Here is a 72,089-nt window from a genome sequence, read left to right as displayed (position 1 = left end):
GCTTGCACAGTTTGGAGACATTATTTGGAAGGTACTTCTTTCATCATCAAAACTGATCATGAAAGTATCAAGCATCTGTTGGAGCAAAAGCTTCATACATACTTGCAACATAATGATATTTCTAAGCTTCTTGGGTTGGAATATACTATTCAATATAAAGAAGGGGTGGAAAATAAAGTTGATGATGCCTTATCAAGACAGATGGAGGATTCTATAGCGCTTCGGGCTATGTCAGTAGTTATTCCAACTTGGTTGGAAGAGGTGATTCATTCTTATGCAGGAGATTCAGTTGCATCTGCTCTAATCCAACAGTTGTCCATTCAACCTACTAGTGACCCAAGATATACTTTGCAACAAGGCATTTTACTTTCCAAACAAAGAATTTACATTGGTTCTAGTACAGATTTGCGCAATAGACTTGTGGCTATGTGTCACAGTTCTTCAATTGCTGGGCATTCTGGAGTTAAGGGGTCTTTCACTCGATTGCAGCAACATTTTTATTGGCCAAAAATGAAGGTGGATGTCACTGTTTTTGTAGCTTCTTATGACACATGCCTAAGGTGTAAACCAGACCATTCCGCATATCCAGGTGTTAGACGAGGTGCCGCGGCCTAATCTTCCGGACGGACCGAGGGGTGGACAACCTCATGGCGACGTAAGCGGTGATTGGCGCCGAAAGCAACCAATCGTGGAATCAAGCTGCTCGGCAGGACCGGAGCTCGGAGATATGGAAGAGTCGCCACCCACGAATGGGAAAATGAACACCGATCCCTTGCGGGAGACCGGTGTGGGTTCGGGAAACTTAGGTACGAGCCGAGAAGGCTAGCTCCTTTCCGGAGAAAGGCTACTAGGCACCCCGACATCGCCCGGTTATGAACCACCGGCCTCCTACTCAGCATGTTAGGCGATAACAGACTAATCGTACACTTCTTTAAGTTTAAAATTCATTTGAAACATTTTCTTTCTTATTTTGGAAAACGTTTTGAGCATATATTATTGAAAAGCCATTTTAGTAAAGAATCACCCATTTACATCAGTTCAATATAAAAGAGAGGGGAGGAAGGAAGAAGTGATTTATTTACAACATGATTTACATGTCGTGTTGCGAGTTAATTCTACACTAATTTATTTCCCCCAAAAACGAGTTTATTTACATGGTTCGCACCTTAATCGCCGTTGGAACGATTTAGGTGCGCTTTTAAAACCATGTGTGATGAAGTTCACTCGAATCGCCGTTGGAACGACTCGAGTGTTTGAAAACGTTGAGATAAAAACCTTTAATAAGAAAACGTGGTTAAACATACAAGTCAATTTTATTTTGTACAAATCCTTTAAGAAAACGATTCAAAACTCTATTATGCACAAAGAAAACGATTTTAATTACACTGTTCGCTTAATCCATCGTTGGAACGGACTAAAGTTTTAAAACATGGTGTTTTGAGAAACGATTTGAAATGTCAAGAAAACTCCATTTATTTATATTAGAAACTTCTAGAAATTCATTAGTTTAAATAATTAAATTGAAAACTTTTTTGTGATTTATTTTCACCTTTTTTCTTTAATGGATCCACTACTTGTCATAATTACAATAATAAACATATTTAAACCAAAAATTCACTCCCAAATGAAGCCCATTTGAAACATGGACCCCTAAATGGTCCAAAAGAATAAAGGAAATAATATAAGTATATATATATATATATACATTTTAATCCAAAGAGGAAACATGAAATAAAAGTTAATGAAAAGATACTATATAATACCTATATGAAAATACTAAATATAATACATTTATACTTTAAACATGTGAAGGTAGTAAATAAAACTCATAAATAAGAAAATAACATTTATCACCAAAATAGTTTTATTTAATAATAACTAATATAGCCCAAATATCCCCAAAACTACATGTATACATAACTAATATAATTTTAAATGTTAAAAATAATATATATTTATCTACTAATATCTACTAATTATCTCCAAAATGCTCAAATAAATAACACTTAAAATAAAATCCAATATAACTCAAATGAAAGAAAAAGAGAATATATATATACATATACTTATGTTTAAAAATAAAATAAAAAGTGATACACAAACATCTTAAATAATTATATATACCAAATGGCTAAAAAATAATTTGAAAATTTATATTACATAACTATACATATATATATATAAAGGATTAAAAGCTTAAAAGTTAAGAAAGATGGACTAAAAAAGCATTTTTTACATTCTGACAGATTTACCGACGGAAAATCCGTCGGTAAACGCCAATTAATGACAGAAATGGTAAATTACAGCAGTACTCCAATTATTTCCAGATTTATTCAAAAGCTTTAAATTAAGTCTAATTCAATCGATTTGGATTCCCGAACTACCAAAAATGGATCATAGTCAATAACGGAACTTCCTAAAACGACGTTTTTATTTTTAAACATTATTTGGAAATTTCTTTTAAATTAAAAAATTTATAATTACAACGTTTTCAATACCCGAACTACCTTTTTTATCGGATCACGGTTCGTATTGGGATATCAAAACGAGATTTTTATTTTAAAACAAAACCAAATTTTATTCAACACGAGACAAAAATTAAATAAATACGCTAAATTAAAGAAAAACGCGATAAAATAAATGAATAACTAAATAAATAAAATCTATAACACGAAAATAAATAGAAGAAGGAAATAAATAAACTAAAAGAGTCTAGTCCTCGGATAATACCTTAAGTTCGGTACGAACGGTTGACGTCGATTGATTCCACGAATCGCGCTTCCCGATGTTTTTTTTTATAAAATTTTAACTTTTAGGAGATTCGGAATTTTTAGGAAAAAAATGTTTTTTCCCAAAAAATAAATTCTCTCTCTAAAAATGTCTAGAGTGAGAAAATCCCTCCAAAAATCCTCCCTAAATGCATGGGGATCCGTGCCCTTTTATAGGGAAACAGATTCCCGGAAGTTTTGGCGACGCCCGAGCAAAATCGGGCGTCGCCCAAGGTGGTTGGGCGGCCGCCCAAGGCCTGTTGGGCGGTCGCCCAATAATTGTTGGGCGTTCGCCCAACGACCGCTGGGCGTTCGCCCGACATGGTTGGGCGCTCGTCCAACGGCCTCCGAGGCGTGCCTCGCGTCGTCGGGCGTGCACGCCCCGTGGCCGCCGAGCGCGCGTTCCGCGCCGTCGGGCGCCCACACGTCGCGGCCGCCGAACGCGCGCTCCGCGCTGCCGGGCGCGCACGCCCAGCGGCCGACGAGAGCGCGCACCGTGCCACCGGGTCCATGCATTGCTCGAACGTCGAGCGCGTGCCACTCGTGGTTGGACGCGTGCGTCCGACGGACGCCGAGCGCATGCCCCGTGCCGTCGAGCGGGCGTCCGACCATCGTCGACCGCGCGCCGGATGCCGCTAAGCACTCGCGCCATGCCGCTAAGCATACGCGAGCCACCTTACCGGCAACAGCGACCCGTCGTAACTTTTTCTTCCTTATTATGTACTTATTATTCTTTATATTTTTTGTTTTTCAAAACTTTCGAAATCAATCGCTTCAACCGTCTTGTTTTCAGGTTTTCTTCACAGGTCCTCCGACTCGGTGTCTACAGTTGCCCCTACTTTTCTATTTTGACAGTGATGTGTGTGTTTTGAAAACGTTTTTTGCTAACGTAACACATGCAATGTAAAACATATAAAAGTAAAAGACACGTAAAGAGTATGAGGGAGCATACCTGACCTTCGCGCTGCGCGTTCCGGTGTCGTTCTCCGATTCTTTCCATCCTCGCCTCTGAAGCGGTCGTCGGTGGGTGTTCTTTTCTCGGAATCTAGTGTACGTTGACTATGGGTAAGAATGGCTCAAAAGCAATTTCGGTGCACGACCGTGAGTAAAAGGGCTCGAAAGCGTTTTCGGCCTATGAACGGGGAAAATGGCTCAAAAGCAACTCTGGTCTACGACTGCGGGTAAAGTGGCTCAAAAGCAACTCTGGTCTACGACCGTGAGTAAGATGGCTCAAAAGCGACCCTGGTCCACGACCGCGGGTAAAGTGGCTCAAAAGCAACTCGGGTCTACGACCGTGAGTAAGATGGCTCAAAAGCGACCCTGGTCCACGACAGCGGATAAAATGGCTCAAAAGCAACTTCGGTCTGCGACCGTGAGTCAGATGGCTAAAAAGCGACCCTGGTCCACGACCGCGGGTAAAGTGGCTCAAAAGCAACTCTGGTCTACGACCGTGAGTAAGATGGCTCAAAAGCGACCCTGGTCCACGACCGTGGGTAACGTGGCTCAAAAGCAACTCTGGTCTACGACCGTGAGTAAGATGGCTCAAAAGCGACCCTGGTCCACGACCGCGGGTAAAATGGCTCAAAAGCAACTCCGGTCTGCGACCATGAGTCAGATGGCTCAAAAGCGACCCTGGTCCACGACCGCGGGTAAAAATGGCTCAAAAGCAACTCCGGTCTGCGACCGTGAGTAAGATGGCTCAAAAGCGGGGATTGTCTCTGGATTCTTCTACAACACTGTTGTCTGTATTTTCTCACTGGAGCTAGCGTCTCGGAGGTTTAATGGGAAAGCGTTTTAGTCTGGAATGATATAGGCTAAAGATTATTTTTCTGTTGACTGTCGTCTGTATTTTGACTTGGTGCCACTGTTCTGTAAAATTTGGCTGTTGTCTGGAGTTCATATCTTGACAATATTAGTTGTTGTCTGGGAGAAATGCAGGCTGAAACGGACTGCAAATCGGAGGTCTGTGCACCTGGTAATTAATTATTTACTTTTTACCTTTATGTCAAATCGTACTTTTTCAGTATTTACGGGAATGTCATTCCCTCCTCCTATATAAGGTGGTGGGGTTTCATTTCAACCCCACACCTTCTCTCTCTTCTTTCTCTCTCTAGACTTTGATTTGGATTATTCTCGGGGTGGATTTAGATGAATGGGATGGCACGAGAGGCATGGATGAGGTTTACGTGAACCTAGATAGAGTGGACCCTTTCCACGACCCTACGACGCATCTGAGCCGGACACGCTGCAACGAGGTAAGTAATTTCCCACTTTTGTTTGATTCCAATTCTAGGCTTTAGCATTCCTATCCGGACATGATTTGCATGCTAACCTTTAGATTGCCTTAGAGGATTTAGCTAGAAAACATGAATTTCTTCACTTACAAGTAACACTTGTTTATTTCTGTGTACGAACGCGCGCTATATGCATGTGAGTAGTAACCCTACGAATTTATGCATGCTAACAGTAAAAATAACATGAATAGTAAAAACGTGAATAGTGAACGTGAATAGTGCCCGTGAATAGTGCAAACTTAGCTAATGCACGTGAATAGTAAAAATGTGAATAGTGAAAACTGCACGTGAACAGTAAAAACGTTAATAGTGCACGTGAATAGTAAAAACGGGAATAATGTAAACTTGACTAATGCACGTGAATAGTAAAAACGTGAATAGTGAAAACTTAACTAATGCACGTGAGTAGTAAAACTTAACCTATGCTCCTTGTCAATGCGGACGAGAGTGGATTAAAGAATTAACTAAACCTTACATGAACGACCCTAAAGGAGAGACTTTTTATAGAAAGTTGGCCCTAATTGACCAGATGTCTCTAGGTTAGATAATGAAAGAATACATACTCTTAACGTGTTTTCATCAATCGTACGCTTTAGGAATCGTATTTAAATTTTCCTGTCTTGTTCTTTCTAGTTCATCGAGATTTCAGGGACTACGGCCGAGATCCATTCGTGGTATGCTAGGCTAGGCGCCGCGGCGAGGGCCCGCGTGCGCGAGTTGGGCTTCGAGCCCTTTATTTCAGCGTTGCCCCGCACCAACGGGGTGTGTGATCGTTTTGGCCTACGTGCCTTATACGAGCGGTGGGTTGACTCGACCCATACCTTCCATCTTTCTTTTGGGGAGATGACCATCTCGCCTAGAGATTTCTCTTTGTTGACAGGGCTACGGGGGAGCAGCACTCCAGTTCCCTTTCATTTTGACATGATGCGACCGCGGGTTGACCTTGCTAGGCTCGCTGCTTTGATTGGGCCGGGAGTTTGCCCAAGCGCCAGATCTACTCCGGCGAAGTTTGTTTCTACTGCGAGCCTTTTGAGTCGCCGGGATTTTTGCGAGATGGATGATACTGACTTGGCAGTTCGTAGTTTCTTAGTGTATATCTGAGTGAGACGATTTTCCTAACCAAAGGCGGAAAGGTACACGCTGGTCTTATTCAGGCACTCAGTGATTTTGGATCTGACTTGCCAGAAGCGCAAGGACTTCGGTGGTTACACATTTGCCCTGCTGGTACGTGACGCCTCCTTGACTTGTCCATCTTATCTTCTTCGCGCTTTTCACACTCATAATCCTTGTTTTTACCGTAGGTTTGGGCGTATGAGAGGCGGATTCTTCCCAGCCGGTCTCGGCCTCGGCCACGAGTACCGAGGCCACCTCTTATGACCCGGTGGAGAGATTTTGACCTAGGCACGGAGAGGAGACGGATGGTGGTGTGGCTCCTAGACTGGATTGACTCGAGGACCCTGGGGCAGGTAGATATTTTCTAGTCGTACTAGATTCTTGTTTGAACTGATCTGACTTTCTCTTTGTTTTTTTTTTTAGATTAAGTTTAGGTGGTACGACCTTGACTTCGATCCCGACTACATGTATGTATCTGTGATTCAGGAGCAGCAGTGTGTGCTCACCGGCCCCTGTGTGCGGGCTTGGTATTTGGGAGATCGGGGCATTACCGGTGTTAGTGACGCGCACTGGTCATCGGGCGAAATTCCCATTTCCATGTTCGCGGTGCGGACTATGCCCCTGTCGATCATCCGTCAGGACTTGACCCATCGGTTCATCGGTAAAGAGGTGTGGGTTCATGCCGGGGGTCGAGATATCTACCTATCGACTCTGTTGAGCGCGAGGGATGCCCCAGTGGCGGTGATGGAGGTGGATCCTGTGGCCGACGTATTCTCGCGGGAGGCTGTCGCGGCAGACTTTGGTCAGGAGGAGGTTCCGGTGAGTGGTTCAGCCTATTTACCTTTATTCCTGAGGTGGTTAGCGGTATTTATTGTGTTTTTATTTGCAGGAGGGGTCCTGAAGGAGTGCCCATCTATCCGATTTCTTTGACGGCTCACGAGCTCAGACACCCGTGTGCGAGCCATCCTACTACGTCGGCGAGTCCTCTAACGCTGCCCGACCGGAGAGGTCCTCTTTTGGTGTGCCTGTTCCGGACTACAGGAGAGATTTTACCACCGTTTGCTATGATGAGTCCGGGACAGCCTATGCGGGCGTCGAGGTGGCTCCTTCCGTCTTCACCTCGAGGGTGCCGTTTGACCCTTCCGACGCTTCGCAGACTACGAGGGAGACCTGTACGGATTATGTGGGGCTGTCTGGTTATCTCCGAGACCGCCTCAGCTTGCGCTGCGCCGATCACTTGGTATGTATCATTACTTTATTTTAGTGTAGTGGAATGTATGCATGTATGTATAATTTATGTTCTTGCCTATGCTGCTTCTTATTTTTAATCTGTTTTTCCCTTCTTTTTCTTTAGAGCGATCTGCATGCCCATGAGCGGAGACAGAGCGAGTTGGTGCGGGAGGCCGACGCCCGTGTTGGTCAGGTGTACCAAGAGCGGAACGACCACTGGTCGGGGGTGATGCGGTGGGAGACTGAGGGTCGCCTTGCCGTCGAGGAGAGGGCACGTGATGAGTCGATTGGACGCCTCGCTGCCGAGGAGAGAGCACGAGTTGCCGATGAGAGAGCACGAGTTGCCGATGAGAGACTCCGAGCTACCGAGGAGACACTATCTGCGGAGCGGGCATCGCGTTTGAGGGAGTTTGAGGCCTATTGGGACTTTCCTCTGTATTAGGCTCATTATGTATTGCTTTGTAGTTTTCATTAGAGTTACCCCGATGTATAGCTGATGTATAGGGAGTGGGGTGGATATCAGGTAGGCTTTTTTTTTTTTTTGTGAAAAGTAAGATAAGAAATGTATAACTCATGATTCATATTACCCTGCATTCAGTAGATTATGATGATTCTAATCATTCTCGTCAATATATTCATGCCTTTATTTATTTACAAACAACAGAAATACTTGGCCTCTTATACATTGTTTTTGTGACTGCTCAAGTTACAACTATTGTTACCAGGACCCGCCTTTCGGTTTTCGGATCCCGGCGATTTTTTCCTCTCCTTTTACTATCCCGGAATTTTTAAATGAGTGCCCTTTCGGGTTTTCACCCATTGGGATTTCCCTTATTGTTGCATAGGTCGCCCTTTGCGGGTTTTCAACCTATCGGGAAGTTTTCTTTCTTTTTCTTTTTCTTTTTTTTACGAAAAGTATTTCTTAAGCCTATCCAGGTTGGTAGGTTCGGAGAATTCCATGCCATCCATTGTGGTTAACTTCACCGCTCCTTTGCTTAGTATCTTCTTCACGACGAATGGCCCTTCCCAGTTAACTTCACCGCTCCTCATATGCTTTGGAGGTACTGGGTTCATTCGCCGCTTCTGCAGTTGCTTCAATGGTGATGACTTGCTCCTCGGCATTCAAATCTAGCATCATAATCTCCTCGACAAAGCAGCTCGCCTTTCCTTTGCCCCAGTCGGCAACATCATTGAAGATTTCGAACCCCGGCATAATCTTCCCTTCTGTGCTAGTCCATGACTCGGGGGTTCCTGAATACACCTTTCCATGCCCCTCATTCACGAAGTACTTCCTCAGGCCCACCTTTCCTTCACTACTTGCATTGGACGGTCCTCCTTGCTCATATCCCAAACCCCTCCGGGTTTTCTGACTCTTAAAGTCCGAAAATTCTGGCAACCCCTGATGGTGTGCTCCTAAGCCCATTCCTGGGATGAAACCTCCCTTCATCATCTTCACCACATCGGTGGTCATGCTTGACTCGTAAATCCCGGAGACTTGGAATCCGGAGAAAAGCTGAGGCTCAATTCCCAATGCTGCCACCGAGCTCAATTTCTCAGCTCTGATTGTCACTATCTCCTCCCCGAAGGGGAATTTAATCATTTGATGGAGCGTGGAGGGCACACCTCCTAACTTATGGAACCATGGGCGTCCCAATAATACGGCAAAGGTTACCGGGATATCCAGCACTGTGAACTCAGTTTCTTCCTCATGCGGCCCCACTTTCAACTTGGCCTTGAAGACTCCTCCATTGTGCCTACGGCTGTCATCATATGCTCTAATCACAGTTTCAGAGGCTGTCAAGTCTCCTCTCTCAACTCCCAACTTCGATAAGAGTTTCAATGGACAAACATTAATGGCCGATCCATCGTCGACCATCACACAGCTAGTCTTCTTCCCGTTGATTTCTGCTCGGATGTACAAAGGCTTATTGTGAGCCTTCCCCTCTTCTGGGAGATCCTCATCGGTAAATGTGATTTCAGTTTTCTTTCTAGCCATAATCACCCCTACTAGCGCTGCCGGCTCAGTATCGGTAGAAATAACCAAATTCTGCAGCTCTTTCATCAAATTTTCACGGTGGTATTTGGAATGGCATAGAACTTCCCAGACTGTGGACTTAGCTTGTGTCTTCTTCAACTGCTCAAGAACTTGGTCATCGGGCTTAAGAGCCGACCCTTCCCCTATCTCAGTCTCTACCATAGGTGCCTTTCCCTCGGCCACTCGACCTGATCTTGTCATTACGGCAATTTCCGACTCATCATCCGATTCGTCCCAAATGTTAATAGGAATCCCCTGATTGGCATCTTCCTCATCCGAAGAACTCTCCCAAATGTCCACAACCATTAAATCCATGACGTGAGGAACGTTCGGATTCAAATAAAAGGGACCCACCGATCCATACAAAGCCCAACCTATCAACTCATCATAATCACGGAGGGACACTCTGCTCATCCTTCTTGCGGCCAACGGAATAGCACCTCGTTGTATGCATATAAGCTGCACCTTATCGCTCATTGTTTCATGACACTACTCATAACGGTGCCTCCACCTCCTAGCATAGTCCACAAACGGTTCCTCGGGGAATTGCCTAATCCTATCCAGATCTTCTAGGGATCCCGTCCATGGAATATACATCTCATACCTTGCCACAAAGGCACTCCTAAGTGGTACCCAATGACCCATTTCTTCCTCTGATAGGCCTTGATGCCACAACAAGGCTTCTCCCATTAAGGTTTCCGGAAAGTGTTCATGTAATTCACACTGCGGAAATCCGGCGTCATACATATGATTGCGGAATAACCTCGCATGCTCAACAGGATCCTGGTATCCACCATACCTAGGCATTGCTAACACCGCATTAGGTGTTTGGTAAGACGGGGAATCCGGGATTTGCTCTGTCAACATCCATACTGTATACTCCTTGATAAATCTTTTCGTCATTGCCGCCCAATCGGTCTTAATATACATGTTGAGCGATTTCCACAAGTGCACGGTTTCGCTTGTAGTAATAAAAATATCGATCCCACAGGGATACGTTTTTTTAACGAAAAAACTTATTTTTGAGTCTGTTAATTTCGAACTTGTTAGATTTACTATTAATTGTAAATGAAAAGTGAATTTTGTCTAATTGAATTTAGGAAATTTGTTTAATTGAATTTATGAACTTTGAATACTTGAAATTGCTGGAATAAGATTTTATATTTAGAATAAATCGATTGTTAGAAAGATCTTCTGATTTAAGGATGAATTTTACAAAACAGGAACATTTAGAACTTTTTAGAAAAACAATGAATGTATTCATTTGCATTAAGCAAAGAAAACAACTTAAACTTTGTATCAATTATGATGATGAAATAAATGACGGAACCTCTAATTAATTGGCTTTGAACGCGACAAAACCCTTTCGGGATAGTTGCCCTTACTCAAATTAAAACTCTTTCGAGATGATAATTTGCCTAAGTGTTCAACAAAGTTTCCTTGTAATGATTTTGAATTCAACAGCGTATTAATGAAAACACCAACCTCACTTATATTGGATTGGTTACCATAAGTGCTGCATAACGATTTGTCGAATAGAACGGACTTTATTAGATGAAATATAAATTGATACAAGTTTACAGAGAACAAGGAGCATCGAGTTCTTCGAGGGCGTGCAAGTGAACGGCTTGATCGGTTCCTTTCCTTGGGTTTCCTAAGAGGTTGTCAGGCTCAGGGGCGAACACTCTACTCAATCTTCTTGCTGTAACTTCGTAATAGGGATTCGGTCGGCCACTACCATGATGCAAACTAAAACTGAAACAATGTCTAAACGCTACTGAGTTGTAATTAAACTATAAACAATATGTGTACCTCATCTTGTTTTGTACAGAATCTAATTTCTAACTCTCGAAATGTTTTTACTTAGAACTTAGACATAAGTTCTACGCTCTGATTCTATATCTATATTATAACATTTCATATATCTCTCCTCAACATCAACTCTTTATTTATAGATGTTGAAGGGTTGTGTTTGAAGTGATGTATCCGTTGGTTAAGAGTCGTGTCCGTTGTGAAATGAGTCTTTATCCACTTGAACGAACGCGTTTCTTGGATTTCAACATGTGTAAAATGCTTTTGGCAGAATTTTTGTACTTACCGAGGATAGGAATCCTCAGCCGCGAATGACGTAGCATTAAGTTGAACGACGGACGAAGGGGAGAAATGGCTAAACCACGCGTGTCGCGGCCGCGGGTTGGATATTCACTGTCGCGGCACGGTGAGTTTTCTCACTTCTTTGCTTTCGTTCGTGTCCTCGACTTGGTGCTTTCGATTTACGTCGTCTTTGACTCCTTTTGTAGGGTTTTTCTTCTGTTTTTTATCCTTTTTCGTTCCTATTTGGATTTTACCAAATATTTAGGTACCTTGCAAGAAAGAAAGATATTTGAGAGTAAAAGTAATCTAAACAGATATAAACAACACAGATTTGTAATAAAAATGATGTAAATGTTAATGATATTTTAGGTATATTTTGGGCTTAACAAATCTCCACACTTAATCTTTTGCTAGTCCCGAGCAAAATTTCACTGAATTTATTCCTTAGCTAATCTCTTTATGAAAATAAAACATATATCTTTGTGTTTACCTTTTAAATTAGTTAAGCCGAAAAGACTAACTTCGCATGGCAAATTTATACGTAAAATATCAAACTAACTTAGTATAAATACGATATATCATCCGTCTTGTATTTCAATGTTTAAATTGAAGTATTCGGGACGATGTAAGCACGCATGTTATTGAGTCTTTCATCTCAAGGAATTTCAAAGCACCAAATTTCCTTTCCCAAACTTGAATTATTATATATGAGTATTAAGTTTAATTTATTTTGCTTAGTTACGCCCGTGATAAGGGTGGTCTCGATCGTAACTTTATATGCATTTGTTTGTGTTCGCTTAAGAGGTACCGACCATACCATGGGTGGACGCAATCGTTACTTTAAACTTTTAAACACGCTTAATTTTTCTAATTTAAACGTTCCTTTCATACCTCGATTGTGATAAGGGTGGTCGCAACCGTGGCCAAAAGTACGCTTCACTTATTTATTTCTTCCCTTTCATACCTCGATTGTGATAAGGTTGGTCTCAATCGTGGCCAAAAGTTAAGAATACGATTTATTGAATATAACTTGGGAAAAAGAAAATTAGCACATTCATCCTATATTGACTTAAAATTCAACATGTATTATGGCTATAGTTTCCTTAAAAACTTCAATTGGTGTTAATGTAAGACAAAATCAAAACCGAGCTAAAAATTGTTAGTTCAATTTAATACCTATAAACCTAATTAAAAATTTAAAATAAGATTTATTGTATCATGAATTTCATGATATGAAATAGAGATTGAAAATAAAGAATTTTTTACTTAAATACATTTACTCGAGACAATTTTTACTTAAAATCGTGTCGAAGATTTGTGAAAAATTTTGAAAAATATTACCCGTATAGAAATATTATTTCTATCGATAATGATAACCTAAAAATAATCATAAAAGAAATTTAACTTATGATTAATTTATAAATGTAAAAATGATATTTCATAAAAATGTTAAGTTTTTCCATTTGTTGCAATATATTTAAAAGTGTTGCAATATACGTTGCATTTGTATTTTTGAAAACAAGTGTGTGTTGCATAGATTCATTCATTCATTTGCATACATTCATTCATTCATTCGTTTGTATAAAAATGATATATGTATATATCTCCTCCCACACTTAAATTGGACCATGTCCTCATTGGTGCAAAAATGGAGATAAAACAATAAAGATAAAACAAACGGAAAGAAATGAAAGATATAGCAAAGAAAACATTCATCATAAAAGTAAATTAAAACTGAAATTGTACGAAACATAAGAAAATAAAAATGTACGAATTTGAAATTAAAACAAGATAAGATAAAAATAAAAGATAAAACCTAAGCATGCGGTGGGGAATCCGGAGGTGTTGGTGAAGTTTCCACATTTCGGCGACGGAAAAAAGAAAGCATCCGATGCCGAGTCGATCTATGCTCGCGCCTCAAAGTATTGAGGTTGTCGTTCATCACCATGTTGTTCTCCACCAAATCATCAATTCTCAAATTCATTTGTCTATTATTGGGATTGATTTGGTTCAAAATCCGCCTCAAATCCATCGGATCATTATCTCGAGTTGCTTGGGCTTGTGGTGCATCTTCCGCTCCTTCCTCCGCACCTCCTTCCTCGGTACCTACATTTTGGGAACTAGAAGCACCTCCACCCATAGTGCCACGAAGATGTGCAATACGGGTAGCATAAGAAATAAAAACGGGAGGAGCCGCAGAAACCAACAAATGAGCCCGCTCAAGAGCCGCAATGTCCAAAACCGGAACATATCCATGGTAGGTGGACATATCAAAAGTTGCCAATTCATCCCGTGCTCCCAAAACAATAGCGGTTATTAAATTACCGAGAGGGACTTGAGTGGTATGAGCCCTCGAAGCACGATACAAATTGTCAAAAATCATTCCAATGCTATCAACCCTTAAACCCTTGAACAAACAATCCCAAACAAACAAATCCCGGACTTGGATCTTCGAACTCTCAACACGACCAAAAAGTGAAAAACTCAAATACTTGTGAAAGAAGAACACACAATTGTCCTTAATCAACTTTCTTGAAGTGTTTTTAGAGTCAAAAGAAGTTTGGTCGGAAAGAGTTTGCCAAAAAGAGTTATTGTCAAAATCCCGAGGCTTATCATAAAAATCACTAGTAGGGAAACCAAACATATTTCCCATAGCCTCATAATCTACGGTATAGGTTATACCATTATTCCTAAAGGAAATTTCTGTCCTCCTTTTGTTCATCTTTAAAGTAACCAAGAATTCAACCACATACTCTTGAATTTGGGGAAAATGCATAGAAGCAAAAGTTTCCCATCCCAAAGTTTCAATAAAAGCAGTAATTTGTGTAGTGAAGTTCAACTTCCTTACCGAATCAAAATCAAGAAACTGCATGTCCACGAACTTACGATTGGGGTTTGAAAAGTGCTTGAAACGTCCAACTTCTTCCTCAGAATGAATGTCGAAATAAGCCCCGCAACTAATCCTTAGGCGATTAGCCTCAGTGACAGCCGGCTTGTGTCCAACACGCTTTGCTCTAGGCATGGTTATGGTGTTTAGGGTTTAGATGAAAAAGAGAGAAAAGCTTGAGGTTGAAGATGAAGTAGAAGTTTTGTATGGAGACTTGAATTTGAAAGGTTTAGGTGACTGAAAAGGGTAATGATGAAATTGGGAAGAGTAAAAGTAAGGTATTGGGAAGAGGTTAGAGTAGGGGATTGGTTAAAATTGGAGGTGATGTAAGGTTTGTGTAAGTAATAGGTATATATATAGGGTTGAGTAGGAAGTTTAATAGGTAGAGTAGGAATAGGAAGAGGAATAGGTAGAAGTTGAATAGGAAGAGTAATAGGTAGAGGTTAAATAGGAAGAGTTGGAAAAATATAGGCTAAAATCCGGACTAGGTGTTGCATAAACAACGCGTGTCGCGACCAAGGATGCGCATCCGCGGCCGCGAATCGCGTGTTTCAGCCAATTTTTTCTTTGTATTTTGGAAGGATTTTTGCTGAAGTTACCAAGAATTCACTAATTCTCGGCCGCGGATCACGTCTGGCAGCGAATTGTTCTTTGAATTTTTGAAGGAAATTGCTGAAGTTACCGAGAATTCATTAATTCTCGGCCGCGGATCACCTCGTGGCTACCCAAATTCTGCATATTAACTTCATTTCGTGCAATTTCTTGATAAATCCTATCCTGAACTCCTTGAAAATTTTATCTGTACTTAAAAACATAAATGTAAAACATTAAATGATAAGGAAAACCAAAGGTTTATCCTTATTAATGGGAAAAATAATTGAAAATGCTTTAATTAATGAATGTTGAATTAAGAATAGGAAAGGTTTGGAACTCAAATTAATTGAAGCAATTATGTTCATTTATTAATGTAAGTTAAATGAATCTTAATTTAAGGAATTTGAACTTAGTTATTAACATTTAATTAGTAATGAATGGATTAAGTTTGCATTTAATAGGTGCATTAGTGTAGAATTATGAAATTAAATGTAACCATATAATCAAAAACAGGAAATAATGCAAAAGAGAAAGTTTTATTGAAATAGAAATATGTACAACATATTTACAAACAAAATAAACAAAAGCTATGCTAAAAATTCGTCCCTTTCAATCGGGATTTTCTTAGCCCTATAGCGGTCTATTTTCATCTGCACGAAGGCTTGACGTTCTGGTGCAGAAAGGAAATTTGGGCCTGATCGAAAAACTCGTTTCACTAGACCTTCATATTCTAAAAATTCATAGTCTAGTGTCGGGAAAGATTCAGCATCACTCCAAGGAACAGAAATACTTCCCTTGGTCCCTAGTATTATTCCACAGATAATATTCCCGAACCCAACCTTCTTAGCCTTGGATCTAGATGCGGCAACAAGACCCTCCATCAAAATTTTTGAAGAATCAACCACGTTGCCTTGAAATATATCGCCAAGGACATAAAGATCAGATTCTTGGACGACACTACTGAACGTGCGACCGAACAGGCTGTGACTCAGAAACTTATGCAAATATAGCATAGAGTTGGAGTAAAAAGACTTATTATAGGCAAGTTTTGGGTTGAAAGGCCAGATGTCGGTGAGCATTCGCCAAATATCAGTGGATGTCATATCTCTTCCATGATGACGTTTGGTAGTATCCTTCAAGGGAAAACCAAACCAAGCATGCAATTCAGGATATCCAAAAGTGAAAGTTTTGCCATCCCGACGAAAACTAAGACGCACCCGACGCTTGTTAACAAAACGAACCGTACAGAAGAACTCTAATATCCAGTCTCCAATTATAGGAAACTTCATATCAACAAATCTGGTCCATCCTAATCGTTCCATGTAGCGACTCATATCTTCTTTAATTCCCAACTGATCATTAAGAAAGTCATCCATGTATAGCATTCCGACAAAGAATGTGTATCGAAGCCTCAAGAAGCGCCTTCCCTCATCATGATTGAAGATAGGAAAGTTACATCCATAACGCTCTGATATATCAACACGTTTATTGGATGAAGCAACAACTTTCTTAGGATGAGTGTTTGTGGAAGTCATGGTGTTTGGAATGAGTAAGGAAGAAAGGTTCTGAACTTAATTTCTGGGTTGTTGAATGGTAAGAAAATCAGAGAATTGTTCTGATAGAGATGAAAAGAATGTGACAGAAAACTGAACCTCTAGAACCTATTTATAAGATCCTAGGATGAAAAGAGGTGTTGTTTTGGAGTGAAAAGGCATGAAACAGACCTTTTAAAAATGAAGAAACACAATTATTCGTTTCCGAAAAGTTGTGTCTGCTGAAAAGTTGAAGAACAAGGGTGAATTTCTGCACAAATTCCTCGTGTCGCGACCGCGGATGTAGACCCGCGGTCACGACACGATGATTTCCTTGCGGAAATCAGTTGTCAAAACCCCAAATTTCTGATCCTCTACCGAGAATCCTCATCCTCGGTAAGTTCAGAAATTTTCCTGTCAATTTGAAACCTATTGAAGTCAGAATTCTCAACTGAGAATCCCAAATCCTCTATAAGTCCAGAAATTTTCCTAGCTACTAGTCATACCCAAATTCTCAACTGAGAATTTTAAATTCTCTATAAGTTCAGAAAATTTCTTATCTCTTAGGAATTCTAAATATATGAATTCTCAACTGAGAATTTCAAATTCTCAACTGAGAATCACAAAATTTTTTCTAATTCACATTAAATTCCTAAAAATTAATTAAAATCATGACTTGAATATATTTGTTATATATCTAAAATTCTAATATAAAATGATATAATCTAAAACAAAACAAAATAAAAATAAAAATAATAAAAACTAACTATTACAAAAACGAAATGATTTATATGTCAGGAAATCTTGTTACGAAATTAGTTCCTATTTCGGAAATATTTTCGTAATAGATTTTACATCGATTACCATTAACTTTGAAACGATTGCCGTTGGTTTCCTCAAGTTCCAAAGAACCATAGTCGAATGTTTTGACGACTAAATACGGTCCTGACCATATGGACTTAAGTTTTCCTGGAAATATACGAAGCCGTGAATTAAATAACAGCACCTTATCTCCAACATTAAAGTGTTTGACTTTGATCTTGGCATCGTGCCATTTTTTCACTTTTTCTTTATAAATCCTTGCATTCTCATACGATAGATGACGTAACTCATCTAACTCATTTAAATTGAGTAAACGTTTCTTTCCTGCTTGTTGTAAATCAAAATTAAGTTTTTTAATAGCCCAATAGGCTTTATGTTCTAATTCAACTGGTAAATGACATGCTTTGCCATACACTAAACGATATGGAGTCATTCCTATTGGTGACTTATATGTAGTACGGTATGCCCATAGCGCATTATTGAGTTTTTGCGACCAATCTTTTCTTGATGACGAAACAGTTTTCTCTAGAATCCATTTGAGTTCTCTATTTGAGATCTCCGCCTGACCATTCGACCGAGGATGGTATGGCGTTGACACGCGGTGGCGTACTCCATATTTTTTCATAAGCATATCAAAATTTCGATTTATGAAATGGGTACCGCCATCACTAACAACGAATCTAGGGCAACCGAATCTACAAAATATATCGTCAAGAAAATTAACAACTACTTTAGAATCATTCGTAGGGGTTGCAATTGCTTCAACCTACTTCGAAACATAATCAACGGCTACTAATATGTAGGTTTTACCATTGGAAGGCGGAAAAGTTCCTATGAAATCAATTCTCCATATGTCGAAGATTTCAACTTCCAACACGTTTTTGAGGGGCATCTCATCTTTCCTTCCTAAATTTCCCGTTCTTTGGCATTTATCACAATGAGTAATAAATGAACCAACGTCTTTAAACATTGTAGGCCAAAAGAAACCACATTCCAATATTTTAGCTACCGTTTTATTAACTCCATTATGTCCTCCATATGAGCTGGAATGACATTCCGTTATTATAGATTCATATTCATTTTCTCCAACACATCTCCTAATTATCCCGTCACCACATGATTTGAATAAAAAGGGATCTTCCCAAAAATACTGTTTAATATCGAAGAAAAATTTCTTCCTCTGTTGGGAAGATAATCCTTCCGGAACAATATCGGTTGCAAGATAATTAGCAAAATCTGCATACCACGGTGACATGATACTTTCTACTTGATAGAGATGTTCATCGGGGAAATCATCTCGTATACCGACAGTTTCACCTATAGGACCGTTTTCATCTTCTAGTCTTGATAGATGATCGGCGACAAGGTTTTCTACTCCCTTTTTGTCTTTAATTTCTATATCAAATTCTTGTAACAACAAAACCCATCTAATCAGACGCGGTTTTGCATCTTTCTTAGCAAACAGATAACGTAAAGCTGCGTGATCTGTATAGATAATAACTTTAGATCCTAACAAGTATGACCTAAACTTATCACATGCAAATACTACGGCTAACATCTCTTTTTCTGTTGTTGTGTAATTTAAATGTGCACCGGACAATGTGTGACTTGCATAATAAATAACATGTAATTTTTTATCCTTTCTTTGACCTAAAACACATCCTACTGCTAGGTCACTTGCATCACACATGATTTCAAAAGGCAAATCCCAATCGGGTTTAGCAATTATGGGTGCACTGACTAAGGCTGTTTTCAATGTTTCGAAAGCTTTAATGCAATCTTCATTAAAATCGAAGGTTGAATCCTTCATAAGCAAATTAGTAAGTGGTTTGGAAATCACAGAAAAGTTTTTTATAAATCGTCTGTAAAAACCTGCATGTCCTAGAAATGATCTTACTCCCTTGACAGTTGTTGGTGGGGGTAATTTTTCTATTACTGAAGTTTTTGCTCTATCCACTTCTAATCCTTTTTTAGATATTTTATGACCTAAAACAATTCCTTCGTCAACCATGAAATGACATTTTTCCCAATTTAATACTAAATTCGTTTCTTCGCATCTAGAAAGAACTTTATCTAAGTTTTTTAAACATGCATCAAAAGAATCTCCATAAACTGAAAAATCATCCATAAATACTTCCATGATATCTTCGATGAAATCATTAAAAATTGCAGGCATACAACGTTGAAAAGTTGCTGGTGCATTACATAGACCAAAAGGCATTCTCCTATATGCAAATGTTCCATAAGGACATGTGAAGGTTGTTTTATCTTGGTCATCCGGGTAAATATATATTTGAAAGAATCCGGAATAGCCATCAAGAAAACAATAAAATGCATGACCGGCTATCCTTTCGATCATTTGATCGATGAAAGGTAGAGGAAAATGATCTTTCCTAGTTGCCTTATTTAGGTTCCTATAATCTATACAAACCCTCCAACCGGTGGTGGTTCGCGTAGGTATTAATTCACCTTCATCATTCCTTACTACAGTTATGCCTCCCTTTTTGGGTACACAATGGATTGGACTAACCCATTCACTATCCGAAATAGGATAAATGATTCCATTGTCTAAAAGTTTAGTAATCTCATTTTTTACTACTTCTTTCATGTTCGGATTTAAACGTCTTTGTCTATCCGCTTTAGGTGGCTTATCTTCTTCTAAGTGAATCCTATGCATTACAATACTAGGATTAATTCCTTTTAAATCTGAAATTTTCCATCCCATACTTCCTATTCTATTTCTAACAACTTCTTTCAATTTTTCTTCTTGATTTTCTGTTAATTTGTTAGAGATGATTATAGGTAGAGTATCACTTCCGCCTAGGAAAGTGTATCTCAGATGGTTTGGTAATTCTTTAAGTTCTAATTTAGGTGGAACTATTACTGAAGGCGGAACTGGTCCATCTTCTCGAATCAAAGGCTCTGGGTCCTTATCTTCTAATTCTTCACCCATTATAGGTTCTATTATTTCTTCTCTTTGAACAATGTCATTAACACATTCTTCAATTAAATCAAGTTTCATACAAGCGAAATCCTCCATAGGATATTTCATCGCTTGATTCATATCGAACTCGATCTTATCGTCACCTATCCGTAAAACTACTTTTCCTTCCGACACATCAACTAGAGCACGTCCCGTGTTCATGAATGGTCTACCAAAGATCAGCGGACAATTAACATCATAAGCAAAATCTAAGATAACAAAATCAGTAGGAAAAATAAATTTGTCAACTTTCACCAAAACGTCTTCAATTATACCATATGGTCTTTTAGTGGATTGATCCGCTAATTGCAAAACCATATTGGTACGCTTGATGTCTTCTTCTAAACCTAATTTCTCAAAAATAGACAATGGCATCAAGTTTATACTAGCTCCTAAATCACAAAGACAACTTGGGAATTCCATATTTCCCAATGTACACGGAATGGTAAAGCATCCGGGATCTTTGAGTTTAGTAAGTAATTTGCTTGATACTATCGAACTACATTCTTCAGAAAGAGAAATGGATGAAATTCCTTCCCAACTAATCTTTTTTGAAATTAAATCTTTCAAGAATTTTCCATAGTTAGGAATTTGCGTAATTGCATCCATGAATGTTAAATTTATATGCAAATTTTTAAGTTTGTCTAAAAATGATAAAAGTTGTTTATCATGGTCCTTATTTCGGACCCTGTGTGGAAAAGGTGGTTTTGGTACAAAAGGTTTCGTACTAGAGTCAATTGGTGTATCTTTTTGTTTTAACGCATCTTCTTTGGATTTTGGTAAATCATTTCCAGGTAAAGTTGAATTTCCGGGCATTTCCGGACCTAAATAGTTTTTCCCCGAACGAAGAGTGATAGCCTTAACATGCTCTTTCGGAGTTTCTTCCGTTTGGCTGGGAAGACTCCCCTCTTTGCGGGATGGAATTGATTTAGCAAGTTGTCCAATTTGAACCTCCAAATTATGGATGCTAGATGATTGATTTTTGATAAGCTGATCGAATTTATTTCCGATCCGTTTAAAACCATCATCTTGATTACTTACCTTTCCATTCATAGCATCTATAAATTTGTCGATTTTTGAAGATAAAGTGCTAATCGTATCTCTTGTTTGATTTTGATAATTATTTACATGATATTGATTAGCATTTGCATTATTATTATTATTACCATCTTTCCAGTTAAAGTTAGGATGATTTCTCCATCCAGGATTATAAGTATTAGAATAAGGATTAGTAGTTTGGTTTTGTCCTTGGACAAAATTTACCTGTTCTATCTCATTCATACCTTCGCAATCAATGTCTCTCTGGATTGGATCATTAGGATCGCATGGTGCCATAAACTTATCAATTTTGTGCGATAAGGCAGAAAATTGGGCTTGTAACATTGCTACGGAATCAAGATTCATTATACCTTTAACCGATGATGTACCTGAGGATGATGGTTTCGCCGTTGGTATATGTCCACGCTCTGCGGGCCATATACTGCTGTTGATTGCCATTTCCTCCAAAAGTTCTCTTGCTTGGGCGGACGTCTTCTTCATAAATAACCCTCCAGACATAGCATCTAATGAACCTCTAGTCGTAGGATTTAATCCATTATAGAATGTCTGCATTAAAAGTGCATCTGGCAATTGGTGGTGTGGGCATAAACGTTGAAGTTCCTTAAAACGTTCCCAAGCTTCATAAAGAGTTTCATTATCATTTTGGGTAAAAGATGTCAACTCTTTGATGACTCTTGCGGTTTTTGCTAAGGGAAAATATTTTTGTAAAAATGCTTGGGCTAATTGGTCCCAAGTTTCAAATGTTGCAGCAGGCATAGAAGTTAACCAAATTTTTGCCTTATCCTTCAAAGTGAAAGGAAAGAGGCGAAGTTTGATTGCTTCAGCTGTTACATCAGTAATTTTAAAAGTGTCACAAATTTCTAAGAAATTTGTCAAATGTGCATTAGGGTTTTCGTTAGGTAGTCCATAAAACTTTACGTTGTTTTGCAACATATTAAGCAAAGCAGGCTTAATTTCAAATTGATTTGCGTTTATACGGGGCCTAACTACACTATTAGTTACACCGGCCATTCCTGACCTAGCATAATCCATAAGTGTCGGTGGATCGGCCATATTTTCTGGCTGGTCTACTTTGGTTTTCAAGGGTGTTTTGTCTTTGTTTTTGTTGTTTTTCTTGTTTTTCTTAAGTGTTCTTTCAATTTCTGGATCAAAAGGGTCTGGTGGCGTGCCCGAATTTCGCGAACTGCGCATGAACCTGAAATTGTTACACGAGCCAAACTACCTTCAAAACAAAATTGAAAACAAATATGTTATATAAACTGAAAATAAATAAAATATAAAAATTGTATAAAAATAATGTGTAAACCTAGATTCGAAAATAAAATACGAAAAATAAAAATTTTGTCAAAAATTTTGGCGTATCCCCGGCAACGGCGCCAAAAACTTGTTGAGCGATTTCCGCAAGTGCACGGTTTCGCTTGTAGTAATAAAAATATCGATCCCACAGGGATACGTTTTTTTAACGAAAAAACTTATTTTTGAGTCTGTTAATTTCGAACTTGTTAGATTTACTATTAATTGTAAATGAAAAGTGAATTTTGTCTAATTGAATTTAGGAAATTTGTTTAATTGAATTTGTGAACTTTGAATACTTGAAATTGCTGGAATAAGATTTTATATTTAGAATAAATCGATTGTTAGAAAGATCTTCTGATTTAAGGATGAATTTTACAAAACAGGAACATTTAGAACTTTTTAGAAAAACAATGAATGTATTCATTTGCATTAAGCAAAGAAAACAACTTAAACTTTGTATCAATTATGATGATGAAATAAATGACGGAACCTCTAATTAATTGGCTTTGAACGCGACAAAACCCTTTCGGGATAGTTGCCCTTACTCAAATTAAAACTCTTTCGAGATGATAATTTGCCTAAGTGTTCAACAAAGTTTCCTTGTAATGATTTTGAATTCAACTGCGTATTAATGAAAACACCAGCCTCACTTATATTGGATTGGTTACCATAAGTGCTGCATAACGATTTGTCGAATAGAACGGACTTTATTAGATGAAATATAAATTGATACAAGTTTACAAAGAACAAGGAGCATCGAGTTCTTCGAGGGCGTGCAAGTGAACGGCTTGATCGGTTCCTTTCCTTGGGTTTCCTAAGAGGTTGTCAGGCTCAGGGGCGAACACTCTACTCAATCTTCTAGCTGTAACTTCGTAATAGGGATTCGGTCGGCCACTACCATGATGCAAACTAAAACTGGAACAATGTCTAAACGCTACTGAGTTGTAATTAAACTATAAACAATATGTGTACCTCATCTTGTTTTGTACAGAATCTAATTTCTAACTCTCGAAATGTTTTTACTTAGAACTTAGACATAAGTTCTACGCTCTGATTCTATATCTATATTATAACATTTCATATATCTCTCCTCAACATCAACTCTTTATTTATAGATGTTGAAGGGTTGTGTTTGAAGTGATGTATCTGTTGGTTAAGCGTCGTGTCCGTTGTGAAAGGACGTCTTTATCCACTTGAATGAGCGCATTTCTTGGATTTCAACATGTGTAAAATGCTTTTGGCAGAATTTCTGTACTTACCGAGGATAGGAATCCTCGGCCGCGAATGACGTAGCATTAAGTTGAACGACGGACGAAGGGGAGAAATGGCTAAACCACGCGTGTCGCGGCCGCGGGTTGGATATTCACTGTCGCGGCACGGTGAGTTTTCTCACTTCTTTGCTTTCGTTCGTGTCCTCGACTTGGTGCTTTCGATTTACGTCGTCTTTGACTCCTTTTGTAGGGTTTTTCTTCTGTTTTTTATCCTTTTTCGTTCCTATTTGGATTTTACCAAATATTTAGGTACCTTGCAAGAAAGAAAGATATTTGAGAGTAAAAGTAATCTAAACAGATATAAACAACACAGATTTGTAATAAAAATGATGTAAATATTAATGATATTTTAGGTATATTTTGGGCTTAACAATACATCGGCAATGACATGTACCACATTAACGGTTCACCCATCAACGAATTACAAAACAAGCTAGTGATCTCTTCTTCTTTAAAACCCAAGGGCGCCATGGCCGACAAGTAGAAGTGAAGGTGCTCCATAGGGTCCTTATTGCCGTTATACTTGCTAACCCTCGGTAACGGACGCTTGATAGGTCCAATCTGCATTGCAAAGCGCTCTGCAGTTCTGTCTTCAGCTCTTTGGTACTTTGCTAAAAACAAATCCGACAACCGATCCCAATCATGCTTGCAAGAGTCGGGCAATGAGTGGAACCATTCCAAAGGCTCGCCTACCAGCGAATGGTGGAACCACTGATAGGGGTCAAAAACCCCTATCTTTGGGCACGGTTTTGGGACGGTTTTTAGGGTTATTTGGCTAATATGCGAGCAATTCTCGCATTTAAATGCTTTTGTGTGAGTTAGTTAGGAATTCAGAACATTCTATTTACTTTTCATCGTTTAGGCTCGTTTTGTAATCAATTTAGGCAAATACGGCCTAAATAGCATGCGTATTAGAATTCCGTTATCTTTTGAAGCTAATTGGTCCGTCAAAAGTCGCACCAAACGAAGCGTTTGCTCAAAATAAGCAATTGACGGACCAATTTGGCTTTTGGACTAATGTTTTCCGGAGTTTTTATGCGTGTGCAGGTGTGAAGTCGGACGAAAAAGGTCACGGGATTCATCGAGCTTGGATCGAGCGGACTTCGAGCGAAAACGCTCGGCGAGCAGGGCCCCCCGGGCCATTTTTGCTCGCCGAGCAGGCCTCTGGGGGCCTGCTCACCGAGCAGGCTGCCAGAGGCCTGCTCGCCGAGCAGGCCACCAGGCGCCTGCTCGGCGAGCAGGGGCCTGCTCGGCGAGCAAACTTTCGGGAATTGGTCAAAAAGACGAATTCCGCCCCCCACGAAGCCACGTTCGGCCCCACGTCTTTCTACACCAACTAGGACACGAAAATAGGTCAAAACGAGACCCGAGACGCGACTATAAATAGGGTTTTTCAATTGTAATTCAATATCTTTCGTTTTTGTAAATTGTTTTAGCTTTCCCCTTGTAATTTCTCTCCATCTTCTCCATCTTCCTCAAACTCCATTGAAGCTCCTTCAAAGCTTTCTACCGAGGAATTACTAAGGTTCGTCCTTAAGATCAAGTCGCCGGCTGCAGAGTAAACAGGTTCCCTGAAAGGGATTTTTGTATCTTCTTTCATCTTTCTATGTTTGTACTCTTTGATACAGTTGCCGAACTTGTCTTATTGTATCTTGTGACAATTACCTTCACCTTTAATAATAATTTAGCTCTTGTTTTGTTCTATGTTTATTGTCTAATTCTTGTCTTACGCTTTATTCAATTGGTTTAACTCATTCAAAAGCCCCAAAATCTAGTAGGCACATATTGCGAGCTGAATCTGACCTAGTCAGAGCCTAGGAGATTGACAACCTCTTAGTTGATTAAGCGCCAATTTACTGAGCCTTAGACCTAGTTTCGGCCTTAGGGAATCACGCGCTAGGAACCTCAGGAGGGTAAGTAGGGTTAATCGCCTTGAATACAAGTGACTTGGATTAGGTCTTTACTCAATAGACTTGATAATCTAACTTATTATTATCGTTCATACCATGTTCCTTCGAATAGTTTCATTAATGAAAGATCAATTAGGGGTAGAGTAACTTAGTTAGGGTTAGATAACTTAGCTAGAATTAGATAACTTAACTAGGATTAGCATATTTCAACTTAGGAGTAGATTAATTTAACAAACCAAACTCAAAACCCCCTAAGCCTAGATAACATCCGAGATCGAGTAGCTTGATACTTGCAGAAATAAATCCTGTGGACGATAACCTGGACTTAAACCAGAAATTTATTACTTGATAACGACGGGGTACACTTATCCCTCAGATCGGGTTCTTCACGAAATCCGCATCAACCACCGGGCAATCTCATCCACTCCGAACGATTTAATAAACATGTCGTGCATATATTCACGCAAGTGTACCTCGGGATTTCTTCCTCCACTAAATAGACCCAAATCCGGCACAATAGTCCGAGACGACCCTTCTCCGGTCTCTTCAGCACTATCCTCATCATACGGTGCTCCACCATCTGATCGCTCTCCCATCGGTTCATCCTCTTGTTCTTCACCGAGGAAGGACACATATAGACCACTTCCCACATTGCTCCTTTCGTCGGAGTCCAACAACTCCTCTACATTCTCCTCGAGGGATTCCATCACTACACCCTCTGTCAGACCAACTCCGATCATGCTCACCCTATGATTAGGCAATGGATTACGCCTAACGGAAGGGTTCACCGACGAAGGATCAGCTATCTTCTTCTCCTCGATTAAATCTTGGATTTCGTGTTTCAGCCTCTCGCAATTCTCAATTGTATGTCCATAACTGTTGTGCAACTCACAATACCCTCTAGCCTGTATCTGCGGAGTAGGTGGAGCTTTGTTATATGGGGTAAGGGCCTTCAACAATCCCTTTTTCTGCAGACGCTCAAAAACTTTTGCGTAGGTCTGATCGAACTTGGCGAACCGCCTCTTTTCAATAGCATTAAGATCAAGCACTTTCACTGCTGCGGATTCCGTACTTGCACTGGGCCCTCCGGCATTATATCCAGACTTCGTCCACTTGGTATAAGCTTTCTTTGGCTCCCCATCCCCCTCGACGGTCAAGGCACAACTATACATCTGATTGAAATCGGTAAACGGCATATACCGCAACTCATTCTTAATATACGGCAACGTGTTGCCAATCACCATTCGGATCTGATCCTGCTCGAGCGGCTTCTGTTTCATCACTGCGGCCTTAGCCCTCCATCTTTTCACAAAATCGGAAAAGGATTCCCCAGCCTGTTGCTTAGTGCTCTCTAACTCTTTCAAAGTGACCTCAAGCATGGTGTTAAAGCTATACTGAGCGATGAATGACTTCGCTAATTCTTTCCAATCCCTCTTTGTTACCATTGGCAATGCATGAAACCATGTGAGGGCAGCCCCCTCTAGATAAGTGTTAAACAGCCCTAGGACCTGATCCTCAGTCAGGATCGTGTGCTTCATCACAGCAACATACTGATTCATATGAGCGGTGGGATCTCCAGTTCCATCGAACTTTTTCATGTCAGGAAGCCGAAATTTCAAAGGCAAAGCTGTTGCCGATAAACAATTCTTCAAGTTATAAAAGTCCTGACTTCCAGAACTTCCCCGGCGCAAGTCCTGCACCTCCTGCGTGATGTGTTTCTTCCACTCCTCTTCCTTAGCTTTCTCTTTTTCCATCTGTTTTCGGATATAATCCTGATAATCCTCCTCATTCCCAAAGCGAGGGCCATCGTTCACCTCATTCTCAGCACGCTTACTACCACTCTTGTTGTCCTTCAGCGCTAGCTCAGCCAGCTGGGCCAAGATTGCTGCCAGCTGATCATTGATATTGTTCACAGAGTTTTCCAATTCAGCCACTTTTTCGTCGGTTGCAGACATACTGACGGAGGACTGAGTATACCCAGACGAAGATGATTCAAAAGCCACAACTACTGATTCGGAACTGTCTACTCGTAGCTGATCAAACTGTCTGACAAGCCGGTTACTCTCGCGAAACCACAACCGCTTAATGATGACGTCTGCGCGAACGGTATCCATTAGTATGTATGCATGATTTTATATGCATGATTCGTGGTGTGTGCGTTTATTTATTTACGGATATATAAGATAAGAAGAACAAACGTTAGTCTAATTACACGTATCACAACATCTCTCTTCCACCCTTATTCCTCCACACACTCGTTGGTCCAGGTCTCTTTCCTAGGATTTTGGTTTTGGGCTCACATTGCGGTCCAGGGGACGCGTGATGCCGTCGATTATTGCGGAAAAGTAAATCATCAATCAGACAATACGGTTCGTTTTGACGTATCAGCATTCAGTGACTAAGAAATCGACCAAGTTGGATTGTCCTTTCGGAATAACTCGTCTTTTGTCCTTTCGCGAGACGCATTAATTCGGGTTTTGACTCCCTTTGAGCGCATCTCAGTTTTTAGACGTGGTACGAGTTATTCTTCTAGTCCAATCGTTCGTTATCGTCCATGACTCGTTCCCTTTTATTCACGTGGATTCGTGTCTCGATTTTTGGATTACAACGGGATCTTTTGGATCTATTGAGAGACGTAACCATGCATTTATTTAGTGATGAAATCACTTTTGGATTTTATTTTAGGGAACGGACTCATCGTGTAACGTGTTTGTTCTTAGCGTCGAGGATTCGTTTGCTCATTTTGCTACGTGAAAAGACAGCGAGTCTTATTTTGAGCGCACGATAATCTTTCGGCTAATTACAACTTGTTGTTCTTCCCCATCCACGGGATATATCATCTTAGTGTGGTTATAGAAAATCAACGTTTCATTGAATCGCGTGTTTGTTCGAAGCAAGGATTCTACCATTCTTTTTCATTTGGGCGCGAATTAAGCAAACACGTACATCGGGCCATATTTCTTGCAGTTTTAGTAACGGTCGAAATAATCGAGTCGTTAGTCAAAACCCGCAGTCTCGTCCATATGGCGCAATTATATGGTTTGGCTTAATTCGGCTTCGAGATTTTAAACGGGGTATACACTCGTTCGAGGCACGTATTCAACGGTATTGGTTTATTTTCTTTAACTACTCTCGGGATTGATACATATCGTAGGTTCGGAATGATTTTGGTCGTTTAGTTCATTTTTCGCTTTTCTTTTCTTAGTCACTTCAGTGGACACGTCCATTTCTCTTAAGAATGACACAAGGCATAACGTAAAAGCTCGTCTTTTATTCGGCAGGGACGGGCTACTTGTGCGAAACTTTTCGCGTTATACCAGGGTCGGTCGAAACAGAAATGTTCTTTGTTTTCGTTTCGTTATGATCCCATTCTATCCTAATTTATTTAAAGAATGTGAATAACGTCTACTGTTAATATAGCCTTTTGTATCGAAATGTAACTATCCTTCACACCAAACCAATTCATACTAATACGTGCTTACGTCATAACGTATTTCCTGAACATGTGCCTTCGTCGGGACACCGAAAGGGACAAGGCGGGCCGCACATGTTCATTCATATGAGATGACTAAGTCGTCTTTAGTTAAACTCGTTTCGATGTTTTAAGGTAATTAGTACGTCGATTCACGAGTATATATTAACGTATTGTTTCATTTTCTTTACATACTTTAGGATTTAAACACGTATCATGGCGATTTGAAAACACAAACCGATTCATTTATCACATCAAAAATAGTAACGGGTAATCCTATGGAAACTTCTAAGGCTACTATATGCTGACACGGCTGAGCGCGGGACCTCACAAGACCGCACAAATTCGCCCCTAACGAATGGATCGGGACCTTTTGGCGCCTTACTGTAAAGGGGAACTTACACTAGCCTCTTTCGAGCGACGAATGGACTCTCGCTAGAGGTTTCGCGGAAATTACCCAAAAGGTTTGCAATAATGCACATGAATGCATACGAAAAGAAGTAATATGATCCGTCCCCGTTAAGGGCTTAATACACGCCTTCCGGAATCAAATTTCTCGCTTCCCCAGCAGAGTCACCACTTGTTAGACGAGGTGCCGTGGCCTAATCTCCCGGGCGGACCGGGGGGTGGACAACCTCATGGCGACGTAAGCGGTGATTGGCGCCGAAAGCAACCAATCGTGGAATCAAGCTGCTCGGCAGGACCGGAGCTCGGAGCTATGGAAGAGTCGCCACCCACGAATGGGAAAATGAACACCGATCCCTTGCGGGAGACCGGTGTGGGTTCGGGAAACTTAGGTACGAGCCGAGAAGGCTAGCTCCTTTTCGGAGAAAGGCTACTAGGCACCCCGACATCGCCCGGTTATGAACCACCGGCCTCCTACTCAGCATGTTAGGCGATAACGGACTAATCGTACACTTCTTTAAGTTTAAAATTCATTTGAAACCTTTTCTTTCTTATTTTGGAAACCGTTTTGAGCATATATTATTGAAAAGCCATTTTAGTAAAGAATCACAAATTTACATCAGTTCAATATAAAAGAGAGGGGAGGAAGGAAGAAGTGATTTATTTACAACGTGATTTACATGTCGTGTTGCGAGTTAATTCTACACTAATTTATTTCCCCCAAAAACGAGTTTATTTACATGGTTCGCACCTTAATCGCCGTTGGAACGATTTAGGTGCGCTTTTAAAACCCTGTGTGATGAAGTTCACTCGAATCGTCGTTGGAACGACTCGAGTGTTTGAAAACGTTGAGATAAAAACCTTTAATAAGAAAACGTGGTTAAACATACAAGTCAATTTTATTTTGTACAAATCCTTTAAGAAAACGATTCAAAACTCTATTATGCACAAAGAAAACAATTTTAATTACACTGTTCGCTTAATCCGTCGTTGGAACGGACTAAGGTTTTAAAACATGGTGTTTTGAGAAACGATTTGAAATGTCAAGAAAACTCCATTTATTTATATTAGAAACTTCTAGAAATTCATTAGTTTAAATAATTAAATTGAAAACTCTTTTTGTGATTTATTTTCCCTTTTTTTCTTTAATGGATCCACTACTTGTCATAATTACAATAATAAACATATTTAAACCAAAAATTCACTCCCAAATGAAGCCCATTTGAAACATGGACCCCTAAATGGCCCAAAAGAATAAAGGAAATAATATAAGTATATATATATATATATATATATATATATATATATATATATATATATACATTTTAATCCAAAGAGGAAACATGAAATAAAAGTTAATGAAAATATACTATATAATACCTATATGAAAATACTAAATATAATACATTTATACTTTAAACATGTGAAGTTAGTAAATAAAACTCATAAATAAGAAAATAACATTTATCACCAAAATAGTTTTATTTAATAATAACTAATATAGCTCAAATATCCCCAAAACTACATGTATACATAACTAATATAATTTTAAATGTCAAAAATAATATATATTTATCTACTAATATCTACTAATTATCTCCAAAATGCTCAAATAAATAACACTTAAAATAAAATCCAATATAACTCAAATGAAAGAAAAAGAGAATATATATATATACATATACTTATGTTTAAAAATAAAATAAAAAGTAATACACAAACATCTTAAATAATTATATATACCAAATGGCTAAAAGATAATTTGAAAATTTATATTACATAACTATACATATATATATATATAAAGGATTAAAAGCTTAAAAGTTAAGAAAGATGGACTAAAACAGCATTTTTTACATTCTGGCAGATTTACCGACGGAAAATCCGTCGGTAAATAGCAATTAATGACAGAAATGGTAAATTACAGCAGCACTCTATTATTTCTAGATTTATTCAAAAGCTTTAAATTAAGTCTAATTCAATCGATTTGGATTTCCGAACTACCAAAAATGGATCATAGTCAATAACGGAAGTTCCTAAAACGACGTTTTTATTTTTAAACATTATTTGGAAATTTCTTTTAAATTAAAAAACTTATAATTACAACGTTTTCAATACCCGAACTACCTTTTTATCGGATCACGGTTCGTATTGGGATATCAAAACGAGATTTTTATTTTAAAACAAAACCAAATTTTATTCAACACGAGACAAAAATTAAATAAATACGCTAAATTAAAGAAAAACGTGATAAAATAAATGAATAACTAAATAAATAAAATCTATAACATGAAAATAAATAGAAGAAGGAAATAAATAAAATAAAAGAGTCTAGTCCTCGGATAATACCTTAAGTTCGGTACGAACGGTTGACGTCGATTGATTCCACGAATCGCGCTTCCCAATGTATTTTTTGATAAAATTTTAACTTTTAGGAGATTCGGAATTTTTAGGAAAAAAAATGTTTTTTCCCAAAAAATAAATTTTCTCTCTCTAAAAATGTCTAGAGTGAGAAAATCCCTCCAAAAATCCTCCCTAAATGCATGGGGATCCGTGCCCTTTTATAGGGAAACGGATCCCCGGAAGTTTGGGCGACGCCCGAGCAAAATCGGGCGTCGCCCAAGGTGGTTGGGCGGCCGCCCAAGGCCTAATGGGCGGCCGCCCAACGCAAGGATGGGCGTTCGCCCAACGACCGTTGGGCGTTCGCCCGACGTGGTTGGGCGCTCGTCCAACGGCCTCCGAGGCGTGCCTCGCGCCGTCGGACGTGCATGCCCCGTGGCCGCCGAGCGCGTGTTCCGTGCCATCGGGCGCCCACACGTCGCGACCGCCGAACGCGCGCTCCGTGCTGCCGGGCGCGCATGCCCAGCGGCCGACGAGAGCGCGCACCGTGCCACCGGGTCCGTGCATTGCTCGGACGTCGAGCGCGTGCCACTCGTGGTTGGATGCGTGCGTCCGACGGACGCCGAGCGCACGCCCCGTGCCATCGAGCGGGCGGCCGACCATCGTCGACCGCGCGCCGGATGCCGCTAAGCATACGCGAATCACCTTACCGGCAACAGCGACCCGTCGTAACTTTTTCTTCCTTATTATTCTTTATATTTTTTGTTTTTCAAAACTTCCGGAATCAATCGCTTCAACCGTCTTGTTTTCAGATTTTCATCACAGATCCTCCGACTCGGTGTCTACACCAGGACTTCTGCAACCTCTCATGATTCCTCAAAGGGCTTGGCAGGATATTTCCACGGACTTTGTGGAGAACCTACCCAAATCTGGAGGGTTTGACACTATCCTGGTGGTGATAGATAGATTTACTAAATCTGGCCATTTCATTCCACTTTTGCACCCTTTTAATGCAGCTCAGGTTGCCAAGGCATTTTTGGATTGTGTTTTCAAGTTACATGACATGCCTAAGTCCATAGTATCAGACCGGGATAAGGTCTTTACAGGTGCATTTTGGAAAGAACTTATGAAGTTGTTAGGCATTCAACTTAAGTTTAGTAGTGCTTACCATCCTCAAACAAACGGTCAAACTGAAAGGCTGAATCAATGTCTGGAACATTATCTCAGGAGTATGTGTTTTATTTCTCCTAAGAAATGGCATAGTTGGTTGAGTTTAACCGAGTATTGGTATAACTCCAGTTATCATAGTTCCATTAAGATGAGTCCTCATCAAGCCTTATATGGAAGTGTACCCCAACTTCCTGTGGTCCCTAATACAAACTCCCCTATTGATGCTGTTGAAGATTTCCTTCAAGCCCGATAATCTATGAGCTCTTTTCTTAAGGAGTGTTTAACCTCTTCTCATAATCGCATGAAGCAGGTTGCTGACAGGAAGCGTTCTGATCGAGAGTTCAATGTTGGTGACATGGTTTTCCTCAAGTTGCAGCCTTATCGCCAGACTATTGTTTCTCTTCGCACTTGCCTTAAGCTATCAGCTAAGTATTATGGGCCTTTCTTAGTTCTGGAACGCATTGGCTCTATTACTTATAAGTTGCAATTACCTCCTATACGCAAAATTCATCATGTCTTCCATGCGTCTCTTTTGAAGAAACGTTTGGATCCTACGATCCCTACTTTTACTACTCTTCCTCCTATCACTGATGCAGAGTGGGATATCCAGCCTGTTAAAGTTCTTAATACTCGCACGGCCATGGTGGGTACTTCTTCAGTTCCACAGTTGTTAATTCTGTGGTCTGGTTTTTCAGCAGTGGATGCCACTTGAGAGGATGAATCTACTATCAGTTCTCAGTTTCGTGAGTTTTATCATTCTTGGGGACAATAATGCTCTAAAGGGGGAGGTATTGTTACATACCAAAGGAGGAATAAGGTGGGAAAGTAGCTATTCTGTTATGGGTCAATTGCTTTGTTAAGCATTAGTCAAGTCCTTAGTTGTTAAGTAACCTGAGCAATTATGCTCCTATATAAAGGTCATTTTTCTGTATTAGCATTTTATGAAAAGAATTAATACAAACTTCTATTCTCTCAATTTTCTTCTTCTTATTCCTAAATTCTGTTCTCAAAACCCTAGGTTGTAACAACCAAGAGGTCACGGGTTCGAGTTTTAGGAGCGGTCTCTTGCCAAATAACTTGGCAGCGGAAGGCTTGCCCCCAGTGCCCCTTGTGGTAGGAACCCTCCCTGTACCCTTGCTCAGCGGGGCCGGGTAGTGCACTGGGCCGTCCTTTTTTATTAGTTTAAATTACAAAAATTAAATATAATGTAGTAAGATTTATTTTCACCGTTTCACTATACTGAGGTGCGTGATTTAAACATTTAACCATTTGAAATTAATATTTTTGCAATTTATTTATTTCTCTTTATATTTTCTTAATACAAAATTATATTAAATATGGGTCTCGCAACAATTTTGTACAAGACATCTGCAAGATATAAAAAAGGTTAGTTGGACTTAATTCATCTATAATTTTTATGGACTTGGTTTTTTTTAATCAATATTAAACTTCTGTTTGAGGACGTTTATTTCCTCTTTTCAAAACTGTTTTTAATTTCAAACCCTAAATACTAAAAAATTAGTGTTTCATTATATTTATAAAACTAGCATGAACCCCGTGCAATGCACGGGATGCCTTATAATATTTTGATGAAAAGAAATCAAGCGATTGCACGGATGCCTTATAATATTTTGATAAAAAAAAAATCAAGCAATGACTTAAAACTATAGGAATCAATAAATATTAAATCTATAGATAAAAAAGCTTACCTATTATAATTTTGATTTACAGAGTTTGTTAGAATTGCACAGTTTTTTACATTTCCATCGCATATTTCATAGCTTCTGTTGATTCATATGAAAATTAAGGACTTATGAAATTTGAATATTGTTTTTTAAACAATTATCTATATGTATCAAAAGCTATCTTTTCAAAAATAAAAAAACGTTTGTTATCTGGCTTTTTTAAGAAGGATGATATTACCTAAGATAACAAAATTATATAATTTTCTAACTTGTAATTAAAATAGGGTGTTGTTAAACCCAGCCCCAATTTCCCACCCTAGCCCCGTGGAAGGACGAAATTACCCTTTCATAGGTTTTGGGGTGTAAAAAGCTATTTTTTTTCTCTCTCGATGCACGGGCGTATGGACATCACGCCTCACCTCATGGTGGGGCGTGTGAAGATCACGTCTTCCCGTGTGGTCGGGCGTGATAGCCCTACGCCTCACCGTGTGGTCGGACGTGGAACTATCACGTCCGACCACACGGTGAGGCGTATGGCTATCACGTCCGACCACACGGAAAGGCGTGATCTTCACACGTCCGTGTATCGGGAGAGCAAAAAATAGCTCATGTATCCCGTAAATAGGCCGTTAAACCCGTAAATAGTCCGTTAAGCCCGTAACTACATAAATGTACTTAACAAAAAAAATTTAACAACATAAAAATTAAAATAAACATTAATAAACATTTATAAACGTAATAGAGTAAATTTAATATCTACAACAAAAAGTGTTTAAATGTATGAATGTGTACAACAAAAAATCAGCTCGCCCGACACCACGCATCCATAAACTCATCCATCTCCCTCTTAATGCGTGAAACATCCTCGTCAGATCGGTGGGTAGCCGATAGTTGGGTGACACGCCACAACCAGCTAACCCACTGAAAAAAAAGTAATAAATAAATATTAAAAATTAAACACATATAAACTAATACTAAATAATAATATTAAAAAATAATAAACTTACAAATTCGTTGTTGGCGCGAGCATGTTGTACCGGTCCAGCCTGTGGTGCATGAAGGAGATGGGGATGCGAATATTGCATATACCAATCCATATAAGCAGGATCACAGGCAGTGGGATCGTATCCAACTGGTCGGCATCTCCTCCGATCAATGCCCCGAGCCGATGGAAATCTCCGCCAGGTGTCCTCAACTGTGACTAAGGAATGCGTGAGCCTGTACGATAACGACTTCCATGGTCGTACTGCTTTATCAGGTCTAATACGCTCAGCTGGGATAGGCTGAGTATATCCGACCTGTCGCAGCGCTCGGTCGGGCATATACGGCTCGACGATGTCTCTACACCGTATCCAACCGGCGTAGGACACTCGAAGCCGATCATCAGCGACGACAGGACCATAAGGCAACCACGTCACCTGGAAAAAAGTAATACTCAATAAAAAATAATATACTATAAATAATAACTAAATAAATTCTAAAATTTTATAAAATACCTCTGCCGCCGTCATACGATCCAGCTGCCCCCGAAAGGTATCTAGTCGAGCGGTCGTCTTGTCTGGTACCCCGACCTCCCATCTCAGTGCATGGGCATGGTCAGCTGGGATCAGGTGAGCTCCTCTATGCGGTCGGAAAATCGGAAAATACTCATATATCCATGCCTGCAGTAGGGTCAAACATCCGCATATACCTGAGCAGTCTCCTCTGCTTGCTATCCCCAGCTGCCGGGCAGACCCCCATGATAGTCCATCTGCCCCGCTGACACCGCTATAAACCTCATGAAGATGGGCCGGCCTAATCCTATCTCCACTCTTGTCAACAAACAAAGTGGATCCAAGCATAAGCCACGTCCACGCTGTGGCCCGAGTAGCGTCATCCCTACCCTCGGCGAGAAGCCCCTGTACAGCCCCAACAAATACACCTCCACCTCCCCATAAATGACTAGTCGGCAACAGAAGCTCAGCCTGACTCACCCCAAACATTATCATGCACATGGCATGCAGCGAGTCAATAGGGGGAGATTCGGACACCATCCGACCGTCGATCGGGATCCGAAGAATCTGCCACACATCATGCAGCTGGATAGTCATCTCACCGAACGGCATGTGGAAGGAGTTCGTATCGGACTGCCACCGCTCCACGAACGCAGTCAATAGCGGAGTGTCGAGGTTCCTGAACATGGAATGTGGAAGGTGAGACAAACCAGTCCTCTCGATCATCTCCCTCAGCTGTAAAATGACACATATACAATTTATACAATTACAGAATGTTTTGTATGTTTATAGTTAAAAATACGAATTACAATAAATGTTGACACACTATATTATTCTTACCTCGGGTGACGCACTAGAAAACCAATGACACAAATCTCGGCATGCTGATGATCTGTTGTAGCATGTCAGAAACGACCGAATCTCTCCTCCCAACATCCGTGAGGCAACATGTCCTAGAAAACTAGGAATCACGAAACCATCAACGGGACCACCAGCAACCGGTGCAGTAACTACCCAGCTCTCGTCCTCACTACCTTTGGGACGTTTGCTTGTCCCTGATAATTATAAAATTATACTAGATTATACTAAATTATACTAAAATTATACTAAAAAATACTAAATTATAATAAATTATAATAAAAAATACTAAATTATACTAAATTAGACTAAAATTATACTAAATTATGCTAAAATTATACTAAAAAATACTAAATTATACTAAAATTATACTAAAAAAATACTAAATTATACTAAATTATACTAAAATTATACTAAAAAATACCTGTACTCGCAAAACGACCTCCTACGCGCTGGGTCGGCTGTCTCCCCGGGGTCGGCTGCTCATCGCTCTCCTCAACCTCGTGATCATGTGCAACAGCGGACTGTCGCACTGCCCGGGCTACCACATCCAGGTAGTCTTGAAAAGAATCGCCATCGGGCTCTCTGTCATCAAAATCAGTCGCCCCCTCTGAGCCATGAATATCGGCCTGATCCGCAATCGCCCCCCTCCTCAACTGCTCCGTCGCAGCCCCTCTCCGCCTACGACCAGAAATATCTATACCACGCAATCTCGTATGCCGTGGTGTATCATCCTCGTCGTCCATATCTAGACGACGAGCAGATGACGGGATGGATTTCCCACCCCTAGTAGGCCGCTCCGTCTACAAAAAAAAATACACTAAATTAATAAAATTGTAAATAATGTAAATTATACTAAATTTATAAAATTATGCTAAAATACTACTAAACTAATAAAATTATAATATAGTTATTCTCAATTTATACTAAATTATACTAAAATTACACTAAATTACTAAAATGTTTACTATAATTATGCTAAAATTACACTAAATTTACTAAAATTTTAAAAAATATTAATTTTTATTAAAAAAGGGGGGCGTAAGGGAATCACGTCCGAACCATTGGTCGGGCGTATACACATCACGCCCTATCAATGGTTAGGGCGTATGAGCATCACGCCCTACCATTGGTTCGGGCATGTGGCTATCACGCCCGAACCACTGGTCGGGCGTGATACTCATACGCCCGAACCGCAGATCGGGCGTGATGTTCATACGCCCGACTGCGATTCCGGTCGAAATTTTTAAACACCACAACAGCTTCAAATCGATGCAAAAATCAACGAAACAAAGCGGTAAATCGTACCATTTTAGCTTTTCCTTTACGGTTTCTATCACCATCCATGATTCGGCTCACTAATTTGTCCGGATTTGAGCAAAAATCGTTTCGGCTTCTTGAGAGGTTTTGGGTTTTTTGAAATTTAGTGCAAAGGGTATTTCGATCTATTCACGGGGCTAGAAGTGTAAAATTAGGGCTGGGTTTAGTAAATCACTTAAAATACCCTATTAAGTGGAAGATAAGTGGTCAAAAAATTAAGTACACTGTCATTAAAAAAATACTTTGACGAAAATATAACTTTTATTAATTCATAATTCATATAAATTATACAAAATATTATTAATATATTACAATACAGAATTGGAGAATCAATATATATATTTCTTAGTAAATAGACCTCAGATTGAAAGGGAAACTGAAAAGATAAAATTACACTGGTTAAAAAAAATTGTTATTCATCTATTTGCAACTAAATTAATAATACATGACAATAAAAAAAAATCATAATTAATTAAGCAGTAGACTTACCTATCAGCATTTTTTACATGGTTTTTTTGTAATTGTGTTAGTGACACATTAAATATGTTGGACGTAATTGTTGTTTGAAAGTTCTAATGTGACATTAAATAACAATCCAACTTTTCAAATTTTCGATAACGTATGATTAAATTTGAATAATTTTGTATGTGAAGGTTAAATCTACACTTCATAAAAAACGTCAGGATAAATTTTGACAAATGGTTGAACTATAAACATAGGAAATCATGAAAATATATAAAAAAAAGCACATATATATTCCAGCTCGTGCATGTTCATTGTCTGTGCTACAAACCTGCGGGAACAATATGCTAAAACATAATATATAAAAGTATGTGGAAGTGGAAGGCAAGTGTATTTTATTTGTACGCAGAAAATAATGGAAAAGAAAGATAGGCCCATTCCATATTAATCAATTAAGCTGTAAAATGTTGATCTTGCTTTGCTTTTATGGTTTTTCATCATAACGACAAAGAAATTCACATTCTATAAATATTCTTTTGGTACTTCAGATTTGGTAGTGTTTTTTTTCATGTATAAGAAAAATCGAACCAAATTGATTGCTTTCTATCTTCATAATCACAAAAAGTAAATACATTTATGAATAACCGAGGTGATAAACTCTAGTCAATTATCAAACAACACCAATATTAGAAAACAGAATTTGAGGTAGAACCAACTTCATTTCCACTCTAAAATGGAATCCAGATTACATTTGTTAATGGAGACTTTATACATGAAGCAATCATCCATGCTATTTAAAGAGAAAATCCTAATAAGCCTAGTTTTAAACACTAATTGAAAGAAATGCCTATTATGAAAGCTCTTACGAGAAACATCAGCATCAAATTTTTCCAAAAGACATGTCAATTTAGGTATTTTCCCATCTTTGAATAGAGCATAACTGATTATTCTCTGGATTAATTTTCTCCACACGATCTGCAGTTAAAGTGCATATATTAGAAAACCAAAATTGTGGACAATAATTTTGAAAATTCACACCAAGCAAACCAAAATCTGCAGGAAAAAAAAGAGCTCTGTTTCAAATAACAAACTTGTACTAACTCTCTTCTTAATACATTAATATTCCTAAATGCTAGTTAGGCACATACACTTTATATTGAAACTGACCCTGTGGCTCCAAAACAATGTAAAATCTGCCCAAAGCATTGATCATGATAATTGGACCCAACATATAGGACATTGCGGCTAGTAAACATGACCATATTAGCAGTGAGCAGCATACGAATATGACAAAGCATAATTGCTACATACTTGGACCAGGAGTGAACAAAGAAATTTCTTAATTAAAAAGACTCGATCAAAAGTGATACATTAACAACATTTCCAAAAGGGATATTTAAACTGCAGGCATTGAGTATACCTATATTACAAACAGACAATGCACTCTAATACCCAAAATATTAAGCAAGAACAGCATCTGAAAATATTCACCGAGATTAACAATTGAAGCCATGACAAATAGACAACACTATGATAAGAATCAAAGCAACTATAACACCCAAAACAATCAACTTCATCTTCATATTCTGAATCCACATCTTCCTACTCATCTTAGTTCCCTTTACGCACCAAATTTGGGCCTGCAACATCACATATATTAGTATTTCAAACAATGCACATTATGCACTATTTATGATGGCCACGTGAATGAAAATTCGTGCGAGTAGTAATAGAAATCCATTAACATGGGAGCGCAGATTCTCAACTTTATCCACCAGCAACTCAATCTTTTCACCTCGATCAAGAACCTGCAGGGAAGAACTGTTGCATAAGAATAAAAAGTTCATGATGTTATCCATCTCAAAAATTACACCAACATTATAAAACATCCATGCCAAAGCAGGATATACCCATTTCCTTTGAACCTCCATGTGAAAATTTACAAAAATAGGGCGAGAAGACCAGTAGTTCTTCTATACCTTTTAAATATTGGCCTGAGCAGTTGCAGCTTTTCCTCCACCATATCTCTTATTGAAGTCATCCTTAACAGGCTCTAGAGAGGCAATTGGAATTTGCTTGCCAACAGATTCATCTGCCACTACACAGTACGCTGCACATAGGATGTAAAAAGGCAGAGCTAAGTAAAATTCAGAGCAAAATTTTAGTGGTCATCAAACACCGGCTTGCTAATGAAGCATTTAACATAAGTAAATCAAAATGTTCTAATGGATTTCATTAAAAGAGGAGGCACTTACAGAGCAATACTAAGCTTCAAAAGGAGGTAAGCCACTAACAACGGAGGATGAAGAGGGTATTTGAACAATCCTTGAATTTAATTAGATATGGACTCACCTATTGAGGAAGGGCTTACTTCTTCTGTCTCTCCCAAATGTGTCGAATTCTAAAGAATACCCATCTGTATTGGCAGAACAGAACTGAAAGTATCCTTTCTGAGCACAATTATCACAGTCTATTAATCAATTTCAAGAACCTAATTTTTTTTTTTAAGAAAGCACATACTAATTGAAAGAAATGCCCATTATGGAATATCTTGTCAGAATAAGAAAGGAAAAAGGCGAGCCTCTTACTAACACCATAATCGGTGGAAGAGGGTGGAGATCCACCACAAGTTCTGTCACCTACGGCAAAGATTCGAAGCCTTCGATGGGAGGAAGCTAAACGCCAGAAAGCTGATGGGTGGCGGAATGTGAAGAGTTCGGCCATGGGAGATGAAGTCTCATTTGAGAGAAAGAAGAAGAAGTTGGAGGGAGGAAGTGGAGATGGGAAAATAAAACTGTGAGTAGCTCAGAGAAACAATAAGAAAAGAAAGAATACAAATGAGAATATGAAAGAGGGGACATCGTGTGAAAATGGTTGCAGTTAGGGGTGAGCAGAACCGAACCGAACACTCAAAGATCGAAAAAACCTGATCAAAAAAATCGAACTAAATCGGATCGAATTATATTTTGGTTTGGTTTGGTCTTAATTTTTAAGCTGGTTTGGTTTTCGGTTCGGTTCGGTTTGCTCCGTCCAAAACCGAACAAAATCAAACCGAAATATAATATGTGTTATTCTTAATTTTTAAGGTTTTAAATTAATTAACTAATTATATATAGAAAAGAAAAAACAATTAAACATGTTTTTTCTCTCTCAACTAACTATATATACAAAAGAAAAACTAATTATATGATCATTTTCTTTATATAATTGTTTAGTTAGTAAGGGTACAAGTAATTGTAAGTATCTAGTGCTTTGTTTGGTCCAAACATGAACCAAACCGGACCAGATCAAAATAATTTGGTTTGGTTTGATCTTAAAAAATAGAGGTAATTTGATTCGGTTTTTAGACCAAACCGGACCATTTTCACCCCTAGTAGCAGTTTCCATCTTGAAAGTAGGAGCATTGGTTGTTTTCTTAATACCTAAAAATAATAATAAATATGATTCAAAAAAAATAATAATAATAAATATGGTTTTAAATTTATTAAATAAAAATCTACTAAAATTAACTCAATGCTCTAGAAAATTGACATGTCAACGAAAACTCTAAAAACATGCCACATCAGCGATCATAGTATCCGGGTTTTAATATATTAATAGATAGATAACAATTTTTAATTTTCTTTTAACGAAAACAAAAGTTTTTTTTTAGTTTTTTTTAGCAAAACTTATTTGTATTTATTTGATTTGCAAATTTATCTTTAATTTTTTTCACAAATTACGTTTTTTCTTTAATATTATTATGATCTTTTTAATACTATTGAAGAAAGAATAAAGTTATGCTCTGTTTAATAAGTTATTATTTTTAATTTTATTTAGGTAATATATCATTTGTCTCCTAAATTTGTCCAAAAAACTTCATTAGTCCTCTGAACTTTCAAAGTGTTTCGATAGTCCCCTTAACTTGTATAAAATCTCATGTTAGCTTCTTGAATTTGTGTAAAATGTAATCAATTAATCGCTCAGTTGCAAAAAACAAAAAAAAAATGCATACGGATGATGTGTCGCTCGCCCTTTAGAATGTTATTACACAATTTACATAATAGATTAAAAATAAAGTTCTTACTTGTTCAACCCTCATCTATAATTATCGATTCTTTTCAATATAATTCTGCACAAGGAGAAAGAGAAGACATCAATGCAAAATTATCAAGTCCAAGCTTTAAATCCATCATATGATTGAACATTACCACATCTATATCAGGACTTTCCTCAAACACCTCATAGGCATCTTTCAAACAAATCAGTTACTGAATGCAAATTGATCAGAGAATTACCAACGTACACATTGGAAACAAATCCAAATATAAAAGCTAGAGAATGAAGGGAAGGGGCAACAGAAGACAACAAGGGCAAAAAGGAAGAAATGAAAATGGGGGAAGCATAGAGACGCGAAGCATTTTGACGAAGAACTGAAGAGTCATCCTTTGCAAAAAGAACACTTTTTGGATCAAGGGTAGCTACTGAACTTTCATACATATGCAATGATGTAATTAGTTATCTTCTTTTCCGTCGCTACATTTATGTTGGTCTGCATGTCGTAAGAAACTCTCTGACGGAGAAATGACTAAGCAGCAACAAGGAGGATCTCTCTCGATATGGCTTTATGTAACAACCCTATTTTTTCTAGGAGCGCATCAATTCATGGTAAAGAAAAAGAAGAAGGACAAAAGCAAGACTTCGTTACTCGAATTACAATCGACCTATTTTTTAATAGTAGAGTGGGTTGAGTTGGGAAGCGTCTTTTTTGAGGTTAGCAAGCGAAAGGGCTTTCACCTAGCAGGATTCGGAGAGAGTGTGTGTGAGAGAGAACGAAAGTAAAAGAGATAAATTAGTCAAAATTTTAATTAAAAATGATCAAAACTCAGATTGACCGATTAGTGACTGGCTAAGCATACTAAACTGTCCAGTTACCACTACTTAAAGTATATTATTGGGACAAAATGTAATTGAAGTACCAAAATATGAACTGAAGTATATTTCAAGTAGCATTTTTATAATTTACTAAATTAATCTGAGTTAATTGATGAAATTCTGGGCAAGTTATTAATTTACTTCGATTTTCATTCTAGTTTTTAAAATATTGTAATGAAGTATTATTTAATTAGGATTCTGGGAGAAAATTTTATTTAAAATAAAATATCATATTTGTTTACGTAGAAAAAATTGGAATATTACAAATTACACTTGTAATTGATTTTGTTTCATAGGTTGGTGAGGAGGTTATGGATCCAGTCGCTATGCTCCACCATCTGGAAACTCAAAGTACTTGAACGAATTCGGTTTTTTCTCTGGTTAGCAAATCATAACTGGATCCTTTGCAACGAATTAAGGGTTGCACGTCATTTGAGCAATTCTACAATATGTGTCGTATGTGGAGGGGTTGAATCAATCTTGTATGTTCTCCGTGACTATCAAAACGTAGTGGAAGTGTGGTGTCAAATTATCCCTCAGACTTTCCAGCAGCCTTTCTTTACCATGAATTTGGAACTTTGGATCGACAGTAACCTTCATGTTGGCTTCAGGTATAATAGTTTTGATTGAACTATTTGATTTGTCATTACGTTGTGGTGGATATGGAAATGGCGGAATGACTTCGTATTCAACGACATTCGATTTGGTAGGGATAAAGTGTTGTTCCTTCTAGAGAAGTTTATGGAGTGTCACAATGCCTTTAACAATCCACAAACTAATTATCTCGCCTCGAAGCAAGTTATCTGGGTAAGTTGGATGTCGCAGGATTCGAGGTGGGTTAAACTTAACTCGGATGGAGCATGTAAAGGGAACCCTGGCAGAGCATGTGCAAGGGGCTTGATCCGGGATGAGAGAGGATGATGGATTATAGGCTTTTCAGTGAATATTGGTATATGTATTGTGACTTTTGCCGAGCTTTGGGGGTTGTATTTTGGCTTGCAAGTTGCATGGACCAAAGGGTTTCGTTGTATTATAGTGAGTTGGATTCTCAAATTGTCTTAAACTTTATGCTGAGTGCAGTCCCTATTCACCATCTCTGTTATTGGCTTATTGGAAAGTGTCAAAAAATACGTGATAGAGATTGAGTCTTATCTTTTGTGTACACCTACAGAGAGGGGAATTGTGCTGCTGTCTGATTGGCGAACTTCACAGGAACTATGTCTTTGGGTAATAATGAGTATGATGCACCCCTTGCAGGCTTTCGGAACACCATGTTTGATGATCAAATAGGAGTTGCTCTGAGCCGGGTTGTGTAGCTTGTTTCTGCTTTTTATCCTTTTGGGCTTCTGTCCTCTACCTCACCAAAAAATATGACAAATTGGAACACATATAAAGTAAGGGTGAGTAAAAAATCCAAAAATCTATTATCGAACCAGAGCAGAATTGAATTCTTTATTGGATCGGTTATTTTAATAATTTGATTGGATTCGATTATCAATATTTTGAAAAAAATCAATTTAACCAAAAACCGAACTAAATTTATATTTAAATAAAAATATATAATTTTACTCATATTATATATTTTTTATACTTCAATTTGTACCAAACATGCCTAATTTTTTTTAGAAAAAAAATTCTAAATTTTTAATTTTAAACATTACTGAATTACGTGAAGTATTTGATTAATTTATAATATTCTAAACATTTAAATTGAAAATATAAATTTTATTATTTGATTGGTAATTCAACTGAACCAGTTTTTTTTAATTATAATTGGTTTAAACAATTAATTTTATTGAAATCTGTTAGGTTAGTTGTATATAAAGACAATGTAATTTTGCTTTTACATTGATAAACTTCATGTCCGAGTTATGAATCGATCGACTCGCTTTGTCACCCGATTGAATTCGCCAAAGTTACACCAGTTCTTTACAAGCACCATAGGATCTGGCACCATGCGTGAAATACATCAGCCGCATTTATTTTCCTTTTTTACAACTGAGTGATCAATTGATTACATTTTATGCAAATTGAAAGGGCTAATTGAACATTTTATACAAATTAAAGGAGCTATTGAAGCACTTTAAAAATTCATGAGGCCAATCAAACTTTTTTGAAAAAACCTCACGGGCAAATAATATATTAGACCATTATTTAATAAACAATTATCTAACTTATCACATCATGACTCAATTTAAACTTGTTAAACAATGAAATTGTTGCTAAAATCAGAATTGAAGAGTTAGCTTGCAAACACAAAAAGAAAAAAACTCTATTTCTTATAATTTGTAAAATTTTGCATTTGGATTTCCTTCAGAATTTGGTCGATAACCATTTCGAAATGAAAATTTTCAAACTCTATTTATATCTTTAATAGATGAATAAACAACCACAACCAGTATAACAAAAAAAAACATAAGGAATAAAACTTTACAATATCTATAAAGGGACTAAAACGACTACAAAAAAAAACAAAAATAACTATAAAATGTACTAAAAAAACAAAAGAACAAAAAAACATATACTCCTCGTAAATACAAATCTGTAGAAAAGCATCTGAATCCAATCATCATCATTTAGACCATTACGAAAATTCAAATGTGAATATTTCTTTTGTTGCAACCACGTAGATCTATTAATCCACAGACAAGATAAACCGTTTCTGTACGTGCTAAATTCAAAAAAGATAAACCGTTTCTTGCAAATTCAATTCTACTATATATATTAGTCATTTCCTTATACATTTAACTTCTTTTTCTTCACTATTTAGGAGATGTTTAGTAGCTCATTTTCATGCGCCATGAAAATCAGCTTTTTTCAACAGTAAACAATAGGTAAAACAATCTGTAAAAATTATCTTGTTAACACAACAAGATTAAATTGATTTTTTCCTCTCTTCAAACTACACAATTAAATGATACTAGTCAAAATTAGAAATCATACCTTTTAGAATCTCACAAGACAAATTAGAGACTCCAACAAAAGGACAAAGCTCCAGTTTAACCAGAGTAATTAGGCCGTATGAATTCTATAAATAACTGGGGTAAATTACACATATAGCCACTAAACTTTATTCATTTTAACATTATGACTACTGAACTTCAATTCTTAACGGTATGCCCACTAAACTTTGCACTTTTTAACATCGGGTGTCACTCAATTTTAACTAACTCTTCAAAATGACCGTTAACGACCTCAAAATCAAAATATTCAAGAACTAAAGTTGTTCAGAACAACATTTACCATGAAACCACATTTTTTATTTTCCAAAATCACATTTTTTGGAGCTCTCTCTGTAAAAATTTACTTTCTCTCTCCTAACCAAACAACACCTAAACGACCACAAAATGAAAATATTCAAGAATTAAAGTTCCTTAGAATATCATTAACTCTTCGAATTTTTTATTTTGAAGCCGACAACTGTCGTTTTGAGGTGTTGAGTGGCCACCGATATTAAAAAGTGTAAAACTATAGCCATACTGTTAAGAATTGAAGTTCAGTAGCCACAATGTTAAAATGGTAAAGTTCAATGGCCATGGGTGTAATTTATCCTAAATAATGGGCACAATCCTCAAAAGCCAATCTTCAATGTATTGGAAATAACTTGTAAGAATAAACACAAAGCACCAAATCCCCTTAGAACCTGAATTACCTACATTGTCAGGCATTATAAAAAAAAGAGGAAATTATAAAAACTCAGTGTAACTACTCCTCAACATACACAACAACAAAAAAACTTATTTCCTAAAATCAAACAACAATTAAAACTTTTCTGCAGACTAGTTCAAGAAGGCACGTTTCCAACAAGAATTCTAGAAATGAAGAGCAAGAAAAGCAAAAGAGGTCAATGACAGTGATTGATAACTGTCGGAAATTAATATAAGATCTATGATTGAACCTTAACTAGTAGCTCGAGCTTTTAGTTCAATCGGTTCCACGACATGGTATCAGAGCCAGTGTGATCAAGTGGTCCAGGATTCGATTCTTAGCAGCCCCATTTGTTGAGTTATTTGCATGACATGGTAATATGGGCCTTTAACTATTAGCTCGAGCTTTTAGTTCAATCGGTTTCATGACATGGTATCTTAGCCTCTAAGACCAAACAGTCGAGGGTTCGAGTCCGTGCAAGCCCAAAGGGCATTTGCGTGGGAGTGTGTCGGAGATTAATATAAGATCTATGATTGGGCCTTAACTATTAGCTTGAGCTTTTAGTTCAATCGGTTTCATGACAATAACCAACATCTCATCTCATTTTCTGGCATACAACCTCATCTTGCATATGAATTCCACACAACTCATGTACAAGCTCATGCTTGGAACTAGACGAATCAAATATCGTTTATCTTTGCATCGTTTAGCCTGTTTAGGCTTATGTGACCAGATAAAAACAGATGTGCTTCCAATTTTTAGTACATTCAATTCAAGACCATAACCATCTCATAGTTTCAAAATTTTGAATATCATGGAAGTTACTGCCTGGGAACAGCCTAGTCCAAAACTCTATGATATGGAAGAACTTCTATCATAGGCTTATCTTCTCTTAGATTGTTCGGACATTGCTTAAATTTGTTATTTACCTAATCTCATCTCTTAGATTGTTAGGATATTCATCAGTTAAACAATTTGAATTCAGTGTTGAAGTGAGCTTTTGTCCATCATTTGCTTACATAAATTAAAAATAAGCAAGAAAGGTACGCAAACCTGTCATTGCAACACAAAAGTGACTAAACAAGTTTTCAATACATAAAGTTGCCAGATCTATATATGATTGGGCCACCCCCTCTCACCTCCTCACCTCAATCTTCTTCTTCTCCCCTTTTATCAATTTTTTCCGCTACTACCACCGTCACTTTGCAGGTTTGCTTAGAGGAGGAAGAAGGAAAGCTTGTCTTCCTTCTTCCTCCTCCCATTTATATTTTAGTTTTCGGTTTTCGGTTTTAGCTTTAGATTTACATTTTCTTGTTAGTTTGAAGTCTATATACCTTTTTTAACTTCTTTTTCCGCCAGATCTACTCTTGTGAGCATTACTCCTTTCTTTTATTCTTTTTTCGGTCTTAGCAAGAACGGAAAAGGTTTATCTTGTCCGTAGATCTATAAATCTCTGTGGATACACAAACAGAAAGGACTCAGATCTGAACGTCCGGAAGAGCCTAAAGGATGAAGTAGGGATTACAACGGTTTTTCAACGGGATTCGATTTATGAGAAGGATATGATTTCTATGTTTGTTGTATTTGTATCGTTTCTGGTTTTTATTGCTCTTTGTAGTCTATGTATTGCTCTTTGTAGTATTTTTCTTCCCTTTGTGGGTATTTGCCTGTATGGGATGGAGGTTTTATTCCGCTTTGTTTCATGTTGTATTTGTATTATTAAGTTAATGGAATGATATGTGGCATTTTATCAAAATATATATATATATATATATATACACACACACACACACACATATATATATATATATATATATATATATAATTGGGCCTTAACTATCAGTTTGAGCTTTTAATTAAAACGGTTCCATGACATGGTATCAGAGCCTCGTCCACCAAACGGTCGAGGATTCAAGTCCTGGCAGCCTCATTAATTTCTGGAATTAAAAGCACATGGCGGGATGAGTCTGTGTTGTACACGCTGCAAGCCCAATGGCCATTTGCGTGTGGGGGTGCGTCAAATCTTAATATAAGATATATAATTGGACCTTAACTATCAGCTTGAGCTTTTAGTTAAAAAGGTTCTATGGCAAAAGTTATTTCTTCTGGGTCAAGCAACAACCATTTTAGCATCCTTATTACAAATATACATCTCCAATAGACATGGGACTTCATTGATGCAGGATTACCTAGATAGATGCTCAACCAACCATTATTATAATCAAACATCAATAACAAGAGCAAAACACTCTTCATCTTAACTTCAAACTTATCTGCCTCCACATGATGTTTTCTTTCCAAAGTAACAAACAGAAAATGTATAGGTAAATGTGAAATGTGGTATTGAGAGGTGGATGAATGAGAAATTACTAAATGCAGGAGTACCTTGATGGATGCTCAACCAACAAGCTTACACTGATTGAGATTGGGCTAGAAGCAAAAGCTTGGTGTTTTGGAAATCGAAGAAGCATCCACAGTGGGCAGATCCTAAGCTGAAGCTAACTATATAGCAATGGCAACAACGAGTTGCGAGTTGAAGTGGTTGTCTTATCTACTAAAAGAGTTTCAGATTGATCTATAGCTCCCTATTTCCATGTAGTGCAATAATCAGTTGGCTACACACATTGTAGTTAATCCTATGAGAAAATGAAACACTTTGAATATTGACTGCCATGTGATCTGGGATCACTTAATGGATAGGTTCATTGACTGATTGGCTAACCAAAGCTCTTTCCAGACCTCATTGCAACTTATATTTGCCAAGATGAATTTACAAGAGGTTTAAATAGTTGGCCAATAGACATCTTTATTTCAGCACTAATGAGTTGCCTTTGCTAACAAGCAGGGCAAGTGAGAGAGACTTAGAAATTCTAATATCTAATAAGCGATCATATTAGGGAGACGCACACCTCAATTAGGGTTTTTTTTTTTTTTTTTGTTAGATTGGAACACTGAACACCCAAAAACAAAAAACAACTAATAATAGGTCATCTTAGGGAGATAAATCCATAGAGATAACAAAAAGAATATCTTCGATGCGTACCAGAGGCACACCACACTACATTCACGGGTGACTCAAAGAAAGATTTTGTGCAATTTTGTTATAAAAATCAGTAGCATGTGTTCCTTCAATCTTATTAAAGGTATAAGTATATGCAAGGGGGAGTTTTAAATCAGTCCCCAAAATATATCCATTGAATTGAATACTAATATTATTTGAAACACAAATTATCCTAAGTTCCTGACAACTCATCATGTTTGCTGACACAAGTTTATGCATATGGCAATTCAAAACACAGAACAAAATGATGTATTTCTCATTTATCATTTGTGCAAAACACACAGTTGATGTCATCATGTCTATCCCACTTTTTAGATGTTTCTTTGCTGTAACTTGTTGTACATATAGCAGAAAATGTAACAAGGTTATTCATTCTGATTCATCAATTAAGATTTAAGCTTTTCTTTTATACATTATCCTTTAGAATCTCAAATTCAAAAAATCACATTCTCTACGGATAATGGTCGAATTTGCCTGCAAGGTTGGAAGTTCGATTTTACTCTCATAACACAAAATACTCTAATTTTACCCCCCAAGATAGAAAATTTAGCTAGAACTGAGCATGGACCACTCTGTTCATAAAACCGAAGCTGAACTGAACAGAAAGGCATTTTGTAAACCTAAACTTTTCCAAATATCTTTAGAAGCTTGAGAATTTAGATGAAAGGAAGGGAGTACTAACAATTACCGATAGATTATAGTCATGGCAACACAACAATAGAGAATTGGATAAGTTTACCTAAATGAAAATTCATATTTTGCACACTTTGATCAGTGTTGAACAGATATTTAGTTCACCACCAATTATCATATTAATTTATCCAAAATATCCCCTAGCTTTTCCTGTTTTCCATGTGGACGCAAGCGATCTATATACCACTTTAAGCAAATTCAGGAGGTAACTAGTATGTTTCCAAAGTAGTTAATTTTCCTAGACAAATACCTGAAGCTAAAGATGTCTTAGGACTAATAACAATTACCAAATAATAGAAAGCATCACGAATTGGATAAGCTTTCCTAAATGAAAATTCAAATTTTGCATGCTTGAAGTGAACTGGTATTTTGAGTTCAGCACCAAAACAACGCCCTTTTGACTTGGGCTGGAACAAAAAAAAATAAAAGTATAACCTTTCATCTGTTAGGGTGCAAATAAACACCCTGCATATGAAGATGAAGGAGTGAGCAGGGGCAGGACAACCCTTATAGGAGTGGTTCTCGATAGTCAGGAATGCACCGACCTCCTTATGCCCCATGTCTCAGCCTCTCGATTCAAATAAGAGTCATGTTTTATCAGTTCAGTCACTTGGACCCAAAATTGTTCAATGTATTGTTATCTGGACCCAAAATCCAAGTTGAAAATGGTAAGAATAAAATTTTATTATTTCTATGGTTTGGGATAAATGCCAAAACAACAAGAAATACAAATCTAAAATAAGGTAATTTGTCTCGACTCCATTAGTCCATATTAGATATTAACTGATTTTCCTTTAAAGATAATTATGAGAAGTTATTTCTCAAACCTAACCAAACACATTATATCTAATGTTTGGAATGAAACAACAAAAATGAATTATAAAAAGAACCAAATCTGCTGCGGCTACGCAGACGCATGGAAGAAGGTGGACTCGACCCCCGTCAGGCGCAGTGAAATGTAATTGTGATGCCGCTCTCTTCAGCTCCGTGTCTCGGAGTGGGGTTGGGGCTTTACTCCGCTCGACGGCTCATTCATGGCATGCCGTAGCCGCCTCCTCCCATTAATTGAAGGAATCAGAGAAAGTGAGGCATTGGCCTTACGTGAAGCCATTTTATGGTGTCTTCATTTGAACTGTATTAATGTCTGTTTTGAAAACGATTCCTTGATTGTGGTTAATAGTGTTAGTTCTGTTGATTTAGATTATTCAGTCTTTGGTTCAATTATCCAGGATTGTAAGTTTCTTTTAGGTAACCGACACGATTACACAGTGTCTTTTTCTCCGCGCCTAGCAAACAGGGGAGCCCATGCCGTTGCACGGCATGCCCTGTCCAATGCTAACGAGTCTGTATCATTTTTCTGCTCCGGTCTGGTTGCAGGAAATTATTTCTTCTGATTTGGTTTAATGAATTCGTTTTTTTCTTCAAAAAAAAAAAAAGAACCAAATGGACATTTTAATATGGAAAGAGGTGTTATGGAATCATTCTTCACTTTGCCAGATTTCAAGTTTAATAAAACTGACACAAACACCTCAAATAGGTTTTTTTGGTTAGACTGGAACAAAAACAGAAAACAACTAATAACTGGTCATCCTAGTGAGACTTTTGTCTCCACAGAGATCAACGCACACCACATTACACTATTATACTATACTCATGATGACTCAAAGAAACAATTTCTGCGAAAATTGTAGTCCGCAATATATGTCAGTTGAATTCAATTCTAATAGCATTTGAAAGACAAATTAGCGCACCAAAACCATAATTAATAAAGTTAAGACTATCCAAAGAACTATTTACCTATTTTAATTGCAAAGGAAAACTTACTTCTTCTCCATCAAACACCGAGCTTTTGTCTTCCTTGATACCAAGATAGAACTCCAACAAACCAGGGACTTCATCTATGAATTGATCAATATATTTCTCCCGAAATTTCTTCTCACTTATCACTAAGTGATTACACCCCTTCATCCCTTTTATCCGCTTCTTTGACTCCAAAACCTTCAAAACATGATACCTTGGACGAACTCTTTTTTCAATTGAATACCCAAGTAGATTGGGATTTACAATTATAGTTTGAGACTCCAACTTCATAGTATTAAAGTAGAAATGCAATGTCTTCCTAATGTTGTCCTCAGAGTAAGATAAACATTGTGGACATCTCTTGAAAGCTTTTAGAATATCCTCCTCACTAAATCCCATACTCTTCATAACCTCAATTTTGTTCTTCCAAGTTGACTCACTCATTTGTATCATCACTCTAAAAGCATGTATGAACATTTTATCAGTAGTTTCAAATCCCAGATTTTTAACAAAATTCACAGCATTAATCAACTTTTCAGGGTTTTGGAATATAGATCTTGGCTGCAAAATTAGGAACCTCTCCACAACATGAGCAGGCACTCCCTCTTTGATTAAAACATCAACATTTTGTTGCAATAGAACCTTACACTTGTTAGTCAATAACCATGAAGAACGCTTAACAACCGTCATAAATTTCTCATCACTATCTAAAAACAACCTCAAGAATTGGACAGACGGTTTGATTCGGGAACCTAAAGACGTTCCAATAATTTCCGAATTTGACAAAATGATATGGGGAAGTAGCTCACCTTCAAAGCCAATTTTGACGAGGTAGTCAAATTTGGGTTTGAGATTGTTGTGAATTCTGCAATTGAGGACTTGAGGGCGTTTGACGATCAATTGGGCCACATGAGTGTCGCTGAAATGATGAGATTTAAGGAACTGAAGTACAGATTGAGGCTTCTGTGGAGTCTTATCGTTGAGCTGAAACTTGTTGGAGACAGAAAGGGCAGATTTGAATGAAAGGCCGCATGAATTGACGAGGAATTCAACAGTAAACGATGAAGAAGCAGTTGGAGTGGTGGGTGATGGAGGAACAGAAGAATGAAGAAAACGTAATCGAATGTGAGAATGGAACATGATATTTCTAATGAAATGATTAGCCATTTATGCGAATTCAGAAAAGGAGAACTGAGAATGGATGAGGATCGAATGCAGAAACTAGGGCTATTGAATTCCAGGAAGAGGCAAATCTTATTAATCAAAAGGGGATCTAACCAGGTTAAATGGTCACTGAGTTTATATGGTTGTCTTAAAATGGTCACTCAACTTTAATTTATTTCAATAAAATCATAAAATCACTCAATCTAAAGTTTTGTCTCAATTGGGTCGTTCTTGTAATTTCAGTGATTAAAAAATATCAGAATAATGATATAGGTGAAACGTTAGTATGAGGCAACTAAGATTTCTGACCGAAATGACACATGACATCCACATATGACTATCACGTGTCGATATTTTTATGAAAAAAAATAAAATTTTGTGTTTTTTATAAAAATATCTGACATGTGGCTGTCACATTTCGTTTCGGTCAGAGATCTGAGTTAACTCATGTTAACGTGTCACCCATATTTATGATGTACAATATAAGGTGCAAAAATACCCATAACATTTACATCCATGAGCAATTTTATCCTTAACATCTAAAATGGTGCAATTTCACCCTTGACGTTAGTAGCCAAGAGCAATTTATCCATAAAGTTGACAAATTTGATCAATTTCAGATATTATTATAAACACAGATATTTTGTTTCTTATTCTGGACCAATTACATATTCGTTCGTTATTTCATATTTTGTGTGATTTAATAATAGAATTGGGAATTAATATTTATAAATTCGGTGAAATTTTTTGAATTTTTTTGTCAAATTCTTAATTTTTTTTTTAATTTTTTCACATACAATAATATGTTTATGATCTGTTATTAATGAGTGATAAAATGATTCATTTGTGAAGTGTATATGACAATATTCATGACCTAGAAGATGGTTTAATAACTTATTTTTTAAATTGACCCAACTTGATAATGTTAGGGTAAAATTGATATTGCTGCCAATGTTAGAAGTAAAATTACACCATTTTGGACGTTAAGAGTAAAATTACTCATGACCATAAACATTAGGGGTATTTTTGCACATTATCCCTTAAAAAAACAAATTCTCACTAATTTATAGGGAACACTGAAATGGATGATTTCTTATATTAAGCACCAGGTCTTCCATATCACTCGGAGGACCTCCAATTCACATTTGGACACGTGTATTGTGACCCCACATAATAATTAAAATAGTGTGGCCTCTTATAATATGCGTGGGTCCATATTACACATGTCAAAATATATATGGAATGTCCTCCATTTGACATGGAGAACCAAGTGCTTCTAATAATTTTCTTCCTAATTTTAAAAATTATTTAGTTATATTTTAGTTTTTTTTGAAAGGGTATTCTAAATTAAGTTTAATGCTAAAATAAATAAATTGTGATTCGTTTCGATTTTATTCGATTTTAAACCGACTTGAACCAAACCAACCCAAAAACCGGATTGGTCCTTTTCATTAATGGTATGTATTATAAATATAAAGAGTAGAAAAAGGTCGGAAAAATATTGTTGTTTGTTGTGACTTAAATGGTATTTTAAAAAAAAATCATGGTAATCTGAACAAAATAAAAAAAAAAATTACATGTGTTCATTTCAAAATAGCAAAAAGTATTATTTAGTCACATTGGGCTCCTGACATATTCCAATTGGTGACATTTCATCTAATTTGTATGAATACTTAACGAAATCGTTATCTCATTGACAAGTAACGATATTTTGACATTTGAACTTGACACGTGATATTCCTTAAAAGTTTTTTTTTGCCACATTATGTGAAAATAATTAATTTGATTAAAAAAAATAAAAAAACAAATCCAAAAATAAAATCTACTAAGTTCAAGTGTCAAAATATCGTTACTTATCAATGAGATGCTTTTTCCGGTTCAGATTACCGATTTTCAGTTCGGTAACCAGTTTGACCGGATTTTGTACCCACCCCTAGCTAAATCATATAGGTCTCTGAGCAAGCATACAGTAAGACAGAAAATTGATCAAAGAATGGGTCAAAATCCGACTAAACCACTCTGATGCCAAAATAAGATTTTAGGGATGATATGAGGATGAGAACAGCAGTAAACTAAAGCTGGAAAGTATAAGCTTAGTAATTGAATGGATACCATGGATGATATTAAGGCAGTCATAGACTACATGGATACATGTCACGTATTGATGGGCAGACATGTATCCATTAAACAGGATTCAGTATTCCTCAAGCCCACTAGATCCATGATTAGTGGGAATGAGTGCGATTGTGCTATAGCAGTTTGATCTTGGTTGGGTCGATATTGATCTCCCTCATGATTGTGTGACTGGTTCTTTGTGGGTAACTGATCCTTTATGATGTGGCATCAAACAAGTGAACCAAATGACCATTACTTACAAACATGTTAAAAAGCACAAAATTGTTTCAATTTATCTACAAACTTCGAAAAATCCGATCAAAAGAGAATGCAACAAATATAGCCAATGTACTTAAAAAAAAAAAAAAAAAAAAAAAGAAATGAAGTAAACAAATGAATTTATTTGTTTTGAATAGCCAACCGTAGTATAACAAATCTGAGAAATTACAAAAAAATATATATATATATATGGGTCAAATTAACGAGGGGGTAAAACGACAACCCGAGAAAGGTTATCTTTCCTCACCATATTACAAATTCACAACAGCAGAAAAATCACCTAGATAGACTCTCCTGATCCAAAATGAACCAAGTAACTCCAATTGTGAGATTATATGAAAATGGATACACATCAAAAGTTTATATCTTTCCATCAAAACTCACCTTATGATGTTAAAGTAAGTATGTTTGTTCCATTGTTTAACAATGGCTTCGCTTCTTCTCCTTTTTCACCATTTCTATTATCTCCGAAGGACGGCTTGTATTTCATTTCATTACATTTAATATAACAATGCGGTGGATGAAAGTGCTTCCGTCTCATCGATACCCACCACTGTATGGTTGTTGAGCATAACCACCTCCCATCATCGGATTATAACCACCACCAGACATGGCTGATCCAGGCGGTTGCATATTACCACCTTGCACCATCCCCATCCCCATCATCGGTCGATTCATGCCCATGCCCATGCCCATGTTCATTCCCATGCCCATTCCACCCATCCCCATCCCACCGGGTTGATTCATGCCCCCGTAACCTCCCATTCCCATGCCTGTACCAGGTCCTCCTCCCATTCCCATGCCTGAACCAGGTCCTCCGCCCATTCCCATGCCTGAGCCGGCTACTCCGCCCATTCCAAATCCTGAACCGGGTCCCCCACCCATTCCCATGCCTGAACGGGGTCCTCCGCCCATTCCCATGCCTGAACCAGGTCCTCCACCCATTCCCATGCCTGAACCGGGTCCTCCTCCCATTCCCATGCCTGAACCAGGTCCTCCACCCATTCCCATGCCTGAACCGGGTCCTCCACCCATATTCATGCCTGCACTCATTCCCATGCCAGAATTCATCATAGGATTTGAAGGTCTAATGACACCAGCACCTGCTCGGCCAACTCCTGAACCAGATCCCATAGCTTTGCCCATGGTGATAGTTGATACAGGTGCAACGGTTGGTTGCTTTTCCATCCGCTTCTCCCTTCTATTAATGGCATCAAAATCAACTCCAATATCAGCCAATGGATTGGTTTTAGCTGAAACACAGAAACTCATGGCGTCAAAACTCTAGACAAGAAAAATTAGAAATCAAGCAACAAAAAATCTCTACAGCATATTTAACAATGGCAGATACTCACGTCCAGATATATTCAAATTTACTAGCCCTCTGCTCAGTGTATCGGCCCAAACAGTTGACTTGGTCTCAAATTTATCCTTGGATGGTTGTGAAACAAGAGCAAGTGCTCCAGTTGATGATGTAAGTGATGGCTGAGAACTCGTAGGAATGTTTGTTCCTTGTGAATAATAATTTCCCAGGCCATCAGTACTATGATGAGCAGGGCCATGTTGAGACATATAATTTCCACTGTTAAACTGTGGAGTTGCAGAGGCAGTTTGAGGAGCAGTACTAGAGAAAACTGGGGAAGACCCTTGCTGCGGGAGAAAGTTTCCAGTATTGAACTGAGGACTTGGTCCTGCAGTATACTGCGCAGCTTGTGGCACAGCCGGGCCATTAGATCCATGTTGTGAGGTAAATTGTGCATTGTTGAACTGTGGAGTCGGTTCTCTAGAAACAAGTTGACCAGAGCCCTGACTCTGGAGATAATTTCCACCAGAACCCTGACTCTGGAGATAGTTTCCACCAGAGCCCTGACTCTGGAGATAGTTTCCACCAGAGCCCTGTCTCTGGAGATAGTTTACACCGTTGAACTCTGGAACCGGTCCGGGTGCAATATGGTGACCGGCTGGAGGAGTGCCTGGGGCTGCAGAACCTTGCTGTGGAAGCATGTTTCCGTTATTAAACTGTGCTCCCGGTCCACCTAGATTTTGCATGTTCGAAGAGACTGGAACCATAGATCCATGCGGGAGAAAATTTCCACCAGGGAATTGTGCAGCCTGAGGAATCATGTTTGGACCTCCAGGAGGCATAGTTCCTGCCTGTGAATTGTAGTTCCCAAAAGCATTTGCAGCTGGATCTACAGGTTGACCAGCCATAGCTGAAATACCTCCAAGGGGTGAAGGACCAGATGGTGGGAGAATATCCGCAAGAATATCAGTATCTTCATTTGAAGTAGATAGCTCCTGAGGCATGAACTGTGAATTTGGTGAGGTTGGTGGAAAAGTTGTTTCTGAATAATTTCCAGTAGAGAATGCGTCCCCAAATGGAAAGTGATTCACAGTCTCTTGTGCTGTTGTGGGCATTTCAGTATTTTGATTCGGCTGGAAAGTAGTCATAGAGGCAGAAGTCTGCTGCTGAGGTGACATAGTATCACCTGAAGTAGGGATAGCCTTGAAAGGAGAGTCACCAAATGGATCACCAAAAGGCTGCATAAATTTTGTAAACTTGGTCACACTTCACTAGAACAAAAAATTAATGCCGCCATGACAGCAAATGAAGTAATGCACGCAAGGGATAGAATGAAAAAGAGTTATTCCGGAAATTTCTCTTATATCAGCAGCTAAACAATATGCTCTATAAGCAGGATTGTTATCCTAATTTTTATGGGCCAGCCAAAAGCATCAGTGTTCAGCAGAAATTATCAATTATGCGCCATTTGTTTGCCGGAAACTATTATTTTCCGGTGTTTGTTTGCTCAGGAAAATAGGTAAATGGAAAATTTTAGTTTAGTCAATTGGAAAATTTATGAAGTGAGGAAAATGTCCCTTTTGGAAAGAGTAAAACATTTTCCTAAACTTTTGGAACCTACTTCATTCCTTATCCTTTTAAAAATAATAGCCACCCACCACTTCTCGTTTTTCAGTGTTATAGCCAAACACCGGAAAATATTTTATTTTCCAACACAATTTTCTTTTACCCAATACTTTCCAACAAACAAACGGCGTCTTAATCTCATCTTATTTGCACGCCCAATAAAAGTAAATGATATTGGAATCTACTATCAATTTTATACAGCATTTTCAATGAATTGAAATTTGTTTGCATGTGTTGTCACAAAGACCATTTCAATTGGATACTTTTTCCAATTTCACAGGCTGTACGGATTAATGTATACAAACGCATTGATACACCATTCAGCCTTTGTAACATAAGCAAGTTCCAAAAGCACATTCCTGGGTACATCCCTCGTTATCAAATGCCAGATAAGGGTTGATATAGGAAATTCACACCATGTAATACACTATGCTTACCTGATGCATATCGTTAGGTGCCTGTTGCGTTGCAGCAAATGTGGATCCTGAAAAGTTAACTTCTGCTTCAGAGGCCACTGGCATGATGGCCAATGGATTTGCAGTAAACGAGTCTGACAAAGAGCCAAGTAAATCCATTTCAGCATTGTTTGGGCTAATAGCAGGAGCAGGTGTTGCAGTAGGACCAGCTGCGTCATGAAAAAGATTAAAAAACGTGAATTTCCAATTAAGGCAGACGCTTAGTGCAAGAATATCCACTCATTCTTTCTTTCCAATCTCCCTCCATTTCAAAAACTACTATTGATACAAAGAAAACGTTGGTGCAGGCCTGTTTCACTAACTGCTGAATAACCAACCCAACGAGTTCTTCCCATACGAACTATTTAGCTTAAGAACTCCAGAGCAAAAAGTAGAGAAAAGAAACTTTGCTCACTAAGAGCTAAGGTAAGAGGCATGATACAGAAAAAAAAAATGACGAGTATAAATGTCTTTTGTTGTTCATTTATTATCAAGTAGCATTGATCTTCGCTATGTTCAGACACGAGATGCAATTGAATTTCAAAATGGAAAACAAGACAAACTGAAGTGTAGTGACAAAGGCAAAAAAAATCTACCAATACATAGTTCAAACTTCAAGCGCTAACATTGCATTCCATCAAAAGCAGATCACAATCATAGTTGTTAAATCGAGATACGACTCGTGACTCGAAATCTCATTTTGTGAATCGAGACTCGTGAATCGTATCGAATCGTAAGATACGGATCAATTTTAAAATATTATAAAAAAAATAAAATATTAACCATGAGTCTAAAAATGAAATATTAATATCCAAATAGAAACCTTGATCAAGTTAAATACTTAAATAAAATTTAATTCAATCCTAATAAAACTAATTGCCAAACAATGCATCAACATCAAAAGAATATAACGTTTCTCATAAAAGTTGAAGAGTCCTAATTATTTAAAGAGTTATCTTTTAATTAAAGAGTCTTAGTTATTTGAAGAGTCATTTGATTTTCTTTTAATTGTTAAAAACCTAACCTGTACCTTTTTATCTCTTGAAAAGTGTAACAAACAATAACAAATAAATTCACATAGAGATAGATAGATAGATAGACAGACGTAGGTTTGAAGTGAATTTAATGCCATTTAAAAAACCTAACCTGTACTTTCTTTTATCTCTTAGTTATTAATGATTGTTTTTGTAAATTGAAGTGAATTTAATGCCATTTAGTATTTCCTCACACCATTCATGAATCAGATAAAACTTAGACTCTTTGCATTCACGATTTGATTTTTTTTTTTAAGCCAAGGCCATGACTCGGGTGACTCGGCCGATACGGCCGAGTCACCAACGATTCGGCCGAGTCATGGCCGATTCATGTGGATTTCGAGTCAGACCATAGAGTCGACTCGAAATCCACTTGACTCGTATCGACTCGTACGAGTCGACTCGCAACTCGTACGAGTCTAATAACAGTGATCACAATAACATATCTGTTGACAAATTATTCAGTAAGTTGAAAGACCATTTTATGCAATTACAACAGTGTTACTAATGCACATTTTAGCACCCCTCTAAACCATCATCTTTAAAAAAAAAAAAAAAAAGGGCGGCCCGGTCGCATTACGCGTCCCCGCTGAGCGAGGGTCCGGGGAGGGGTCCCACCACAAGGGTGTATTGGGTGCAAGCCTTCCCTTGTCAATTTAATTGGCAAGAGGCCGCTCCTAAGACTCGAACCCGTGACCTCTGGTCACACGACAACAACGTTTTACCGTTGCGCCAAGGCTCGCCCTCTAAACCATCATCTTTATTTAAAAAAAATTGCTAAGATTTTGATGATGATTAGCAATGAAGCACAATCATTCAGAATGCTCTAACATGCTAAACCACTGTCATTCGCACAAACACGTGAAAAGAGGGGTTTTCTGTACCTAAAACAGAACCACGTGGATCAAATTCATCAACAGCCTGCCCTACTACAGGAGATGCAGATGTACCAAAAGTATCGGTTGCTTGACTTGGCACATGAACTTCAGATGGAGAGGCAGCTTTGGGAGCAAGTGGTGAAGCATCCTTGGGAGCAGGTGGAGGAGAAGATTCAGTAGCAGATGCTGCTGTAACTTCGCCATTCCTTTCATAAATAACTTAATCAGTCACTAACCAAATAAGTAGTCATGAGAAGTTAACTGCATTTCCATAATACAAGATTTAATACCTTTCAGCAGGACTTCGGGACCCAATTACAGCTTCCTCATAACTAGGAGGAGCAATGTTTTGTTCAGAATATTTTCGCTCGAGCTTCCTACCAATGCAAGGATAAAACCAATTCAGACTTGCACAGACAGTTTAAATACTTTTAATACAACAACAATGGAAAGCAAATTGCTTCAAGACAAGTTACCTTCCATCCTGAGATTGATCATCAGCCTTAGCACCACTTCCACTGCAGAAGAATCAGCAAAAATTAGCTCAGTTCTATATATAAGCATATGATGTGGAAAACATAATCAGCAAACATTAAATTTACCAGAGACAAAAAGAAATTTAAGGGAAAATGGCTACAATTCTGCAATGCTACAAACACATCATCACATGCCCTAATCAAAGTCTATCATTTCCCACACGCTGAGTTAAGGCCATTCTATTTAGACTTCTACCCATCCCGCATCATTTGAAAATAATATTCCTTTCATCATAAACAAGCATTTTTGTTTTCCACTATTCCCACAATCTACATTAGTTTTCCTTACAATGTTCTCGCTTTCTCAAAATTCAGTAGGTATTTAAAAATAAATAAATACATGTGAAGGGCTTGAATTATTTTTTATTGTCTCAATTAGTTGCTATTCTTAACAATAACCATGCATAGTTAACATTTGTGTTTTTATAGTCAATTTGAGTAATCAAGACAAATTAGTGTAACAAGCAGTTCAGCGTAGAAAATAGCCACAGTAGATAATACCGAGCGGAAGTTTGACCATCATCATCATAACCACGTTCACTGCTTCGACTTCTTCCTCGATAATCATCATCCCTGTAACCATCTCTACTGTAGCGATCCCCATCACGACTATTTGAGTCTCCATATCTACCATATCGATCATCATCCTTATAACTGTATTCTCTTTCTCTCCCATAACCAGATCCATTTCGATCTTCATCCCTGCTTCCGTAACGGTCGTCATCATATTTTTCACCATATCCTCCTGTACTTGAATATGAACCGGGCCTGTACATTGCTCCGGCTGATGTGGTGCGGAACCTATCAAAACCAGATGAATTATATTCTCAAGTATCTGATTGACAAGTTAAAATCCAATCCATCATATGCTATTGCATACACTCTTGTAGAAAGTGTGCCTTATGTTATGATGAAACAAGAACCATAATGCAAATGCCATATAATGAAGAAAAAACAAACTCTGCCGGTTATGCAATCAACCAGAAAGGGATAAAACTCTGAAAAAATAGAAATGGAACTCACTTCTCTCGATTTGCAGCAGCCTTTTGTCTAACTTCAATTATTCTTTCTTTATCATTCACCAGGACCACAAGACTCTGTGATTTCTTTCTCACATTGGTACCCTGGTCCCTTCCACTGGAGTCGATATACTGGAACTCTGACAGCGTCTGTAACCGTGGAGAAGCCAAAATACAAATATTATTACAGTGAATCAGAAACTTGTAATACATTTACACCAGCACAAAATTATTATAAAATAGAATCCATGAAAGTAAAATTACCGATATTTGATATGCATGTTCCCTTATATCATCTATGACACGCTCTGATCCATGAGCAACCAGGTATTCCAGAACAGTCAAAGCCTGGAGCCAGGCACAAGTATTCAGTTATCTGTTATGATGCAATGCTGGAAAGAGAAGTGGCATATGCCAATTACATATGATACATAAGAACTTCAGTAAGATGCATTGCCCATCATGAAAATGAAAATCTCACATCAGAATTAACAACAGCATCATAAGGATCACAGAGAAATTACATTAGTTGCATTTTTTGCAGAAGGCTACAAGGAATATGCATATGGCACTTCATAGAAACAAGTGCATAGGAAACAACACAGACCTTATAGACATGCCGCCAGTTCTTCCCTGTATCATTTATTCGTTTCCAAATTACTGCCATAATCATCTGGTATTCATGACTGCATTGAATTTTAAAAGTTAATTCCTTGGTAAGGTAACGAAGTACAGAAGCACATAATAACATCCATTCGAAAATTATTCGGTCTAACTTACTAATTTCTAGTAGCCTGTGCAACCTCAGCGAGTAGAGTTCCATGAGGACCCCACGGCTCATTACTAGTTGCATCAAGAACCTGAAAGATGAAGAAAGTAAGGAATTTTATATAATGGCTCTACGAGTAAGACCACTCAAAAATAACCTTTACATACTAGATTATAGAGTTCATTTGTACACATAAACATTACCTTCTGTTCTATTCCAGGAACTTTGAGCACTTTCTTATTAACCTCTCTCTTACTGAAGAAACATAGCAAAAAGAAAACTATTAGGAAAATATAGTTCTAGAATGCAAGAACATAGAAATTAATTCGAGTCTTTACCACCAGCATCGCTAATTATTGAAAATAAGTAATACTTACATGTCCCTAACAGTTTGATCAAAGACCTTTTTCATTGTCCCAAAAGTGATCTACACAGGCAGAGCCAATCACACAGTTCAATTCAAAGGCCACTTTCACCCACTGCGTAAAAGAAAAGCTAATCAGAATAAGCTTTAAGTAAATCAGATGAAAAAAATCATATCAAGTAACGAGTTCCCATACTATAATCTAACGAGTTCCCATACTATAATCTAATATAGTCACAATTTTGACAACCCCTGTAACCAATATAGGCTCTATAGATTTAAGCCACGCCTGGCATAACTTAACCCCATTCCTTAACAATAATCCTAAACCTTTCACACAAGCATGCGGAATCAACTAATTATAGTCCATGGCAAGGAAATAAACTACAAATACTGGTAAATCACATGTCAAAAGTTAATAGCAAAAAAGTTAAGCTCTGGAATTCTACCTTTAGAAACGATTAAAAGATGAATGCAAAGGTTTAGGATCAATTTTTACAAGAGCTGACCATTTTTAACAGATCAAGCACCAAACGAATTGTTTGAACTACAATTTCGTTACAATATCAATGGAGATAGAGATAGAGATACAATATCCATTAAATGGAATTAACAAGAACACCATCTCCAGACACATCAAATTAAACAATAAATCCATACAATAAAGGAAAATTATTAGTTCCTAACAGAAACCAGAGAAGCCATAACAAACCGCACAATTGAAGCCCTAAACTAAAACCGACAATTCAGGCAATACCAGAGCTAGGTTTGCTTAAAAAATCAGCAGACACAATAAAATTAGATCTCAAAAAAGGGAGAAAATTAGAGAGGGGAGTAAAACAAACCCAGATCCGACGGCGAGGAAAAGAATCTGAAAAAGAGAAAAGAAATCAGACCCCAGATCTGGCGATTGCTGATATACGTTATGTCGGGTGCTTCAAAGTTGAAATAGAGAAGTAGAAATTGGAAGAGCAATTCAGAATTCAGAGAAGGGAGAGAAATGGAGAAGCGCAAAGCGCGTAATGGCTGCTAAAATGGCTGTAATCAATTAAAAAAATAAATTAATTGAAAAACTTTGGAAGAAGAAATAGAGATGAAGAGAGGAGAAAGGAGAAATGTCTGCGTTTGGAAGAGGTTGAGCTTTGAATGAAATGTTGTTGGTTTGGTGTTTTCTTCGTTTTCTTTGAATTTTTTTTTTTTTTTTTATTTATTCATTTCTTCTCATTCTCCACAAATTCAGGTATTTTATATTATTATTAATAATAATAATTAACAGGGATAAGATACCAAAACAAGAGTTCTTATATTAAGCAGCAGCTGATCTTCCATATCATTTGAAGGACCTCAGTTCACATTTGGATATATGTATTGTGACTCTATATAATAATTAAAATAGTGGGACCTCTTATAATATATATGGATTCATATTACATATGTCAAAGTATGTATGGAAGGTCCTCCATTTGACATGGAAAATCGGGTGCTTCTAATAATTTGCCCCAAAACACGCTTATAGTTTTTTAGAAAGTATCAATTTAGGCTTCATATTTCACGTACAAAATAGTACTAATATAGGTTTAACGATTAAAAAAGAGTATCAATTTAGGCATTGATAATGGAATGTGACACATCATTCATGTTATTTTTTTAAGTTCTGTCAATTGTATGAGGAAAAAGAAAACAAAACTTAACGGAGTAATATGAATGGCGTATCACATTTTGTTATCGAGACCTAAATTTATTCTATTTTTAAACGTTAAGCCTAACTGTAGGAATAAGGTACCAAAACAAGTCTATAGTTATTGAAGAAGTATCAATTTAGGCTTCACGTACAAAATAGTACCAATATAGGTTTAGTGTTTAAAAAAGAGTATCAATTTAGGCATTGATAATGGAATGTGACACACCATTCATATAATTTTGTCAAGTTTTGTCAATTGCATGTGGAAAAAGAAATCAAAACTTAACGGAGTAATATGAATGACGTGTCACATTTTGTTATCAAGACCTAAATTGGTACTCTTTTTTAAATGTTAGGCTTACATTGGTGTTATTTTATACATAGAGTTTAAATTAGTACTTTCCCAAAAATCATAATAATAATTAATAGGGATAAGATACCAAAACAGGTCTATAATTATTGGGGAAGTATCAATTTAGCCTTCATGTACAAAATAGTATCAATATAGGTTTAATGTTAAAAAAAGAGTATCAATTTAGACCTTGATAACGGAACGTGACACGTCATTCATATTATTTTGTTAAGTTTTGTCAATTGTATGTAGAAAAAGAAATCAAAATTTGACGGAGTAATATGAATGACGTGTCACATTTTGTTATCGAAACCTGAATTGGTACTCTTTTTTAAAGGTTAGGCTTACATTGGTGTTATTTTATATATAGAGTCTAAATTGGTACTTTCCCAAAAATCATAATAATAAGGCCTAAACCATATACAGCCCCTGAACTTGTAACTTTTAGTCATTTTGCCCTCTGAACTTACGGGACGACCCATTTGCCCCCTCAACTATTTAAAAGTGATATTAGCAACCCCCTATTTTCATTATAATGGAAACAAAATGAAATTCCAACATTAGTACCAGTGTTCATGGAAGTATTGGAACCAGCCTGTATATATATAACCTCATTTGCAGCTTGTTTTAGTAGTGCATAACCATATATGCCATTTTTACAAAAGAACTTGTGTATTGTCTATACTAACCTCATTTGCAGCTTATTTTAGTAGTGCATAACCCTTTTTATTATGACTTTGGTGCTTGCAATGAGAAATATCATAATTGTTTCCGTTATAATGAAAATAGGGGATTGCTAATACCACTTTTAAATAGTTGAAGGGGTAAATGGGTTGTCCTGTAAGTTTAGGGGACAAAATGACTAAAAGTGACAAGTTCAGGGGGCTGCATATAGTTTAGGCCTAATAATAATAATCAATAGGGATAAGCAGGAATTTTCACATGCACCTTAATGAGCAAGTGAATTTGCTTATTCACTGTTAGATCTAGGCTTAATAGTGAATGAGCAAATTCTATATGCTCATTAAGGTGCATGTGATCAAGACTGTAGGGATAAGATACAAAAACAGATCTATAGTTATTGGAGAAATATCAATTTAGGCTTCATGTATAAAATGTACCAATATAGGTTTAATGTTAAAAAAAAGTATCAATTTAGGCCTTGATAACGGAACGTGACACATCATTCATATTATTTTGTTAAGTTTTGTCAATTATATGTGGAAAAAGAAATCAAAACTTAACGGAGTAATATGAATTATGTGTCACATTTTGTTATCGAGGCCTAAATTTGTACTATTTTTGAAAGTTAAACATATATTAGTGTTATTTTGTACATCGAGCCTAAATTGGTATTTTCACAAAAACCATAGATCTATTTTGGCACCTTATCCAAAATAATAATATTATTATTAAGGATAAGGTATCAAAATAGATCTATGGTTTTCGGGAAGTATCAATTTAGGTTCTACATGCAAAATAGCTAATATATGCTTAACGTTTAAAAGATAGTATTAATTTAGGTATCGATTACGGATCGTGACATGCCATTAATATTACTTGGTTAAGTTCTGATTTTTCTCTCCACATACCATTTACAAAACTTAATTGAGTAATATGAATGGCATGTCACGTTACGTTATCGATACCTAAATTGGTACCTATTTTTAAATATTAAGTCTATATTGATGTTATTTTATGCGTAGAACCTAAATTGATATTTTCTCAAAAACCATAAAATTATTTTGCCTTATTATTATTATTAGGCAAAAGGTATCCTGAGGCCCCTGGTCTATTATTATTTGGTGCATTAAGTCCTCGATTTTTCATTTAGACACATTGAGCCTCTGATCTTTCATTATTTGGTGCATTAAGCCCTCGATCTTTCATTTATACACATTGAGTCCTTGATCTTTCATATATGAGTGTATTAGGTCCTTTTGTAAATCAATTCATATGTGGGTATATTAAGGGTCTGTTTGGTTCAACTGTTAGTTAATAGTTGTTGTTGTTGTTGTTGTTGTTGTTGTTGTTGTTAGCTGTTTGCGGTTGTAGTAAGCTGTTTGTTATTAGTTGTTTAATTATTAGCGTTTCACTCCAAACCACATGAAATATAACGTTTGGTTAGGTTTATATAACCGCAGTGTTTAGTATTTTCTCTGGACACTGCAACATATTTGAGTTTTTCACGAAAAGCTCTATTTTAGAGTTTTTCAAGGACAGTTGTTTGTAGTTACGTTATTATTGACAAAATTATCCTTCTTATTTCCATAAATTGTGTTTTCTTTTTAACATTATTCTTATTTCTAGAACAAAATTATCAAAAAACAAAGTTTTATTGCGTTCAATTTTTTTATTTTTTATTTTTTATATAATTTATTTTTATTAATTTGTATAATATATTTTTTATTTTATAATTTATTTGTAGATTAATTTAAAACATGTCCATATTAAGAAACATCCATATATAAACCAACAACATCAACAATTGAACCAAACATGTCCTTAATACACTCATATATGAATTGATTTATGGAATGACCTAATACATTCATATATGAAAGATCAGGAGCTCAATGTGTCTAAATGAAATATCGAAGGCTTAATGCACCAAACAATGAAAGATCATGTGCTCAATGTGTCTAAATGAAAGATTGAGGACTTAACGCACCAAACAATGAAAGATCATGGGTCTCATGATGCTTTTTGCCTTATTATTATTATTATTATTATTATTATTATTATTATTATTATTATTAGGTATAATATCAAAAATATGTCTAACGTTTACATGCATGAGCAATTTTACTTTTAACATCTAAAATTGTGCAATTTTATCTTTAACCTTTGCAGTCAAGAGCAATTTTATTCCTAATGTTGGCAAGTTTTGTCAATTTTAGATATTATTGTAAAACACATATTTTGTTTCTTATTCTGCACAAATTACACATAATGTGATTAAGATTTCATTTTTTTTGTGATTTAATAATTGAATTGGAGATTAATATTTTAAATTCGGCAAAATATTTAAATATTTTTTCCAAATCGTACAAAATATATTATATTTTTTATTTTATTTTTAAATCATTCATGTTTAATCATGCAATTTGTGATAAAATAACGAATATTTGAAGTATATATGACAAGATTCATGACTGGAAAAATAATTTGATGATAAATTTCTTCAATTGACCCAACTTGTCAACATTGGGAGTAAAATTATTTTTGTTTACCAATATTAAAGATAACGTTAGGGATAAAATTGTTCCTAAATATAAATATTAGGAATGTTTTTGTATCTTATCCATTATTAATATTAATATTATTACCATTATTATTTATTTTAGAGAAATTATTACCATTATTATTACTATTATCCTTTTAAGATAAATATTTCAAAAAATATAGATTTATTAAGACAGCCCAATTTACTCCACAATTTGAGGGATTAAAACAATTTGAATTTTGTCTCCTTACTTATGACTAAATTTGACCAATTATTTAACTTCAAATTTTTCAATGATATCATTCCGATTTCAATAATATCATTCCAACTAATAACACGTGAGACATATTGATATCTCGGCTCTAATATAATATATTGGTGTATGTCTTAGTCCTGAGATGTTATATTTTGATGGTGCCCTTAATTATAGGCAATAATCTAATTCGTTAGTTCACTTGGACGAATTAACCTAATAGAGTATTTGTAATTAGTAATCTGCTCAGGTTTGACGAATTGAGGATTCGGAGAAATGAAACCGTGAGATAATAAAATACTAATTTAAATATCTCTAGTCTGTTATTGTTGTGAAAATGATAATAAACTAAAGACTAGTGTGTGCTTTGACTGTTGATAGTGTTTCACCGGTCATGGACATTAGATGTCAGTCAAAGGCATATGGGCTTATGAAACAGTAAGCATTGGATCGATCCGCTATGAGAAACCACATGGTTGCAGAGTCATAAGTGTTTCTTATGTAATACTCATAGTTGAGTCCTTAGACCCAAAGTCACTATAGGGTCTAAAGCGACACAATATGCTTAGATTATTCGCCTAACGGCCTGTTATTAGGTGCCAAGTATGAGTTTAGTTGGATATGCTCTAATCATGCTTAGAAACAATGAGTGGATCGCGAGGATGGTTACTCTCCTGAGAAAAGAAGATATCACCAGCCACTTGATAGTGAAACTAAAAAGTGTGGGCACACCCGAATGAGACAATCAGAGTCATTGTTTATTCGAACTTATCGGTTCACTTCGAGATGAAGAAATGAGATTAATATTTTTAAATTCGGTGATAAAATGATGCACATGTGAACTGTAAATGAGATTAATATTTTTCAACTCGTACAAAATATAGTATATTTTTTAAAAAAAATTAAGAAAATTCACATTTAATCATAAAATGAGTGGTAAAATGATGCACATGGGAAGTGTAGATAAGATTCATGACCGGTAAAACAATCTGATGATTAATTTCTCCAATTGGCCTAATTTGTCAACATTAAGGGTAAAATTGCTATTGATTGACAACGTTAATGGTAAAAAATTATACAATTTTAGACGTTAGGGATAAAATTGCCCCTATATATAAATGTTAGGAGTATTTTTACACCTTATTCCTTATTAATATTAATATCATTACCATTATTATTACTACTATCCTTTTTTTTAAATATCAGTAGGTTGAATCAGCAAACATCAGAAAACAAAGCTGGGAGAATAAAATCAGGAGGATCATAAGACCACTCCTTTGGTTCTGACATGGAACGAGCTACACGGGCTAAAACGTGAGCGACTTCGTTCGCACAGTGACAAACAAAACAAACTGAAACATCAGTAAAAGAATTCAAAAGAAACTTGCAATCATCAATAATCAAACCGTAAGCTGATAAAAAAGAAGGATGTTTGACATGGTTCACCACATTTGCAGCACCAGACTCCACAATAACATCTTCAATTCATTTCCTCTTTACCCAACTCAAGGCTTCTCTAATACCGATAGCGTCTCCTCTTTGGGACTATAAATACCAGCAAAACGAAGAGCAAGACCACCGCAAAAAGTTCCAGCGTTGTCCCGAATAATAGCCCCAATACCCAGAAATTCAGCCCCTACCACGAGAGAAGCATCCACGTTAACTTTGAACTTTGAAGCCGGCAGACGACACCACACAGCAGATGCACCCGTGCTTGACACATCCGAAGAGTTAGCCCTCCCTGAACCACAAACATTAACACTACGAGCCTGAGCATCACGCCAATCCTTCAAAGAATTGCAAGCCATATTAAAAATAACTTCATC

The 72,089-nt window shown here is 37.3% G+C and overlaps 2 protein-coding genes, 1 long non-coding RNA gene and 1 other non-coding gene across 6 annotated transcripts; 1 reads left to right on the top strand and 3 right to left on the bottom strand.

Moving 5' to 3' along the window:
• Nucleotides 1-21,979: 21,979 nt before the first annotated feature.
• Nucleotides 21,980-22,086, top strand: LOC136225074 (small nucleolar RNA R71). Its single transcript, XR_010686811.1, has one exon. It is a non-coding gene; the product is annotated as a small nucleolar RNA R71 (small nucleolar RNA).
• A 17,722-nt stretch (nucleotides 22,087-39,808) lies between these two features.
• Nucleotides 39,809-41,958, bottom strand: LOC136221927 (uncharacterized). 2 transcript variants are annotated; one of them, XR_010685396.1, is made up of 4 exons: nucleotides 41,349-41,958; nucleotides 41,073-41,203; nucleotides 40,585-40,901; nucleotides 39,809-40,068 (listed from the first exon to the last, which is right to left on the bottom strand). It is a non-coding gene; the product is annotated as an uncharacterized lncRNA (long non-coding RNA). The 2 variants fall into 2 exon arrangements; XR_010685395.1 differs by lacking the exon at nucleotides 39,809-40,068 and having other exon boundaries at nucleotides 40,417-40,901.
• Nucleotides 41,959-46,420: 4,462 nt separating this feature from the next.
• LOC136223958 (transcription termination factor MTERF8, chloroplastic-like) lies at nucleotides 46,421-54,461 on the bottom strand. Of its 2 annotated transcripts, none has more exons than XM_066012133.1 (2): nucleotides 53,207-54,461; nucleotides 46,421-47,659 (listed from the first exon to the last, which is right to left on the bottom strand). In XM_066012133.1, exon 1 carries the CDS (start codon nucleotides 54,374-54,376, stop codon nucleotides 53,207-53,209), a length of 1,170 nt encoding a protein of 389 aa, XP_065868205.1. In that variant the 5' UTR covers nucleotides 54,377-54,461; the 3' UTR covers nucleotides 46,421-47,659. The 2 variants fall into 2 exon arrangements, with proteins under 2 accessions (XP_065868205.1, XP_065868204.1); XM_066012132.1 differs by having other exon boundaries at nucleotides 53,234-54,461.
• A 2,408-nt stretch (nucleotides 54,462-56,869) lies between these two features.
• On the bottom strand, nucleotides 56,870-65,934 carry LOC136223953 (clathrin interactor EPSIN 3-like). The gene is made up of 14 exons (XM_066012128.1): nucleotides 65,597-65,934; nucleotides 64,765-64,866; nucleotides 64,591-64,642; nucleotides 64,399-64,478; nucleotides 64,226-64,304; nucleotides 63,883-63,966; nucleotides 63,623-63,768; nucleotides 63,101-63,400; nucleotides 62,540-62,581; nucleotides 62,354-62,440; nucleotides 62,070-62,269; nucleotides 60,134-60,321; nucleotides 58,123-59,308; nucleotides 56,870-58,020 (listed from the first exon to the last, which is right to left on the bottom strand). The coding sequence occupies exons 2-14, from the start codon at nucleotides 64,797-64,799 to the stop codon at nucleotides 57,305-57,307; spliced, it is 3,195 nt and encodes a 1,064-aa protein (XP_065868200.1). The 5' UTR covers nucleotides 64,800-64,866; nucleotides 65,597-65,934; the 3' UTR covers nucleotides 56,870-57,304.
• Nucleotides 65,935-72,089: the final 6,155 nt, after the last annotated feature.

Source organism: Euphorbia lathyris, chromosome 3, assembly GCF_963576675.1.
Source record: "Euphorbia lathyris chromosome 3, ddEupLath1.1, whole genome shotgun sequence".
In the NCBI taxonomy this organism is placed as follows: domain Eukaryota; kingdom Viridiplantae; phylum Streptophyta; class Magnoliopsida; order Malpighiales; family Euphorbiaceae; genus Euphorbia; species Euphorbia lathyris.
Note: the sequence above shows the minus strand (reverse complement) of the source record. Positions and strands in the feature narration are given on the sequence as shown.

Excerpts from the sequence above, each read along its gene's own strand:
- LOC136223953 (XM_066012128.1), bottom strand. The coding sequence starts at position 64,799 with ATGAAAAAGGTCTTTGATCAAACTGTTAGGGACAT. Across the intron at positions 59,309-60,133 it reads CACCTAACGATATGCATCAG|CCTTTTGGTGATCCATTTGG; the intron begins GTAAGCATAGTG and ends AAATTTATGCAG. Across the intron at positions 58,021-58,122 it reads AAATTTGAATATATCTGGAC|CTAAAACCAATCCATTGGCT; the intron begins GTGAGTATCTGC and ends TCTGTGTTTCAG.
- LOC136223958 (XM_066012132.1), bottom strand. The coding sequence starts at position 54,376 with ATGGCTAATCATTTCATTAGAAATATCATGTTCCATTCTCACATTCGA. Across the intron at positions 47,660-53,233 it reads CGGTGTTTGATGGAGAAGAA|GTAATTCAGGTTCTAAGGGG; the intron begins GTAAGTTTTCCT and ends CTGACAATGTAG.